Consider the following 72,089-nt stretch of genomic DNA (forward strand, 5'->3'; position numbering starts at 1 on the left):
TGCGTGAAGTCTTCCAGGCATTGCAGTGAAATTTTACACAACTTTTTACACCTTAAATGGCCTTTGGAAGACCCTCTTAATTTTGAGGCCAAAGGTCAAGGTATTAAATTTAGAAATTTTGTATGTTTAAACAATTGTTTTCGCGCGATATCTCTGTAAGCCATTGAGCTTTTGCAATGAAATTTTATACCACAACTCCATATGGCCATATATATGGCGTAAGGAACACCCCTGTTTATTTTTAGGCTCAAACGTCAGTGTCATATAAATTCATAGCGAGCGCAGCGAGGCGGCGCGAAGCGCCGCTCGCGTAGCGAGCTCAATAGACTATCGTGTACGAACGGAGGAAATTCGGGTTGAAATCTGCACATTGATCCAAGAAATTTTTATGAGTCCACGTGAAAACATTCTTCAATCCCAATAGTCCTTTGCGGTGCATAGCAACATGGTGGCTAAAACATAGCAACAACTTACTTGAAAAAAATTACATACAACGATTTAATGCAATCTCCATGCCACAAAACTATCGTTTGCGTTCTAACTCAAAAGGACTTTTTATTTGACGTCATACTTTCGTCCTTTAACGGCTCGGGTATTTCCGATTTTGTCGGAAACTTTCGAAAAGTTTGGAATCTCGATCCCGATGCCTTGGAAGTGATTTTTCTTCTTTTTTGATGAACTGAGGTTAGGCAGTGCAAGTTAAAGTTGTGTAAATTATTTCGAAAGTAAATATAAACTGCGCTCGCCCCAACGGTCGCACCGTAGAACATATTACTTCTGTGTGACTCTGTGTAAAACTTTCATTCCAGTCAATATCTCAAGAAGGTTTTGAGTTTTTGCAATTAAATGTCATAAACCATAACTCCCTATGGCCCCGCCCTGGACCCCCCCCCCATTCTGCGCATACCTTTTTATCCGTAAATTGGCTTGTTTTTCATAAACTGTGACCTGATAATCTAGGTTGTGGCAATCATATTTATAAATTAATAGCGAGCGCAGCGAGCGTCGCGAAGCGAGCTCAATAGACTAACGTGTAAGAATAGAGAAAATTCGGATTGAAATTTGTACATACTTCAGCCAAATTTCTCTGAGCAACATTCCCAGAATTCCCGCACTACCCAATGTCCTTTGCGCGAATATTGCCGGATATAAAAATAAAAAATAACGTAAAGCATATATCAGACTTTCAGTTCGTAGAAATCTTTCAAAGAAACAAGAAATAACTCTGCAATGTTTTTTTGACAAAAATTGCACTTGTTCTATAGTTTCAAACAGACGCTCGGCTGTCTCCGTAAGCTCCGACGAGCTTTGGGACGTCGTATGACGTCACAGCTAGTCGAGATATCTCGTGCGGCTTGACGTTCGAAGTGGCTGCACATGATCTCAAGTGTTTTTGATACTAGTAGTACAACTGCGCTCGCCCCAACAGTCACACCGTAAAATATATTAGGTTTATTGTATTATAAGAGGTTTGATAAATGAATTTGTAGGTCTTAGTAATGTTTGCTTTATTTCAATCTTACTTTTTATAAAACAATTTTAAGCCAAAATTCAGCTAGTTAAAAGTACCGGTAAGTCAAATGACGGTAGTTATAATAAATTTAAAAAAAAAAGCTTCTAGGCTATACCGTCAAAGTTTCATTTTACCTGTTTGAATGAACAATAAATGTTTATTTTTTTTATTCTAAAATGTACAAGAAAATGTACTAGGTATTTCAATAATCCTTTATTTGAATTCTCAAACGAAGGCTCAGTATGGCTGTTTAAGTATCGCAGGGACAAGGGTGTTTCTCTTTTCTAAACACATAGCCAAGAGTGATCAACCGGCGGCATGATAAACTCCAGCAAGGATGATAGTGAAGCTTATTGGGCTCCGTTTTGTCAAAAATGGCATAATGTTCATATATCCCCCTCCTCCTAAAATCTTATAGATCTGTAACGAATCAGATTTAGTTAAGTGGATTGAAATAGGTTTTAAATCTCCCAATCAAATCATATTATGTGTAGCCAATCAGAGTTGATATTTTAGCCAACCAAATCATTAGAATTTATTAACCAATGAGTAGCTATTAGGCATAGGAAAAATAGCATAAATACAGGGATCAATCTTGCTTCGTTTTTTTTTTTTTTTTTTTTTTGGTGTAACTCGCTGTCGGAGTTAGGTGACTTTGGAAGGGTACCTGGACTGCACATGTGTCGGGAAACAACAGAATTGTTAGTTAGACCACTCAGCCCAGGGACCCAGTTCCCTATAGTGTCTTTGTGACTAGCTATGGTGTCTCAGTGACTTTTAGCTTGTGTCTTACCAAAAGTCGTGTCCTGTTGATAGCTATGGTGTCTTGGTGACTTTAGCTTGTGTTTGTGTGTCTTAATATGTTAATGTTACTTTGTGATTATTAGGGTGTGTTTTAGGTAGTTGCAGACTGTGTCGGAAAACAACAGAATTGTTGGTTATACCACTCAGTCTGCGCTGCAAATACAGTGTTATAACTTCATATTTAATTTGCTTGATCGTTAGTGATTCAATTGTGGTTGATTCTTTTCTTATAATTCGTTGTCGTTAAGTTCATATTTGTTTGCTAATCATTTAATAAGATAGGACCGAGGAAAAAATATATACACATAGTGAATTTTAGTCAGTTTCTCATTATAGTGCCATGATTGTTGTTGAAGTTTGTTTGATTCATATTATAAACGTGATTCTTAGGAAGGAAACCTAAGCGAACTCAATCATTTATTACATGTATTTGTACTTTGTAAAAACATTACAGATCTGATAATGAGATTGTAGGTTTATAACTTCTGTGATTAATTTTACGTGAATTGGAAATTAAATGGTTATACATACTTTCTGTTCTTTTGATTTTGAGACAAAAAATGCAAGAATCTGCATGCACAAACACTTCTGTTTCTATTAGGGATGTCAAATCGGTCAATTTTTAATACTCGGTTACTCGGACGTTTTTTCCGATCGAGTACCCGGGTACTCGGTCAAAGTGTAAATAAATATGAACAAGTAAACATTGTAAACTCTTGTAGAAATAAACCACATGCTTTGATAGGAGGTTTACTCGTTAGTGTATTTCTGTTGTAACGACGATGAGCACTTCGTGCCCGATGAAATTTAATGTAACATCGTTTATGTTCAATTTATTCATCAGAAAAACACAAGAAATAAAATCATAAGTAGTTCACAGATTTTTTGTTTCAAAAATCAATCTGCTCCGTATATTGTAATGTAACTCTTTGTTGCGTTTGACGTCCAGGTATCAGTCGTACAGTTTAACTTGAACTTGATCAAGTTCGCCTAACAGAGCGGATTTACGGTTTTAGTACACTTTTTGGACATAGATTTTCTAGTATTGTGGGGCGGTATTTTGAAGTTTGGTGCAATGATGGACATAAGTTTTTTAAGCCTTTGCATTGGCTTCAACCATTTGTATTGGCAGGTAATCAAACACAACCATATCAACAATCGCGCGGGCAATATCATCTATCTCTTTTCCAGAGAATTTTTAAAAGACTTCTCGCAGAATTAACAAGATTGTCAAATTTATTAAATCATAATAGACTTTAAACAATGTTCAGTGAAAACAAATAATTAAAGTTAATCAAAAATAAGGGTAGAAGACAGCCAAAGGTGAGAAAAGCCAGGTAACAGGCGCTTGGTCACGATAATTACTGTATAAACACTGCCACGGGCGATAACGGTCATTTAGAGGAGTAGGAAACCCTAATTACTATATGTACAAGTGCAATGAGTATTTTTTCGTTTTAAAACAGATTGTTTAATGCATTAATAAATAAGCTAAGAAATATTCAAAAATATACATCCGAGTAACAGAGTACTGATGTTAGTATTCGATACTCGGACGTTCGATCGAGTACCCGGTTAACCGGGTACTCGTTGACATCCCTAGTTTCTATGCAGAAAAAATTATTAAGACAATGTATTAATTTTAGTGCCCAACTCTGCTACTGATTAAAATTTTGATGAAAGCATTTTTAGCTCTTCTGAGCCAAAGGCTCAAAGAGCTAATGCTATGGCCATTTGTGCGGTGTGCTGTGTGCGTCGTGCGGTGTGCGGTGTGCGTTAACTTTTTAGAAAATGGGCCATAACTGAAAAACCCCTTGGCCAATCACTGTCAAATTTGTTACAGGGGATCATTGGCCCAAGGGCTACTATTTATACTGAAATAAGGGTTGTGACCCTAAAACATGGGGAGATAATCAGGAAAACAAAACCAAAAGTACTGGTTGCTAAAAAATCTTCTTCTCCAGAACCACCAGGCAGATTTTCACCAAACTTACATACAAGGATCAGGATATGTTGAAGATTATGAATTGTTCAAGGCATGACCCTGGGGCAAAGGGCGTGGTCTCATGGTCACTTCAAAGTTGACCTAAATTTACAAATAATAAAAATGCTTATATTTTGCTTACTAGGATCATCAAATCTTGTAAGTTGATGCATCTCAAGACATCACATCATGTTAACTCAAAAGTAGGTCATGGTGACCTACTTTTTAAATTTTGTAAGCATTTGTTTTCGAATTGATTTCAAGGCATATTTCAGGCACTTTATGGCCTATGATCATCAAACTTTGTCAATTGATGCATGTTGGGTCCTTGAACAACGTCAGTTTAAAAGTAGGTCACCGTGACCTACGTTTTGAACTTTATTACTAATTCTTTTTAAAACATTTAATCCAATTATTTCAAACACTGAGAAGTTTTGAATCATCAAATCTTGTAAATTGATGCATCTTGGGATTTTATAACATATTTATGAAAAAGTAAGTCTAGTGACCTACTTTTTAAATTTTGTAAGCATTTGTTTTCGAATTGATTTGAAGGCATATTACGGGCACTTTAAGGCCTATGATCATCAAACTTTGTCAATTTTGCATCTTGGTTTCTTGTACAATGTCACCTTAAAGGTAGGTCACCATGACCTACTTTTTAAACTTTATGACTAATTCTTTTTAAAACATTTAATCCAATTATTTCAGACACTGAGAGGTTTAGAATCATCAAATCTTGTAAATTGATGCATCTTGGGACCTTAAAACATATTTATGAAAAAATAGGTCACTGTGACCTATTTTTTAAATTTTGCAGGCATTTGTTTATGAATTGTTTAAAAGGCATATTTTGATTACCTTCAGACCTAGGATCATTAAACTTGGTCAGCAGATGCATCTTGTGACTTTAAAAAATGTCGACCAAAAGAAAGGTCACGGTGACCTAGATTCAACATTTTATGGCCATATTTTAGTATCTTAGGTATTTATTGGCTTAGAATCATCAAACTTTGTGAGTTGATGCGTCTTGGGTTTTCGGAGAGTGACGACCAAAAAGTAGGTCACGGTGACCTACTTAAAAATTTTTATTGCTTTATTTAAGTATCTACAGTACTTATTGGCTTAGAATCATCAAACTTTGAAAGTTGATGAATCTTGGGTTTTCGGAGAATGATGTCCAAATAGTAGGTCACTTTGAAATACTTTCGACATTTAAAGGCTATATTTTAGTATCTTAGGTTTTTATTGGCTTAGAATCATCAAACTTTGTGACTTGATGCGTCTTAGGTTTTCGGAGAATGACAACCAAACAAGTAGGTCACGGTGACCTACTTTAAACATTTTATGGCTTCATTTAAGTATCTACAGTATTTATTGGCTTAGAATCATCATACTTTGTAAGTTGATGCATCTTTGGTTTTAAGAGAATGATGTCAAAAAAGTAGGTCACGGTGACCTTATTTTTGACATTTAAGGCTTTATTTAAGTATCTACGGTACTAACTAGTTTAACTTTGTTTGTTGATGCATCTTTGGTTTTTAGAGATAGGCGACCAAAAAATAGGTCATGGTGACGTACTTTTGAATATCTCAAGGTCTTATTGGCTAAGAATCATCAAACTTTTTAGTTGATGTATCTTGGGTACAATTTCATAAAATGTAGACAAAAAAGTAGGTCACGGTGACCTAATTTTAAAAATCTCAAATACTTATTGGCTTAGAATCTTCAATCTTTGTTTATTAATGCATCTTGAGTCTTCAGAAAACTACAATCTTAATAAAGGTCACTGTGATGTACTTATGGCTTTTTATATCTTTATTATTAAAAATATTTTCAGTCCTAATTGGCTTAGAATCATCAAACTTTGTCAGTTAATGCAACTTGGGTCTTAAGATACTCAGGGTTAGAGGGTTCAAATAGAAGTGATAGATTGCAAAATTTATCAGAAGAGCGATTCAAGGCACTTAGGCCTCTTGTTTCAGTTCTCTATGATTCTTTAAAACATTATCACAGAAAAGAAAAATCCACTGGCTGACTCTCCAAGCTTTTTTAAAAAGCTAAACTTGTACAACCTTAGTAACGGAAGTGATGTAAAGCGAGGGGAGGTAATAACTGAAACATAAGATCTAGCAGTCATGTTGTGTGTTTACATGAGGTAAGATCGAGTAAGTGTTTGAAGTTAAAGATACAGTTATTAAATCTTGAATTTTCCATGGATTCCGAGGACTGGAAATGTGGGGATTGCATGGATAAGATGATTGAGCTGGTCGTCATGGGGGTGTGTCCCCATACCAAACCAGATTATACAAAATGTTTTGCGTTCCTTTTTGGAAATCAACCAATGAGAGGCGAAAATATAAACAAAATTAAATACATGTACGTTTTACATGTATAACGTCCCTCTCAAGATTTTAATTAATGTGGAGACGTCAACACTTGCCGATGGAAAGCTGCAAAAACATGTCTTACATTTATGCTCGGTACGTAGGGCGATCGAACAGTTACGGATTTTTTAGCACCAGCATTTACTGCAACACGGAACCTCTGCTTAAACGGTGTCATCCGAAGGACTGGTGTCCACGTTCCACAGCTGGATTTGTACACAAATATTTATTATAGCACATAAAGTAATAAATGCTTCAAGTCGTTGATCATACGAATGAACTACATAGAATGTAATGCAATTTAGACATCTTTATTTTAAAGTTTTGAATTGAATTTGTATTCTTATGTCCTTTAAAAACTTTAAGCTTAACAGTTATTTATTACACAATTAACTTCAGGTTAACAAGGATAGCCTATTAAATAAGTATCGCTTGGTGATCAGGAGGCCTGGCGTCGATTCTCTTTCGCGGCGCCGCGTTAAACCTAAGACGTAAATAAACAAAAGTTGTGACTCTTCCTTCGCCAAGCGCTCGGAATTAGAAGTGATAGTAATAAATGGGTCTTTGGGATATTACATTACATTTATTTCGAAAAATAATTCTCACTGCTCAATGGCCCTGAGTGCCGACTATAAATCTAAATTTGAATTCATACGGTGATGTCTCTTAATTGGTGAAAAATTCTCGAGAGGATTATTAAACAATATACAATCAATTAAGAATTTTAAAAAGTTGAATGTATTTATCCTACCTTCCGTTTGTACATACCGGTAGCTGTTTGGGACCTTTTAGACATTTTTGCCTAAAACGTTTACGTTTATACATAGATCCATGTCGCACTTTGAAAAATGTTCCCTTCAAATGATGCATTTTTTTTTCGTAGTAGACATAACAGAAAAAAACATCTTGGGTCTCTACAACACAACGTTTATAAACTCTTTTTTAAGTCAAACAAACAAAAATCAATAATAGCCTGGAGAATTCTTTCGTCGTTAAACACAGTATAAAGTGTAACATCGACACCGCTGATATGTAACTTGACAGACAAAATACAAATGATAGCATGTGATACGTTACTTTATTACCTAACCTACTATATAAATTATAATTAGGTATTTTGAACTGTTTCACGGTTTACTTTATGTTTTTGCGTGAAACAGTGAAGAACTGGAAAAATGAACTGAAATTATCAAAGCGTCATCGTGATATTCAAGCGTTTTGCATGATCAGCGTTGCTTATACCTGCTCTATAATTAATCAAATTTAAATAAAACACACAAACAATTCATTTATTAAGTATTACTTTAAATTAAAAATATTAATTTAATCTTTATATTATGTGTTCAGCTAATTAATAGACAAGTATGTGAATAAACAGTTGTGAATACGTTTTATTGATTGTTTGTGTGTTTTTATTCCAATTTAATTAATTATATAGTAAGTTAGGTAATAAAACACTTATTCAATTACTCTGAAACAGTCAAAACTTCCCTTATGCAGCAATATGCCCACGACCTTCGGCCTCGGGCAACAGGAGTATATATACAACATTTTGACTGTTTACCTCGTAGTCATTAAATAAGTGTATACTGTTACCTTCTACTGTAGAAACAGTGTTTTGTTTTTCCTTTCGCACTGAATCTGTAAGACAATATTCTGAGCAGGTTTATCGTTACATAAACTAAACAAAAGCTTTGATTATCATTATCTTACCTGTAACAGCTGTGTAAGATCTATTAATCAGCCGAGATTTTAAAAAAATATCTGAAATAATCAAACATCGCCAACTCGTGATTTCCAGCATGCGAAATGCAACCTGCTTTCATGTTGACATGCAAGCTATTAACATCAGAGTATCATGAACAGTACACAAGTGAAATAAAAATGAACTTTAGACATCTATGTAAAAAATCTTACAAATATATCAAAAACGAAGTTTCCAGGATTTAATATTTAGAACCGTCTGGAGCAAGACTCCAATAGATAACAACTGCATGTATCTTGATTACTGAGAACGAAGCAATAACCATGTTCATATAGCTCGAGATCTGAGAAAATACATGTAAATTATTCTTTGCTATTTTTAAATTCTATCTTTCTGACGATAAGGTAATTTTCTTAAACCTGACACAGTCATAGGACTTCTAGCCCACAGACTGTCATTTTTTAACTCATGAAAATTTTTTAAAGTATTCAGAAATTACTGAAAAAGCAATTCATATCCCTTACTGGGATCCCATTTTCTCTTTAGAATTTCATTTTACAATTATTAGGACCCTTATATGAAATATTGTCCTCAAATGGGCAAATTTCAGTCAAAACTTACTTAAGAATAATTCTTTCTTGGAATTAAAAGTCTGCATGTTTATTTTGATGTTCTGTCATCAGTTTTTAGTATAATATTCATGGACGTCCTGAACATACAAGCAAGTAATTTGTCATTGTTCAGCGTCATGTATTGCTTTTAAAATCGGGAAAAAAATGCTGCACAGTGATCGTTAGAGCCATTTCAGCGTTTTTCCCTATTTATGTCGTAAAATCACCTTTTCCGACCAGTAGGGATTACAAATAGAGTTTATTTTGCATTAAAATCAAAATATTTGCCAAAGGTGTACTGTCGCACTAATGACTGCATGGAATTAAAAAAAAAAAACACTGCGCAAAGTCATGCACACTCGAATTTAACACGGCCTCGTTAATTAAAAACACTTTTATATTAAAAAAAACATATTTTTGTGGAGGACATTATAAAACAAACTCCTAAAGAGAAAATAGGGTCCTAGTAGAGGACATGTATTGCTTATGCAATACTCTCAGAATGCTTGTTTTTTATTGTTCAAATATATTTTATTGCACATGTAATATTCCCCCCCCCCCCTAAAGTAAGATGTTGCTATTCTTTATGTTTCAATACACACTGTATCTTCCATTTTGACATTAAAAGTTGCATGTCGATTGCTTGTATTTAGGCCCCAAATTTGCCACTATTATACATATAAATAACTACATTCAAAATTACCAACATATATTTTTCTAAAAGTATATTTTAATTCCTTTTGTGTATATTCAATTTATATTCATTGTTTTAATTACAAGATAGACACCATCCAGAAAAGGTCGACCTCATTACGTTATCGCTTCTGATAGATCCCTTGGGGACTTCGGTTGAATGAGTTCTCGTATAAATGACGTCATTCTTTTGGACAGAGAGTACAACCGTTCCCGTGACGCCTCCGTAATCCCCTCCACCTCCTATGAAGTTCGCCCCAACTGGTTGGCTGTTGAGAGTGATTTCAATTGACATATAGTCATGACCGGCAATATTAGTAGCTGTGAATGTGTTCCATGTAAAGACGTACACTCCTCCCACAGGAGCAGTAAAGGTTCCCGAATGTTTGCTGTATCCGTTTCCAATATTGGTTACTTCATGATCATATATTAGTATATGATGGGCGCCTGGATTGTTTTCGTTTGATGACATGTAAGCGTAGAAGGCCACTACAGATTCTGTGGGAGCTGGGACAATTCTGTTGACTGTAAAAAACATACAAACTGATATATAAGTTTGTAAATAATTTATAAACATTTGACATACTTATTTATTTTTCTTGATCTCTGAAAGCACATTGTAGGGTTTGTGGACCTTTCGACAGTCCATCTCACTGTTCGAAAGGGATTTTATGAATGTATATAATAATGTATTTAATCTGTGCATTTTGCAAATATTAAAATGGATTTGTTTATATATTGTGTGTTATATAGTTTATTTGTTTTGTTTATATAGTAGTAAAATCAAACTAGTCTTGTATGCTAAAGAAACATGGCAAAAGCCAGTCCATGTAATCAAAATTAAAAAAAATAATTGAGGGGGGATAAATTTTGTGAATACGTACATTTTCGTTTAAAGTTGCCAGGTAGACTATCTTCACTATCGCTCCTCTTTGCTATATTGTGTTCCCGTAAATCCATTTCTTCTTTACTCACAGATTTTTCTTTTGAGATCGTTGACATTTTTGTAATGAGTTCATCCTTTTTCTTAACATCACGTTTTAGAGTGTTAATTTCAATCTCTTGTTCTACCAGTCTCTGTTCTTGGCCTTTAACCTTCTTATTTAAAAATTGAACAAGCTTTTTCAAATCCTCAAACTCCTCCCGAGAAACAACACTCCTATGAATATTTTCTTCCGATGAAATTCCAAGGATTCCCGACAAGAGGATGGAAAATATCACGAATTTTTTGAATCCCATGATACTCCTTGTAGTATGGAAACGTATGGAAATAACGGTGTGCTTTCTTATCTTTTAAGAATTACATGTAGATCTGGGTCATATTTACGATAGACCTCAGATAGTTAAGTATATTAAGTGCTTTTACGGTTGCACATATCATTCATAAGGATTTTCTTCCTAATGCACAGGACTTTTGAAAACTTATGTGTTATTAAGTAAATTAGAAAAAAATGTTGAAAATTTTGAAGTTTCTATCAATTGCAAAGCAATAAACAAGTGGCTCATGGGCAACACTACAGATCTGAGCACTGTGGCTAGGAAAAAGGCAAAACTCAATACTTTACAGTTTTTAAAAGCTTCAATACGTGTGGTCCGCTAAAAGGTAAAAAGGGGATGATTTGAATTAACTTGAATCTACTAAAAATGCTTATGTATTTCTTTTACTTACTGTAGCTTTTTTTCCTATAAGTTTGAAATTTTATTTTCCCTAACCTACCCCCGGGGTCATGATTTAAACATGATTTGAATCTACTCAACCTGAGGATGCTTTCGTATAGATATGAACAACCATGTATTTGAAGATTCTTTTTATTTTTTAGTTAAATTTATTGTTACACTATGGTCCCAACTTACACATGGGGATCATGATTTGAGGACTTTGAAACAACACTACCTGATCAATATTACCACTAGTACTAATTAATGGCTTTGCTGTTCTTGAGAAGATTTTTCAAATATTTTTCTTAAATATTCCTATGTAAAATTTTGATTGTCCTTTGTGGCCCCAACATATCCTTGGGGGCTATGGTTTGAACAAACTTGAATCTACACTACCCGAGAAAGCTTCCACACTAGGTTCATATTTCCCTACCTAGTGGTTCTTGGGAAGAAGATTTTTGAATTATGCCAAAAAATTCTTCAGTTTTTCTAAATTATCTCACCTTAAATGAAGGCATGGCCTCTTACCCAAGGATGGTATTTTGCAAGTTTGGTTGAAATTACCCAGTAGTTTTGGAGTAGAAGTCGAAAATGTGAAAAATTAACAGATGAACAGGCAGATAGACGGTTGGACAGACAGACTTTAGGCAAAATGTAATAAGAATAGCTCACTTGAGCTTTCAGCTCAGATGAGCTTTAAATGATATTTGTTTTCAAAGAAGTAGAAATGTACGAGGGGTGATCAGGAAGTTCGAGAAATATATTTACATTAATACAGCAACAATTCAGATCAGAATGCAATCTGGTACATATATAATCATATAGAAGTTCCATAAATAACACATGATAATATTAGTTATGTAGATACTTCGAGGGACTGTACGGAATTATGTGGGGTCCTATGAAACGTCAGCTATGAAGCTTCTTGCGGGGTCACGTGAAAACAGTATAATTATTGATGATGTGTGCTTGGTAAATATTAATATATGGTGGGTTAATCACGTGGAGGTGGCACATTAGCAGTGTAAGGTGTGTAGACAGCATAACATCGTTTTAAACAGTATAACTCTAAGCCAATGAAATTTCAAGATATTTATCAGAGGCAGGACAAAGTATGTTTTTGCGTCATGATTGTGACTTCACAATGTGTAAATTACGCCTATGTGTAAGCGATTTGTGACAATAGAAATGTTGACACAGCCTGTAAGACTGTAAAGTTTAACGTACCAGTTGGAAATTCCTTTGCATATAGTAATATATGAAATTTTTATGATGACAAAGGGCTTTCATGAAGTTTAATTATTAATTTGATGAATTGTTTTAGTGAAAGAAGTGAGATGCGGGTTGTTGTGTTGTCCATTGAAAGCAAGCTGTAGAACAGAATTATGTGTCTTTGCTTCAGCAATTTATTATGAAATATCGCAAGTAAGTTACGGCAAGAAAATAGCTGAATATATTATAAAATAGTATAATAAGTAAATCCCTAAACTCTTGACCTTTAGCATATTAAATATGATTATAAGAAGGTGTCCATTCTATATCCAAATTGGATAAGCGTTCTTAAGACAGGGAAATCAGGTTGTGACACCATGCTACATTTCTGGAAAAGGATTTTTTATGAACCCATCCTATTTCCAAGATTGACTAATTTAGGTAAGTAAAAAAAAAAATTGCACTCGTCAGAAAAATTTGGCCGTTTTTTTTTTTAGGGGGGGGGGGGGGGGGCTTTGGTAACGTTTTCCAACAAGCGAAATAGTACATTAGTGAATTTTAAATGCTACTAATCCAAGGAAATCAATTTTTAGTATTTTATTCATTTTTAAACATGCAGTTTCAAGTCCTTTTTCAAAGATTAACAATACTTTAAACATTTTCAATACATTTACAATTATGATTGAAACTAGGAATTTTATGTTTCACATGATACAAATCCGAGATTTAAGGTTCGCTTCCTCACTCCGAGACACTAGATCAAATCGCTGGTGATTTAAAACAAATAGCATCAATGACACGACTATCTTGCCATGTACAGCCATATTCAAAGCTGTATCAGTATGATAGAGCATATGATTCATTTTTAATTTGAAAAATTCTTTTCAATATATATTTTAAGAAAATAGTTTTTACACTAAAATTTAAAGTAACAATGAAATACGAGTATTTATCCCCTTTGATAGGATATTTTTAGAAAAAGTGTGATGAAAATTATTTGTTGACTTAAAAGCGATCAATTTTGTACAAATTATATCATCATAGCATGTAAATGATCGGTTGCTCAAGAGTAAATTTCTAAGAAAGATTAAGTTTTAAAGGATTATTGTTAGAATTTTGAAGGACTTGTGTAAATAAAACTCTAAATATCGTTATACAAAGAATCGTTGGTTAAGTTACAAATATAATGACAGAAAATTAGTCTCCCAAATTGAAGTAATTCTAGATTATTGTGATAACTCGCTAAAGTTTCATTTTGATCTAACGAAACATATCCTTTTTTTAAGATTTGTTAGAAAAATATATTTTATGCTCAATGAACAGATAGGGCATCCATTGACATGTTTTCTTGTTGCGTTTTAACTAACAACGGTTGTTAATGATGTTGCCAAATATTAATTGGACTTTCTGAAAACTTTTTCACTACAGATAATACTTTGGAAGCTGAAGTTGCTATGGCAGTCAGCTAGAGTTTCGCTAATGTATTGATTGGCACAAAATAGAACAAGTTCAACGACAGTGTGCCCTTAATACTAAATAACATAGATAACACCTTTAACTTATAGTTATAAAAAAAACGTATAGTTATTGTGTTATTTTCGAATTCTTAATCAAACACATGTGCAAAAAATTATTCATAATATAAGAAGGTTTTAAAGATTTAGAAACGCAAATCTAGCTGAATTTTTCAAATTTCAAAAAATAATCCGACAAAGTATACCTTGTGAACTATACACCTTGTAGCTTTCTCATACTTCATATTCATTTGCTTTAATTACTTCTTAAGGTTTTCCTATTATGTGTTAAATAAATGTGACACATATATATGCATACTTTATTTTCGTTTTATTTTTATTCTTTTAATGACAAGACAGACACCATCCAGAGAAAGTAGATCTCATTACGTTGTCGCTTCGGATAGATCCGTGGGGGACGTACGTTGAATGAGTTCTCGTATAAATGACGTCATTCTTTTGGACAGAGAGTACAATTATTCCCGTTACTCCTGCGTAGTCACCTCCACCTTGTACGAACGTCGCCCCAACTGGTTGGCTGTTGAGAGTGATTTCAATTGACATATACTCTTGGCCGCCATTATTAGTTACTGTGAATGTGTTCCATGTAAACACATAAACTCCATCCACAGGAGCAGTAAAGATTCCGGAATGTTTGCTGTACCCGTTTCCAATATTGGTCACTTCATGATCATATATAAGTGTATGATGGGCGCTCGGATTATTTTCGTTTCCTGACATGTAGGCATAGAAGGCTACTACAGATTCTGTAGGGGCGGGAACTATTCTACTATCTGTAAAAGTAATGTGATCGATGTAAGTATACAATGATAGAGCATTAAAGGGAATATCCAGCAGTCTGTCTACGATTTCCTTGTATTTGATTCAATAATTATGTTATGTTTTTTTAAATAGAGGACGTTGTCAGGTTCTTGGCAATCTTTCTGAACAAAAACTTTACATGTATGTCATGTCCATGGTATCATTTCTGCTATGCAATATTTAATTAAACCATTGTTTACTTGGGGAAAAGGAGCATATTATTTTTTTCCTGTTCTTGAATTAAATTCAAAATAATCAGGCGTTTAACATTTTTTTTACATTTCTATAGATATATAAAATGCTTCCTATCACTTTGATTTGTTTTGATTGATTCATGGATTGATTATTGTTCAACGTCCCTCTCTCGACAATTTTTCACTCATATATATGGAGACGCCAACTCTTGCCAGTGGAGAGCTGCAAATGTTGTCCCATACTCGGTACTTGGGCCATTGAGAAGGGAGGGGTGTTGCAACCACTATTAAAATAACGACCACAAATGAAATAATTGTATCAATAGTGGTTGAGAGTGAATTTCAATAGCAAACATAGTTAGTAACCACTATTGAAATACAACCACTATTGAAATAATTATATCAATAGTGGTTGAGAGTGCATTTCAATAACAAAGATAGGTAATAACCACTATTGAAATACGACCACTATTGAAATAAGTGGGTGAGAGTGCATTTCAATAACAAACATAGATAGTTAGCACTTTTGAAATACTACTACTATTGAAATAATTATTTCAATACTGGGTGAGATTCATTTCAATAACAAACATAGGTTGCAACCACTATTGAAATAATGTTCACTTTTGAAATAAAAATTTCAGTATGGATTAAATTATTGATTTTAATAGTGCATTGAACAATGAATACAATGTATATTGAAATAATTATTTTAAAAGTTGCTGAGGCGGTGAAATTTTTCTTTCAATTCTGGTAGTATATTTTAATAGTGGTTGAAAGCTATGGTTACCATATTGAAATGCACTCTCACCCACTATTTAATAATTATTTCAGTAGTCCTCGAATTTCAAAAGTGGTTTAAACCTATGGTTAATATATTGAAATGCACTCTCACCCACTATTGAAATAATTATTTCAATAGTGGTCGTTCTTCAATAGTGGTCATTATCTATGTTTGTTATTGAAATGCACTCTCAACAATTATTAATATAGTTATTTCAATAATGGTCGTATTTCATTAGTGGTTACTAACAATGTTTGTTATTGAAATGCACTCTCAACCACTATTGATATAATTATTTCAATAGTGGTCGTTTTTCAATAGTGGTTACTAACTATGTTTACTATTGAAAGCCACCCTCAACCACTATTGATATAATTATTTCAATAGTGGTTGCATTTCAATAGTGGTTACTAACTATGTTTGCTATTGAAATCCACTCTCAACCACTATTGATATAATTATTTCAATAGTGGTTGTTATTTCAATAGTGGTTGCAACAGAGGGGTCTTTTTTGTGTCGGCACCTACTGAGTCACGGGAACTCGGTTTACACGGTTTCATCTGAAGGACTGGTCTTACGTCCCACCTTGGGGTTCAAACCGGCGACGTAAGTATCAACTCTATATTTCGCTACTTTAGAGCAGACACTCTAACCACTGCGCTAAGCGGGCGACTATTTTGTTTGAATTCATTAAATAAATCATTTTTTATAACTTTGAAGGAAGGAATCCCCTTTGTAACCAAAGAGAGGGGAAAAATATGTAATTGTTCATTGATCTCTTAGATTTAATTAAAACGTTAAATAAGAATCGTTACAGAATAAGTTTATTGCATTTTTATTTTTCCTTTATGGTAGAAAAAATTAAGAAACAAATATTTCTTTAAAATCAGTTTCAGATATTGATAAGGTATCATTTTAAAGCATTGATCGGGATGCAAATACATGTAAGTGTTTCTATGAGATCAAATATATCGAAAAACCCGTATGGCATTTAATAATATAAGCTACCGATATTTACATTCAAATAAAAACTTTTAAAACGATATCTTTATATTTCCTATATAAATAGAAGAGTTTTCTATATTCTACGTGTTAGAATAGGTCCTCAGTACCCCCTTGCTTGTCGTAAAAGGCGACTAAATAGGGCGGTCCTTCGAATGAGACAGTATAAATCGAGGCCCCGTGTCACTGCAGGTGTGGCACGATAAAGATCCCTCCCTGCTCAAAGGCCGTAAGTACCGAGCATCTGCCTAAATTTGCAGCCCTTAACCGGTAATGGTGACGTCTCCATATCAGTGAAATAATCTGGAGAGGGACGTTAAACAGTATACAATCAATCGATATATTCTACATACATTTGTTGTTAATATCGACAGATGAACGTTCTTCATGACTGCTCTTCTTTTCTATGCTGGATTCCCGTACACTCCTTTTATCTCTGTTCGCCGGTTGTTCCTTTGAGATCTTTGCAATAAATTCATCCTTTTCCTTAACATCACGTTTTAAAGCAGTTATTTCTTTCTGTTGGACTTCAACCTTTTCATATAAAACTTGAACTAGTCTCTTCAGATCGTCAAACTCCTCTCGAGATACCACGTTTCGGGGATTATTTTCTCCCATTGAAATCCCAAGGATTCCCAAGGAGAGCAGGGAAAACAGTAGGGCTTCGTACATGTATTTCATATCAGGATTCTAGCAGTATGGCTATGTATTGAAAAACGGAGCGGAATATGTTATCTATTGAGAGAACTGTGGAATTGACCTTGTCTAGGTCATCTTATCACATAATAGAACTCTTATCTTTCTGAAATGTATGTAAGGCAATATTATACTTATGATTCATTTTTATTTATTTTTTGTCTCTAAAATTTCATCTGCAAAACTATGTACAAATTGCTTATTTTACAGAATATTACAAAAATCAAATGAATGTTTTGATTTATGGACTTTAAAAAACATGAACATGTATGTTAAATTACGCCAAGGTTTATTTGGAGTGAAAAAGGAATGAAAATTGATAGCTGCATCTTTAAAACGACTATTAAATTATTCATGTAAATTGTGTATTTAAATAAGACCAAACTAATACACTGTAATAAAAGTGTGAAGTTCTTACTTTTATTGGACCATGTTGTATGACTCACATAAATTTTAAAGTGCAACATGTTCTTAAGAAAAATTATCTTTACTGTACATTTTCCACCTTCTTGTTTATTCTTTCTTGACATTTACCACTCAGATATCAAATCATTAATATTAATAACATTAGAAAAAAATGTAGATTGACGAAATCTAAGCGTTTAACAAAGAACACATCATTTCTTTAATTGATAGTCTTTTGTAAAACTACTTGAATCATTCAAATGAAGACGAAATGAAAATCATCTAGTATCTTGTATTCTTTCTTATGTATAGAAACAGTTTAACGGCGGTGTATATAAGAATCAGTCCGCCTACACTGCCTCCAGTTGATCCAGAGAGGATGAGTACGTCTGTAAAATTAAATGATACCAATCAAATGATATCAAAATACGAGTAGATGTTTAAACTACATGTTATAAACTGATTTAGGGTAAAGTCTAGTCTCCATATAAATTTAAAGAGAAATCATATCGCACTTTGAAAGACTTATATTGAGATAATCGTTCATAATATGTCATATTGATAAGCATAGACTACAGAGCTGATGAAATTTCCAAAAACATATATTAGAACCGTTAATTTTTTAACATTTTGACAGTTTGTGATAATATCAATTTTAAATTAGGATTGTTAGGACTATTGCAACTTACAGTTAGTCACTAATTTTCCAAAAACGGTCATCCGGAATTTGACGTTCTCCGTGGAGGTCACATTGGTTTGGGCTTTTATTTGTATCCTCATCATTTCCGTTCCCTCGAGGCACCAAGTGGTAGGAGGACGCACAGTGCAGTTGAAAACCTTTAAAACATATATATTCTTATAATAAATTGCTAATATCAACATATAGTGATTAGAGTGATACATGTTTTTGTGTTGTCAAATTATTATCTTACATAAAACATTGATTTCCTTATATCATGTTAAGGGAAAGGTGTGCGATGCTTGCATAATTAGGTGTAAAATGCAAGGATCTAGAGGAGTCGTGAGGAGATGGACCTTAACCTTATTAAAGTAAGAGTTAGATAAGTTCTATCTATAATAATAACATTGTTCCCCATATATTCGCACCCTCTTAAAATGGAAAGAATACCCACTAATTATCTGAAGAAGATTCACAAGGGAAAGTATCTATATACAGGAAAACATTTAATCAACTCTTCTGACAGATAGACAAATCCCACATGGTTTTTGAGGATTGAAACCTTATGAAAAGGCACCTAATTTTTATAATTGCTTTAAAAAGTTTTTGTTAAAAAAAAAAAAAAACAAGAAATGTTTGTAGAACACTTGTGCCCCCTCCCCCAAATAATAAGAATTTGTGTAAGTTAAAGGAAAATAACTCTGAAGAAAATGGCTCGATCGTGCTCAGAACAAAACCTGACCTAGATATTCATATCATAAATCTCTACACTGTATTTCATTTTAATATGTGCAACTTCTGCAAAGAAATTGAACGGTAACAGCAAATAATTGGAATTTTTTAAGTCCAACGGGCATAACTCTGTCCGAAATACACTTGTAGTCCTTTCGTACCCAAAACAGAACGTGACTAGGATTTATTCTTATGATAAAACTGTATACCAAATCCATTTAAATATAAATCAGTGTGCCCTTCCTTCTTCTAAGGGGACATTAAAATCTGTTTGAGAATATGACCTCCCCCGAGGAAAACTATCTTGTTTTAATAATGCCTCTTAACATGCATTAAATATTCCTTTAAAAAATACGATACCGGTATCACGAATACACATGTATGTATTCCTTGTACCCAACATATAATTACCATTAATTGGTGAAAAAAATTCAAACTACATGTATACATTATTTTACGGTGTGAAATAACAAGGTAAGCTACAAATTTCAACGAGCACCCCAAGTCAACGACAATGCCAAAAAGAAAGCGTGATTCGACGCCATTACCAAGAAGGCGAGCCAAGCGCAACGATGGCGCCCAGACCAGTCAAGGAGATGGTCAAACTGAAACCAGTGGAAGCATGGGACAGCCGTCCTTTAGCTTATCTAATGAGCAGTTGCAGCAGGTGTCAGAAGCTGTAGCAAACATCCTAAGCAAGCAGAGTGGGACAAACCCCCCAATGCCCATAGAGCCACTGGAAACCCCCATGGCCACACGGGAACAGAGTCAAGGTACAGAACCCGTTTTGATAAATGACAATTATCTTGCATTAACGACAAGCTACGACAATGATTTAGGCCATAAAGTATCAAATAAATTAAAACTTAAAATTGTTAATGGCGAGTACATCAATTTGGGCTTGTTGGTTGAAAATTCATATGGGGCCGATCCAAACGATGAGACCAGATATTTTTCTATGAAAGAGGGAAGCCTCACCCTGGCCCCCAAATCTAAAGCAAAGGTAATCAATGACATACAAGTATGGACAGATGCCTTTCTCATTTACGCATCGATATATACCTCAGCCCATCCCGAGAGCAGAGCTCAGTTATTCAAATATATTCATACTATTAGGTTAGGGGCAAATAGAGTTAAGACTCTCGGGTGGCGTGATTACGACATCCAGTTCAGACTGAAGAAGGAGGCTAACCCATCTCTCTCATTTGCTGTTGTCGATCAGGAGCTATGGGTCTTGTATATGTACAGTCCCCCTAGCACCCAGACTTCCTCACATCAGGCCCCCCTTCTAAAGTGTTATATATTCAATTACAAGGGCATATGTAATAAACTTGTATGTCAATACAAGCACGAATGTATGATATGTTCACAAAACCATCCCTACATTAAACATAAGACATCCTCAGGCTCTAGTTTGAATTTTAGGTCAACTGGTCTGCAAGCAACATGGCGGCCTCAGCTACCCAGGAGACCCGCGGCACCAAGTTCAGCTATTAGAGCACCTTATACCCAATCAGCTAGACCTCAGTAATATTGCAGCAAGCCCGATTAACGTACCGAGATTAGGCGATTTATTAGCAAATTACCCACTTGGCTTGGTAGCCTTAGAACTTTTGCAGGGTTTTACATATGGTTTTAGGTTGTGTTATGAAGGGCCTCGAGTGGCCACTGACTGTAATAATCTCAAATCCATGTCTGGGTTACAGTACGAAGCTATTCAGTTGGTCATTAATGAAATCATGTTAGGCAGAGTTGCAGGTCCATTCGATCAGCCCCCTCTACCGAACCTTAGGCTGTCTCCAGTGGGCATGGTACAAAAAAAGGGGGGTTCTTACAGATTGATTCATCACTTGTCTTACCCTACAGGGTCTAGCGTCAATGATTTTATTAGTAAGGAACACTGCTCAGTTAAATACTCGTCATTTGACGATGCATTAGACATGCTTGCAAAATTAGGTCCAGGAGCACAAATTGCTAAATTAGACATAAAAAATGCATTTAGGTTATTGCCAATTCACAGAGCAGATTATGAATTATTAGGTTTTAAAATTCAGGGTATGATATTTGTAGATAAGTGCTTGCCATTTGGATGTTCTGTAAGCTGTTCCAAGTTTGAGAAGTTTTCTACCTTTTTAGAATGGGTACTTAAAAAGCAGGCCAAAAGCAACAATGTGGTTCATTATTTAGATGATTTCTTGGTAGCAGGTAGGGATGGTAGCCAAGATTGTGCTAGGCTTATGTCGGTTTTTAGTTCCATTTGTCATGAGCTGGGCATCCCCTTAGCGCACGAAAAAACTGTGGGGCCTACAAATATTTTGATTTTTTTGGGGCTAGAAATTAACACTCGAGAAATGACAATTAGCATACCATCAGACAAATTGGGACAGCTTAAGGACCAGTTAACGTATACATTATCCAAAAAGAAGGTTACATTGAAAGAGCTTCAGGCTCTTACAGGGCTACTGAATTTTTGTATAAGGGCTATCCCAGCTGGTAGGGCTTTTGTTAGAAGGCTTTATGATGCTACTTGTGGGCTGTCAGAGCCACATCACAAACGCAGGGTCAATTTAGAAATGAGGGCAGATATTAAAACTTGGCTACTGTTCTTAGAATGTTTCAACGGAGTCACTTCTTACAGAACTGTAGATTGGTCAAATGATTTTGACATGGAGTTGTTTACTGATAGTGCAGGGAACACTGAGTTAGGTTGTGGTGCTATTTTAGGTAAGCAATGGGCATTTATGCAATGGCCATCACAGTGGAAAGGGCTAGAGATCATTAAAGACATTACATTTTTAGAATTAGTACCAATAGCTATGGCTTTCGAAATCTGGGGGGGAAAATTGGCTGGCAAAAAAGTTATTCTTCACACTGACAACCAGGCTCTGGTATCAATTCTTAATTCTAAGACATCAAAATCAAAAAGGGTCATGCGTTTGCTCAGAAAGTTAGTTCTTCAGGGGTTAGTGCATAACATCCAGTTTAAGGCAACTCATATCATAGGCCTGCATAATATCAAAGCAGATTCTATCTCTCGACAGCAATGGTCACGTTTCCGAGCCAGCTTCCCAGAGGCAGAGGATCACCCAACATTAATACCCTGGTCATTTCGGCAAGTGATCTGCGACATAGAGCTCATGAGCTCTTAAGCTATTCCATCTCTGACAGTACAAAGAAGTTGTATAACACTGCATTAAATGTATTCAATGATTTTCGCAAGCATTATTTTGACACAGAAGAGTGGCCTCCCCATTACAATCAATTAGTCGATTTTGTCTCCTATCTATCGTATAAGCAGTATTCCCCAAACACGGTTAAGTCGTACATTTCTGGGATATCTTATTTTTGTAAACTTCACAACCTTTCTGATCCAACACAATCATTCTTACTCAGAAAAACCCTGGTAGGGCTGGGCAGAAAAAATGTCCAGGTTGATGAACGTAAACTGGTCACTTTAACAATTTTGTCCAGCATCCTTAAGTTACTGCCCACAATATGCAAATCTCATTATGAAACGATGCTGTTCTCAACCATATTCTCAACAGCCTTTTTTGGTTATTTCAGAATGGGGGAGCTGGTTCAAAATTCAGTGCATGACCCTGGTCATGCTATTCAAGCCGGGGATGTAACCTATCACAAACAGACCAATAAAATCCTCATTGTCCTTAAACACTCCAAAACTGATCAAGAGGGGAGGGGGGCAACAATTTCACTAACAGCCACTTTACAGGCAGTATGCCCAGTGCGCTTAGATTTATCATTTATGCAACTAAGACCTAGCATCCCTTCAGCATTTTTTTGCCACATCTCAGGTAGTCCAGTGACAAGGTATCAGGTGTCAGCTGTTTTCAATATGGCCTTAGACAAATTGGGGTTAAGCAAGCAAACTTATAAAACTCACTCCTTCCGCATAGGCGCAGCCTCAACTGCCTGGACTAATGGGGCCAGTGAAAAAGACATTGCTAGTAAGGGCAGATGGAAATCTCAGTGTCTGTACAAGTACATAAGGAATTAATATGTTCATAACTCGCTAATTTTTCTGTTGTCAAATCTTTGTAGGTGTAAAGAGAATATGGATCATTGGGTCCTCCATTGTTAAACATGCATTTTATTATGCCAGAAAATCAGTATTTGGCACCAACTTAGAATTAGACCGGCACAATGCTACCATATTCTGGCAAGGCAAAGGGGGTATGAAGGTGGAGGACATCTTACCCAAAATTAGAACATTACTCAAGGTAGAAAATGCTCCTCACATGTTAGTTATTCATTGCGGGGGAAATAACATTCCATGGTATAGTGGGGGTAAGTCAGCTGATCTACGTTTCAGATTAAAAGAAATATTACAAAAATTAGAAAAATTGCTACCATCAACTTTGCTTATATGGTCACAAATACTGCCACGTCTTCATTGGAGGGGGGGGAATCAACCAGTCTGCTATGGAGAGAATAAGAGTCAGAGTAAATAGCCATGTGGCTACTCACTTGTTAAGGTCTGGGGGGAAGTACATCAGGTACCCAGAGTTACATAGGATCAACACAGGCATGTTTTCTAAAGATAAGATTCACCTTTCTGAGATGGGTAATAACTTGTTTTTTTATAGGTTGCAACAGGCTTTGCAAGTGTTTTTGATTAATAACTCAGTTCACGTGTCCCCAAGAGATGGGGAAATTGGGCCATGGCTGCGCCATGACTAAGATTTTAGTCATGGTAACTATTTTATTTACTGTCAATAGACTATTGAGGGTCTATTTATTTGTATTGTCATGCACCAAGTCAATTTTTGCTCTTGCTCATAGACTGTTGAGAGTCTATGTATTTGTATTGACACAGTTTCTTATTTTTCTGGTCATTTTATTTTAACAAATATTGATTATTGTCATAAATTACAATATTTGAGGACATAAACATGAGTTATGCAATCACCAATTTTAAAAATTTCAATCCCCCCCTTTTTCCCCCTGCCGTCTGACCCTACTGGTGGCGCAGCCAATGCTCAAAGCATAGGCTCGTGGCGGATATTTGGCTCACCAGTAGTGCCTAACCTTGATTCTTAATATATGACTTGGTGCAAAATTGATTGAATTTTGCAATTATTGTCCAAGCAGGCGAGCATCTGTTCCCAGGGCTCTCCATTATGCTTGTTTTATTTGTGGGGACGCCACCAAGGCAAGAATTGATGCTGGGCTCCCTTATTTGTTTTAATGCAGCCGTGGCCTATATCGCCAAATAAATATAAATAATTAAATAGAAGTTTTTTGTTATCTTTGGTATAAAGGCCCAAGGTAAGGGCATCTTTTGATAATTGGTGAAAAAAATTCAAACTACATGTATACATTATTTTACGGTGTGAAATAACAAAGTAAGCTACAAACTCTTGTTTCTGCTGGTGTCGTAATGTATCCAAACCATATAGCACAGTCAGGATCGTCATACTGGAGTAGAGATACACAGACTCTGTACTCATTGATCAGGGAAGAGTCTCCGCCATAGAATTTCATCATGTTACACAACAAATAATCAATCGGTGAACCGTCATATGTCACGTGATATATTGTTGTGTCGCTTACTGCTCGCTTACTGGATTCACATGCATCTTTTTCAAATGACACTTGAAAAAAAAGAGATTGCCTATAGAAAGGTAGCAATAATTTGAAAAAAATAATAAATCAGAGAAATAGTTTTTTCCATATACTGTAAATCATTTTTTATTCCCGACGTCATTTTCGCGTTGAACTTTAAGCGATACAGTGAGCTCGCGAAAATTTCATTTTCGCGTATATTAGTCATCCGTTTGATTTTAGAAAATGTAGTGATCTACTGTACATTGAATCTCCAGCATAAGAAATCATAAAATAAATTTTAATATAAGTTTACATATAAGGAATGGATATGGAAATTAAAACTTGCAAGAGAGTGTGGGAGAGGGTATAAACTTCAAAGATAAATAATGGTGTATCCAAGCACATGATATCTAATCGATTAAGAGGGTTTTGTGACTCACCTGTGATATTGGTCAGTGCATAACAAAGGTCCACAAGTAGTATACTTGAGATAAATGAAAGCTTTGCGACCAGCATGGAGAGATTTATTTCCCAAATGTTCCTTAAATTTTGATAAAATCGGTTTACAGAGTTCAGTTACAACATGTTGAGTGCTTACCATTCTATATCTTCTAATACGAGTAATATTCTCCATTTAATAATTCTTTATATGATAATTATAAATAATACATATTAAATAAGAAATAAATAATAAACAAAAACATAATGTCAATAAAAGAAGTACTTACTTTGTCTTAATGCACTATGTTTTTTTCAAACACGAAACGCAGGAAAATATCGCCGTAATTAAGGAAAATGATGAAAAATATTTTTAAGCCGAAGTAAATGACCTTTTTTCTTGTCTTTTGTTAATATTAGCTACAATATGCTGAAACTAATGAAACATTTTTTAAGAAACGTGATCAGAAGCTTTTTTAATACATTTTACCTCGAAAATCGCTTTTATTGTCAATAAAAAAAAATCTGGTTTCAGTTTATTGCAACTAAGCTTGTAATACTGCCTTATTCTCTGATATCATTCAGTCACTGTTATTGAAATAAAGTCACAAAGGATCAGTTCGTTTATTGTAATGAAGAGTTCTGTTTCAGCTTAATATGCATATCTGCTTTTAATTATAGAGTTTATATGAAAAGGTTGAAGAATTAAAGAAAGCTTAAAGCTGACTATTTCTTTTTTAAGGTCTTTTAGAATGTTCCATTTCTTTAATATAGCAGAAAAAAGACAAAGTTTTGTTCAGTCTCATGCGCTAGGGTTGAAGGTAGTTTATTTACGTAAATTTCACTTTAACGTCAAACACTTTCACAAAAAACTTTATTCGGTAGTGACCAATATTTGCCCCCAAAATCAAACTTTGACGGAATAAAAATTGATTATGTTTTATATCAGGGGGATTCATGCTGACTTCAAAGCACTGAATGTTTTCGTCAGCAATGACGTCATATGTTTGAAATGATGTCAGAAAAATTATGTAAATCTAAAATTTCCATAATTTTTATAGAAAAAATGTTAAAATTGCGTCAATATTTTGAGTAAAAATCACCGAGCGCAGGTGTGTTCAGGCTCAATATTTTGATATAATGTGTAGAATAATAATATCAATTAAATATGCAAATATTGTTCCTGAACAGACATGCGCTCTATAAATTCTATAAATAAAATTGTTGAAATTTTGTCCATTTTGTCCTTTTTCTGAAAAATAATGCAAAATCCGACGAGTTTGTGACGTCAAAAAATAAAAAAAATTGTCAATAACCTACTTTGAAAGTATATTATGTTTTGTTTATTTATATTTTTCATACAATTTATACAATACAACACATTTTAAGAACTTTTCAAAATATAATTTTTGTGGGGGCAAATATATGCGAAATACCGAATATAGTTCTTTACAAGAGTTAACTAAAAAATTACTACAAAACTTTACTCTTGTACTTTTTTGATCATTTAGTACCATTATCTATCGTAAATTACATTTCAATGAGAATTTTTTTTTATAAAGTATGTAAATAGTTATACAAGAAATAGTTCATTTTAAGATTAAAATTTACTTGCAGGAAGTTAAAAAAATACATCTAAAGTTCATAATGAAAAAAATTTGATTTACTATAATAATAATAGTTATCTATAGTTAACGGCAATATTTTTTTCGGTAGGGTTAAGCTAATAAAGAAAAAATAATAGAGTCACATTGTGTTTTGATTTTCTTCTTTTGGGCAAGTACTAATATCCTTCCAACGTTCTCGGATTTAGGTTCCTAAATATGTACATGTATGCACATATTGATAAAATGTACTTATTAAAAGCTTAAGGCATATGGAGCCTATACTGTTATCTTTCTACCTTACTGATTACATATCAATAGGAACATACATAATTACACACCAGTGCCAAAGTATTTGTGGTCATATAAAACAAAAGACGATATTAAAACCTTAGTTTTCGCTTTAATACGGGGACAGCATAAAAAAAACATGGAACAGAAACAAAATCAATTGATTAAACACGTTTAAGAATATATTCTTTTAGTATAATGTATTACTATTATTCTAGATCTCAATCTATAAATATTGATGAACAGTTATCATAAGGTGAAGAAGAACATTTGAAAGGTATACACATGAATGCTGGTTTAAGTCAATTTTGTTATAAATATTTTCAGTGGTCATTGCATGGTCATTTGCAAAACCATTTTTTTAAAACACATTCCGTCTGCACATACATGAACTCTGAAGTTGACATTAAAAAGAAGCTTGAGTTTCTGATTGACAATGCCTATGTAGTATTTGGGAGAAGGTCTTCAAACAATCTATTTGAAATCCCATGGGTACGTATACCAATTGGGCTCCAATATAAGCAGACCTATTTTTGTATTCATATGAAGCAGAAATTGTGCAAAATCTTATGCGTGAATAGAGGAAAACACTTGCTGTGGCCTTCAATTCGTCATTTAGATACATTTGTATATCGACGACAAATTGTCAATTATCAATACGATATATCCTGGTGAGCTTGAGACAAAAGATACCACAGAGTCTGACACATCTGTTTCATACTCACTGTATACAAAGTGCTAATTGAAAATTTACTTGATTTGGGTCACTTGCTATATTGCTTTGGGTACTCTGATGCATTATGGGTAAAAAAGAAAATTCTGCAGGCAAAATATGGGTAAAAGTAACATTAAGAAATTAGAAAACTTATTAAACCTTTATAGAATCAATGTAAATTTAATTGACAAAGTTTTTAAGTTGAAACAAGTTAAAAATTCGATACCATTCTCATTTACTAAGTTAAAATGGGATTTTTGCTCATTTTGCATTATTTCAATTGTTCTTAATTTTTTCAAACTATATTCTGTTGTAAAAGTTAGTGTATCTTAGTTTTCGCCTCAATTCACCCACGAAACATCATCTGATTTCTATAAATTACGCTTTTTAGAGAAATTGGGCTATTCTTGTTTTGAGTGAATGCTATACTATGTTTGCAACATATTTTTGCGATGGCTATACTTTTTTCGGATCCTTTTTGTGATTTGCATGAAATTAAGATTTATTGTTTTTTGTTAAAATTATCGCGATTTAAACAGTTTTGAAATAGGTATTGGCATTTATTATCACAAGAGAAAATTTATCAGTCGAAAGAAGTGAACCAGAAATAAATAGATATAGAATTTGATGAAATATGCTATCATTGCTGGTGTTTGTGCGATACTTGATTTGCGTTTTGTCACGATTGATACAGAAATGATATGATTTATTTGAGTAGAATAATTCTTGAAGAATGAAGCCGTATATAGTGGGAGTATAATCCAAAGACACTGTCTCGAGTTTATGTCATTAAATACTTTAAATACTTAGTAAGTTATTGATAAATACACGTAATATATTTCTACTTATGTTTTAAAGGTATGTATAACGGAAAAAAGGGCTTCACAAACTAATCGAATTTTTTCCAAAGCTCATGATAGGCGTAAGACTGAATGCGTTAACCACAATATGCTACGGTGTCTTCGTGTTGTTTGTGTGTCAGTTTGCTTAAAAAGAAACGAATTTGTTGAGACAAATAAGGTTTTTCAACCTATCCTTTAATTTATTTTGGTTCGTTTTGTTTTGGCTTACTTCTCTCACCCAACACTTAGACTTTTGTTTTTATACTAAATTTGATTACGAAATGTTCCATTCACTTGATCAATACATAGGGCTCACAGCGTGTGTGACCGATCAACAAGGGATGCTTACTGCTCTAGGTACCGTTCTAATCTCTGGATCTTTGGTATTCCGGGGGGGGGGGGGTCTGTATTTATGCCCTGCGCACATGTTCGTATTGTTTGCATATTTTTCGACATAAATTAATGCTCATTATCCTCACTTTTTTCATTTCAGAAATATTCAACTTTTAGATAGAATGGGTTCAGACGCCATTAAAAAAACACAATGCATTTACTAGAATACCTGGTCCGTTCATATTTAAAAATAAATCTTTATAGCTAGAATCATTTAATATAAACGTGCCCATTTTCGACTAAATAAGTCTAAAAACAATTTTCAATCAATATGCCTTTCAGGACAATATATGAATCTAATATGTTGAAGATGATATTACCGACAACATAATTTTAGAAAAATAAAACTTTTCCGTCATAGAGCGAGTGATTGTCCTCGCCTTGTACACTTTTTTCTCTCTTTTATAAATCTATGATAAAGAGATTATAACGCAACTTATGTTATATTTAACCTATTTTCACACTATCATCAGACATCAGAACTTAAAACTAAGAATCTGAAACAGAATCTATGAATATAAAAGTTAATTAAAATTTGGCATTATATCCCCATAGACAGATCCAAAAAAGCGGATAAAGGTTAGGGGATCAAGAGCTGATAATTTTATCAAATTCACTAAAATTTAAGAATATTAAAGAAACCATATCAAAATAACTCCCCACCCCCCTCCCTCCCTCCTTCCCAAGAAACACAAACTCTTAACAGTCAGTCTACGCTAAAAGAATATAGTTACCGAAGTTCACTGATTTTCAGGGATATGTTACGATTTCTATGAAAAAAGATCCATGCATTTCTTTGAGAAATGTGGTAACTATTTGTTTTCTTTTTATTACATGCAATCTCTTCTTAACGCTTATTTTGCTGAATTGAAATTAGTACATGAACGAAGCGGCATTAAGATTTGAAGTTGAATGCGTTCTAATTACTAGTAATCATTAAATTATCAAATCAAAACTTTGAATGCATATATATATACCACTAAATATTTACAATACCATGAGTATATGTAAAGTCTAAGAGTTGAAATCTATCTTTAAAATTTTACAATATTACATGTTTACTGGTAAGCAACATGAAAATTCTTAACTTAGTATGTTTTTGTTGATGAATGAATGTCGTAAGTTGATAGGAAAAATGAGAATATATATGGAAGAATGTAGCTTGTCCACCAATTAAGCCGACCCCATCCCTAACCATAAAATAGGATTTTTGTGTTGGGATCTTTTAGTGTTATGGACAACAATGTAACCCCCTCCCGTTTCCCGAAGAAATTTATGCTTGAGAAAAATCCTTTATTCCGGAATGAAAAAATGGAACTAAACATATAAATTAACGAAATACAAACGTCATTACAATTGCTTCCATTAGAAATTAAAAAAAATGTTACGAAAGGTTCAAAATGTTATAGATAGGGGTATAATTTATTTTATTAAAAGAAAAATAAGTAACGTCAGGTACCTGTGTGTTTGTACTCTCTTAAGTAACTTACCAAGAGGCCACACTACTTTTTCTAAAATTTATATAAATACATATGTATCACACTCACCGATTGAGCATAAAATGCTCAAGGTGAGCATATGACACATGGACCTCCTACGGACTGGGCCATTGTTGAAATGTAAGAGGAGTCTTGGGAAGAAAATATTGTACAGTACTGTTGTAAACACAAAGTAACGTCAATAAATTATTTTACTAATTGCACCAGGCCTAAATGCTATATGTATACTCGAAAAAAGTATAGCTGTCATGACAACAAAGATAGCTTTCTGGATATTTTCTACGCAAACATAATATAGCGCTGGAAAAGTTGGGTAGGTGCATATTTGATGTAATTGCCAGGTTATAAAGAAGACCTTGTGGTCGAATTTGATAGCTTACGTTTGATAAAGAATCATATTAAACATTACAATAAATGTTTTATTGAAATAATGTCAACAGTCCATTCCAGAGGATGATTAGTCGAAAAATGACCATTAGATGCGTGAAAAACGAGTGCTTTCAATGTTTATGGAGGGGTAGACTAAACAAAAATATGAATATCTTTAAATATACCAAGAAGAAGTCTCATATTGTTTGAAGTAGTTTTATTATCAGTAAGAAAACGTATATAAAAGCACATTTTTTGTCTAAATGTGCAGACAGAAACTTCGAAGGACCCAAACAAATATAGCTAGTGATCCAAATCAAGTAGATTTTCGATTAGCACTTTGTATACAGTGATACTTGGACATTTTACTTGAAGAAGACGTTAATGGTAATCTAACAACCAAGCTCTATGATAAATGTGATGACTTTAAGTTTTCTATCGTCAACTTCCCTTACTCATGCAGCAATATAGCTTCATCACCTGCATACTGAGTTTATATATCTCATTTGATTCGATATGCAAGAGCATGTTCTACGTTTGAACAATATCTAAAACGAGGTAAATTATTGAGAAACAACTCGATGAAACAAGAATATCAGCAATCTCGTTTTAAGTCATCATTTCGTAAGTTCTGTGGTGGATACACGTACAATGACCTTGTGAGCAAAAGCAGTTTATCATCGAGTCAAATGCTGACTGACGTTTTTCATACCAATTGTTATTCCCTTGTTAATACAGTGAATTGAAGATGGATAATGCCGTTATTTCCTGATCATGACAAGAAGCACACGGCGGGTGTGACCGGTCAGCAATGGATGCTCTCTCCTCCATGGCACCTGATCCCATCTCTGATGTTTTGGATGTCCATGTTTGCTCTGCTCCTATTTTGTATTGTTTTATGGACTTTGATATTGAAAACTGTTCGTTATCTCCATATCCATCATTTCATAAAATAAATCTCTCTCTCTCTCTCTCTCTCTCTCTCTCTCTCTCTCTCTCTCTCTCTCTCTCTCAAGAAAATATCTTTCTCAAAAAAAAAAATTCAGTAAACGAAAAATTTACAATGAAGAAAGGGAAATCCAAAATAATGAGTTTTCTCCTAACAAAAACGTATTAGGTTTATAAAAAAACATATAAAAATTCAAAAACATAAGTGCTATAATAAGCACTGAAAGATGTTTTAATTAGCTACTCATGCATTCAAGTTACTATTACCTTTCACTCTGTTACTTAAAAAAAAGTACTAACTAAAATATATTAACAACATATGCACATTCCTTGAGTTGGAGTATACAATGTTCGCCTTTGGTTTTCTAAGAATAATGCTTCTTAAAGTCACTCATGGCCAAAATTCGAGTTTTCGTAGATTTCACACTCTGAAATTATTGTATTTAATTTATTATGAAAATATGTTTTTTCTTTTTTATAGCATTTATTGATAATAAAAATCTCAAACAGTTTTTTTTATAACTTGCAATCTTTTCTGTAGTAAATATAAACACTTAAAATTGTGAAATGCTTGGTATATTTATTAAATTTTTTTTTTCTTCACTCTATATTAAACTAAACTTATGCGTGCAATTTTGTTACCAATAAAAATGACATTAATATTTTTGAAATTCAGTTTCCATAAAAACGTAAACTACCTGTTTCGTATGCTTCTTTCTTCTTGGTATTTTGATATCTGCTTTTTATCTGTCTAACACTTACAATAAGTATTATTATAAGCACCAAACCTGACCCACTTGCTGCTAAAATTGTCCAGATTAATTCCATTTCTAAAATTCAATATAAATGCAGAGAATGAAATGTGTATTACTTAGTAGTATATATAAATGTAGAGTATGATAAATTTATTACTTACTAGTATAAAATATGTAAATATTGTCTTTCATTTACCTAGAATTTACAATTGTTTACGATTTTAAGACTAATAAATAAGGTGTGTACTCATACATGTAAAACAATTGAAAATTTCTAAAATGCAATATAAACGTAGAACATGGCAAATGTATTATTCATATAATACTTTTAGCTCTCTGTGGTCAGCTACTAGGTTGAAGCTGTGAATATTTACTTTACTAATTTAGAATTTTCAGTTGTTTACGAATGCATGACTAATGAATAAGCTGTATGCTCATAAAAAAAATTAAATCTGTTAATTACTAGAAAAAAAATATCACATAATGCGGTCTCTCGCTGGTAGCGTTAACGATAGAACTATATCAAATGAGAGAAAATATACACATGCCTTAATAGGTATTTGCCAACTTACATTCGGAAAATATTAGTCAGAGGTTTATAATATAATAGATATTTTATTGTTTTATTTTGTGTGATTTATATCGCTTTTAAAAGATTTCTAAACAAAATCCATTGTTCATAAGACGGTAAACTAAACAACCCTTTTTTCTATAAATAATATCTCTCAGCTTTATCAGACTTTATAATGTAGCACTTATTCTTATTTATCTTCGATTCTCATAAAATGCTTAGAATTTAACTTTGACTTCATTGCTTTGACTTGAATTGAAGCGATTATTCATTTATTTGTCTCATGGAATATGTATCCTGTGATTTCGTTGTTTGTGTACTTCTGAGAAATAAAATAAAATATATTTCTTCACAAAAATCAAAGTATGGATTTAAAAAGTATAGAATTCTTTCATCTGTACTCACTATCTGCAGTCAAATGTGCCATAACCTTGAAAAGAAAAGACGAATTCCTTGAAGACTTTTCCACCGATATAGGTTCGATGTGGATTTTCAAAGAGTTGTCGTAACAGATAGGTGTGGGTGGGTTGTGCGTACAATTGAAATCCTGTAATTATTTTATAAATGGGTTGAACTCCACAAACAAGAATGATTTTCCGTCTTTTTTTTAACCTTCTGAGAATAAAACATTTGAAAAAAAATTAAAAATCACTAATCTAAGTTGCTATGGCACTACCAATATCTATAAAAATACTTTTTCTCTATATCTTCATCGTATAAAATTTTGATATCAATTTTTGGTCACTCAAAACCTACATTTACATCAATGAAAAAATTGAATTCATATACTGCGTAACCTAGTGATGGTTCCATATAAGGATCCGATGTAAATATAAATACCCATGTCAATGTTGCGCCTGAGAAAATTCCTCGAGAAATTCCTGCGTAAATTTTTAATCGTATTGTGTGAGAAAATCTGGATCAGAGTTTCATCAAACTTGAATTTGCTTCATGTGTTGGATCAATCTTATTAAAATTAGATCCTCTGCGCTCCTTTATTTAACAAAATACAGGATAGTCAAGGATCTAATTTTAATTAGATTGGTGTTGAATAATATGCTTCCCCGTAAATATCAGAATGATGGGTTCTAGTTTGCTCTTCTTTCAAAGAAGTTTCTTTAACGATTTTTTTCTTTATATTTCTATTTAAAACCGTAATCACCCAATTATTTCGTTTAGTAGTTAATGAGAATAAGAGTCATTTAGTTCTTCGATTTCGAAATTGAAACGTTTATAAACGACAGACAAACAATTCATCCTTAAGTTTAATCAGAAAAGCTCATTAAGTTTCGGCTCAGGTGAGCTTAATATAGAATTACTATTTATTTATCTCTTCTATGTATTAGGGGTTTGTTTTCTAAAATTATTAATGATTACAAATGAATATTTTATACAGATTTATTTTCGCCCTATTTCATTTTCGCCCTTTCACACTTGCAGACAAGTTTGCTCTGTTTTAAATTTGCCCATTCATATTTTTGTAATTATACCGTACGCTTTGAATTCGTCCCGTTTTAAGTTTGCCCAAATAAGGCTAGGATGAAGGGGGCGAAATAAAACAGGAGTGAAAATTTCCATGTTTACAGAATTTCAGATTAATTTATATGAACATGCAATAGAAATGATTACCAAAATATATCAATAAGGTATTACCCTAGCAAACTTTGAGGAACTAGTCAATCCTACTAGAATGGCGCAGTCAGGGTCATGATACCTGATGGTCTCCATACAAATCTGGTAAGCTTTGAGATTTTTCGAATCTCGTCCCAGAAAATTCATGAAGTAACATAAAGAATCTATAACGCCTCCGTTATACGATATAAAGAACTCTGTATGCTCATCAATCCGTATGTCGCCTTTACATTTGTATTCTTCAAAGGAATCTAAGGGAAAATGAAAATTAAAACCAAAAAATAGGAAATAAATGAAACCAAAAATAACCAGAAAAAATTCATCAGTAAAACATAAAATAACAAATCACGTCTGTGTCTAAAATACTGATTATTAAATATATAGTTAAAAGTGATTTGTATTAATTAAACATATTTAGGACAGATGATGCAGTCAAACAATATTTTTGTTCTTTGAAGGAGATTGATTGATTGTATATTGTTTAACGTCCCTCTCGAGAATTTTTCACTCATATGGAGACGTCGGCGTATGCCGGTGAAGGGCTTCAAATTTTGACCTTTTCTCGGCACTCAGGGCCATTGAGCAGTGAGGGATCTTTATCGTGCAAGCGCCTGTCGCTTACACGGGGCCTCGGTTTTTAAGGTCTCATCCGAAGGACCCGCAACTTTCACTTCAAAATGCCGAGCGCATGGCGAAAGAACAGATGCTACCCATTTTATCGACTGGGTCAGATACGAACTCACGACCTCCCGATCACGGGGCGAGCGCTCTACCGACTGAGCTACCGTGAACGGTCTCTTTGAAGGAGAGATACTTGGTATTATCATCTCACAGGCCTAGAAAAGTGGAAAATATCTTGAGTTTTTTCTCCTTAGATTTGGAAAATAAAATAGACTTGTAAAATATTAGTTAATGTTTCAATACAATTGTAATATAAACTTTAGATAAATATTCCAAAGCCGGATGAATTTCATTTGGAAAAGAAAAATGGTATAAATCAGCCTAATATATGTGATTTTTTATCATTTTGTTTTTCCTTATAAATTCACCTGGCTTTACATATTTTTATATAAGTTTATATAACACTTTTAGCACCAAGCTGACATGTTCTTAAATTTGTTTCCATTTCCATCTGTAAACCTTTACTGATTGTGATTCGTCCATAATTTCAATTTTAAGGAAGTATTAACTAATATTTTACAAGACTAGTCTATTTCATTTTCCAAGTCTTAGGAGAAAAAATTCAAAGAATTATCCACTTTTCTAAATTGTTTGTATCATCTGTCCTTAAGATACATGTACATATCTTAAGTTAACATGCATTTTGCCGAAGCATCTTTTTTTTTTTCATTGGCCTTATTTGATTGTCAAATTTTGACGTTTGTTTACAAAGGTATTCGCTTGATATCTATAGAGCAATGAAATATCATCACATATCTGTGCCATAGGCGCTTTTAAAAAATGTCATATTTACTGTATATACTCTTTTTATATACAGTGAATATGACAATTTTAAAACGTGCTAATTTCGGCGAATTTTTATTTTTATTTTGATGAGGGTATTCAGGCACACCTAGAAAAACACATAATACACAAAATATAGCATCCTGTAACCAACGGCATACATGTAGTCATGTATCTATAAGTTGCTTTTAAATAAGACGAGGACACGTTTAACATTTTACTTACAATTGAGAGTCTGTGTTCCAGTGACACAAAATAAACCACTCATATATGTAGAAATTCCCAATATAAAAACACTTTTCATCCTGAAAGCTTAGTTTGTGTATTAGTACCTTTATTGGATGTTCTTGTTTTTGATTTACGCAGTGAACAATTTAAATGATCAATATCAAAGATGATACTCTCTCTCTCTCTCTCTCTGTGTGTGTGTGTGTGTGTCTCTCTCTTAAGCTTGAGATAGAAATTATCTTAAATAAAATGTAACTCCTCTTCAGTCTGACTAAAGCCAGCCCCTACTATATCACTTCGTTACTAACGAAGTGATATAGTAGGGGCTGGCTTTAGTCAGACTGATTCCTCTTCATAATAAAGGCATTTTCTGACTATCATCTCCTACTTTTTTGGCATTCGAAAGGTATGGATAAAAGCAATAAACCATTTATATTTTGACGAATTTCTGGTGTATGTTCCATGAAGTCATTGGTTATACTTCTTTTTTAATTTTTGTGTATAAATCATGTAAATTATTATACAGAAAACGGCCAATAAAACACACTTTACAAATTATTCGTTATGCAATTTCAATTTTTTAAAGAATCAATTTTTAGGGTTTTTCAATCAGATAAAGATTTCCGTTTCCAAGTATTTTACTGGTTTTGTCAAAATTCAATGCATTTCTGTTGGAGCACCTAAAAGCTAAATAAATGTTCATCTAACAAAGAGTCATGAAGTGTTTATAGACTATTGTCATTAAAAAAAACCATATGAGGAACAATTATAATGAATTCAAACATTTTTATTAAACATTTTTTTAAAAGGTATTATTATACAGAGTGGGTTAAACTGTATCCCACATGTAGGGTATGAAGTTCTTGACTGATGCGATAAATTATTACCGTGTTGTCAGATTTTACAAAATTTATAAGGAACATAAGGCAATAAAATTATAAATTGCTAAAAATGTAAGCTTGATACATATTTTCATTTCCTAACTAATTATTTTAAATAAAAAAGAAATTTTATGATCACACTAAGCTGTAAATTTAAGATTCATTACGAACGACATCATTGTTTCCTAATCTCAGCTCGCTGTTCAAGTGCCTCGTTTCACGTATCTTGATGGGATTCCATAAAACTAAGTATAGACGTTTATTGTTGAAATTTTAATGTCATGAACAGCTAATTTCAAAGCAAATTATTGTTTATTGATGTATAAATATGGAAATATACTAACTTGGATAAATCATCACATTTTCTTTATTTTCAATAACGGCACTTTTCTGTAATTGATAAGTAACTTTAGAGTTTCGGGAAAAAAAGTCGACATTTACTTCTCTCCTTTCACTAGGTATCTTCAGCTTTTCAAAACAAATACCCTAGATACAATTTACATCTCTGTGATCTGTTAAAACATTCCCTAAAAATATTTCTCACGAGATCATCCAATGATAAGCAATTTAATTCAATGAAGTTGGATGACGCATTTGTTCCTTGAAATCTGCAATTTTTACTTCACTCTCAAATTTCTATGAAATCGTAAATTTTTGATAGAGTGTCCAAAAAATAACATTTTGGCGACTCAAGAAGGACGCCAGAATAAGGTTTTCTTTCTTAACCTTAAAGAAAGTTTCTCTCAGTCCTACAAATAATTGTCTATGCTTTTGAGATTTTTACATAGAATACAAAAAAAAAACTCTCTAAATAATGTTCTTTAGATAAAGAAAAAAAATTACCTTATTCTTTTTCTGATAATTACATGTACATGGGATATTGAAACAGCTGAAATCATTAACATGTGACATTTTTTATTATTGTTCTTTTTTTTAAATTACGCAAGATACATCGCAAATTATTATGTAACTTTTTTATCTATCGGAAATATTTGAATGAAGTTTTATTTTTCTTCTGAAAACAAACAAAAAAATAATAATAATTTTTCTATTGTCATGTTACTCATGTAAAGTTTATGTCAATGAATATGCAAATTTTGAATTCCATTTTGAGACCAATCAATTGTCATTGTTAGCTGTTTACAGTCCACAGAACAAAAGAGTTGTCCATCTTTAAGGAGGAACTGTTGGTTAATTAGGTTACGCCCACATCCATGACAACTAAAACAATGTGGACAGGCATGCCAGTGGTATTCCCCGTGAGAAAGTCCGGGAGAATCTGCCGTTATAGTTCTCCGACAGGTTTTACATGTCTGAAAGATAAAACAATTAAAATGTATTAAAATGAAAGAAAAAGTTAGCAAGCTCACATACCTCACGCTCCCCCAAAACTCAAAGTGCTGAAAATCGCGGATAAAATGAAACAATCAGAATTTCCCAGTAATATGCACATGTACAAATTGTGTCCTAAATATCTGCAAAGTTGCTGAAATTCTTCTTTGTGGTTTATGAGGAGTTGCGCTGACAAACTGTTCACCACTATATTCAAGATATCACCAAAAATCTAAGTTGTAAAGTGTCGAAATTCCCAGAAAGATAAAGGAATCGGAATTTCCTGGTAAAATGCACATCTTTACATTGTGTCCTAAATATCTGCAAAGTCTGACGAAATTCTGTGCTGCTGTTTATGAGCGGTCGCGCTGACAAAATATTCATCTGTATGTTCAAGGTATAGCCAAAAATCTAATTTGAAAAGTGTAAAATTCCCAGAAAAATAAAGAAATCAGAATTTCCTGGTACTATGTACATCTACACACTGTGTCCTAAATATCTGCAAAGTTTGATGAAAATCTGTGCAGTGGTTTATGAGGAGTTGCGCTGACAAAATATATATACATCTCTATAATTAAGGTATGGCCACAAATCTAAGTTAAAAAGTGTGGAAATTCCCGGAAAAAAATAAAGGAATCGGAATTTCCTGGTAATATGCACATCTACACATTGTGTCCTAAATATCTGCAAAGTCTGACGAGATTCTGTGCAGCGGTTTATGAGGAGTTGTGCTGACAAAATGTTCATCTCCAGATTCAAGGTATGGCCAAATGCCTAGGTTAAAAAGTGCGGAAATTCTCGGAAAAAATAACGGAATTGGAATTTCCTGGTAATATGCACATCTACACATTGTGTCCTAAATACCTGCAAAGTTTGACGAAATTCTGTGCAGCGGTTTATGAGGAGTTGCGCTGACCAAAAAAAAAGGACTGACTGACTGACTGACACTCTGACGGACGGGTCAAAAACATTATTATACTTTACGCAACTAGTTGCGTGGGGTATAAAAACGTTTTGCCACAACGGTCACGTTTAATTGGAAAAATGGCATTTTGCTGTGCCCTGTCCTCCCTCATCTCGAAATATTTCCTACATGTCATTCGAATATTCCAGTTAAATAAAATGTGCTAAATTTTCTTCGCATCAAAGTTTTAGGGTGGATCTTTGAAAACAAAGTGATCTCGAGTAAATACATACGGAAAGTTAAACAAGTGTTTTCTACATTGGAACATATCGAGATAACGAACGGTACATATATTCAAGATCAAAAGTCCATCAAACAATACAAAACAGGCGCAGAGCAAACACGGACCTCCAAAAAATCGGAGGTGGGATCAGGTGCCATGGAGGATTAAGCAACCCCTGGCGACCGATCACACCCGCCGTCGGCTCCTTGTCATGACCGAGAAATAACTGAAAAATACATCGTCAATTTAGTGTTTAAATAATTGACAAACAATAAATATGAAAAAAGTCTGTCAGCATTTGACTCAATAATAAATTTCATTTGCTGACCAGGTCATTGTATCGACAACAGAACTTACGAAATGATGACTTTAATCAAGAGTGCCTATTTTCTTGTTTCATCAACTTGTTTGTCAATAATTTACCTCATTTTAGAAATTGTTCATACGTAGAGGAGACTCTTGCGTATCGAATCAACTCCGTACATGTATGCAGGTGATGAAGGTATATTACTGCATAAGGGAAAATGACGATAGAAAAGTTAGAGTCATCACGTTTATCATAGAGCTTGGTTGTAAGTTTACCATTAACATCTTTTTTCAAGTAAAATATCCAAATTTGAAACAGAATCTGTAAGTAGAATCTTTTATCTCACGCTCTCCAGGATATATCGTGTCAACGTAGGAATTGTTAATTGACAATACGTTTTCGATATATCTACATGTAAATTTCGAATTGAAGGCAATAGCAAGTGTTTTCTTCTTTTCATAATTTTTTTTCCTTATATGAATACAAAAATACGTCTGCTAATAACGGAGCGCCATTAGTACCCATGGGAATTCCAATAGATTGAGATTGGACATATATTTTCTCAATCAGAAACTCAAGCATCTTCAGAGTACTTGTGTGTACAATCAAATGTTTTTGAACAAAATAATTTCGTTAAAGACTATTGACAGGTAAGTAAATTTAAGAGTTCCATTTTTATTGAAAAAGCAGCTGTCGATGATATAAAAAAGCCTGGACTTTGATTTATCGTGGTGAATGGTTGTGTATAAAGTTGAAAAGTTGTAAGTTTTTATGCAGTTGATTTTTGTGAAATCTTGTAATTTTAAATTTCCAAAAGTTCCTTGGAATTTTGGAGTATCCATATCTGAATTATACCACTTCTTGAATATATTGTTGCACTCTTGAAATTTCTCCTTCACTACTGATAACATATCTCAAGGATGAGTTAAAAAAAGACTTGGTTGAACATTTACTGGAACACGCTTTTTTATCTTTGTTTTTGATTGATTTTAAAAATTAGTATGAAGTCGTAATTTTTCAATTTAAGTTTTTTGTACATGCCAATCATCATATACAAATAAAATTGAAAAATTGCGAATTTTTTTGCAAAGAACACGTCAGACTTGAACAGACAAAGAGAGACAACTCTATTCCAGAAGCTATAAGATCATTGGGTGGGTGGGGAAGGGTCTTAACCTTTAAAATGATTGAATGTTACTGAAATCAATAAATTTATCATTTTTAATTTATCTTTATTTATCTACAAGAAAATTAAGTTTCTTGAACTCGGATGTTCAATTTTAATTGTAATGTATCGCTAAACGTTACTTGCAATTTTTTGGAAAGGATTAAAATGCATTTTCAGTCATGCAAGTAATTTAAAATATTTTTTCGTACCTTGCTATACAATGTATCGAAACATATCATGCAGAAAGGATTGCCGTCCTTGGCAATATATCTTTGCCCCGCTAGGGGCGCATCACAGTTCCAACAGCAGAAATGTTCAACGTGCCATGTTTGTTTCTCAGCCTGTGTGTATTCACGTGCGAGAATGATCTGTGATATAAAATAATAATTAAAAATTATCATTAAAAACAACTAAAATCAAAAATTTCGAGAAATCAGGTACTGGGTATCCAATCTTAATTATATTTCTTTTTTCGATTTATTTCTTGATTTACCAAACATATTGGCATACAAACATGTTACATGCATGTACAAAACGAAAAATACAGTGTATTTTTAGGTTACTAAAACACATACTAATTTATACACATACTTGACCTCTTGACCTTGGAGTTTGACCCATTTCTCAAAAAAGATAGGGCTTTCATACTTTACAAGTGTATTCATTGTGACAACAGCTTTTAATGGGTAAAAATATTTTTGACATTTTCACCTTGACCTTAGAGTTTGATCCTATTTAAAAAAAACTAAACATTGACCATAACTTTTGAACAGTTAGTACATGTACTAGTGCTTAAATTTCAAACTTCGCATGTGTATTCATTGTGACAAGACCAATGAGGTATATTTTGATCTTGACTGTAAAGTTTGATCCATTTTACTAAACACTCGGCTATAACTTTGAAAGAGTTAGTACTAGGTCTTTCATTTTTCACAGGTATACTACATGTACGAGCTAGTATTCCTTTTGACAAGACCTTTCTTTGGATACAAACAAATTAGACCTTTCGGCCTTGACCTTGGAGTTAAATTTGCATTAAAAAAACTAAAACCCTCGCCAAGGAAGTTATCATTCACCATTATATTATAAACATGGAAATGAGATTACATACCTCGTCGCATGCAGCGCACCGCGGGTATATCGTATCAGCATAATGTCGTTCGCAGTATATTTCCTCGTTTCTTGTGAAGTATACCATGTCTACCAGAAGTTCGTTACAGGTCGCGCATGTAAAACAGCCTGGATGCCACGCTGTGGCAGAACCAAAATGATCAGTAGAAACACAAAATCCACCGCTAATAATGTCTTTAATGCAGCGATGACACCTCTACAAAAAATGAAGTAAAATAGTCACAGGTATATAACAAAGGATGTAAGAGCTTACATGCAAATTTTGTTACAAAAAAGTAATTAATCAATTAAATAACATGTAAGTTCGTTGAAAGCCTAAATTTGCAATCATTATGATGTTTTACTGAATTAGAAAGAAGATTTCGTAAGATTTCTTTTAAATAGCATTTAAATTATAGTCTACAAGTAGACTTTAAACAACAATCGTAAATTTGTACATTCTTTCTTGAAGTAAAACTTATTATCTGAGCAAATCTCGGAAGCTTTCGGGCTTCTGCAATGGAAATTTCTACCATTTCTCCTTATGGTCCCACCCACCCGTCTTAGAGTGTCCAACCCTCCCCCCCCCCCCACCCCACCCCCGCCCATCTGACCCCTCTTGATACTCTTCATTCCTTTTCTTAAGCAGGGGACACAGATTCTATGGAATAAGCTTTTCTTGAACAGACATTTACAGTATTTATAGTCTGTAGAATATTCTGAAAAAAAAGCCCCTTAATTACCTCATTATCTCTGAGACATTTCCCATGTTATTGGTTCGACTGAGAAAACATTGTAATGCATCCGAGTTCCTGATGTTTTAGACACATGTTTAAATCAGATAATTTGCCGTCTGTTTTATGAGTGATTAAACACACGCTGTGTTTGACTTAAAGTAGAGGTGAATCTACCTCGTAAACAAGCTAGGCATGTTTTGGTTTCACGAGTGTTTTGGTTAGAAAAAAGAATTGCTGCATATAACTTTCATACTTCATATTTTTCATCATTATATTGTTGATTTTGTTTTGTTACTATTATTTTAAAATTCATTTCTTGAAAAAAAAAATCGCACGAAATTGTCGCAAATAAAACACGATCGTTTGATCATAAAACTTTCAATATTTGAGCAAACCTTTTATTTGCTTTTTAACATGTTTAATAATCACCTACAAAGTTAGTCGCCTCTTTAACTTCCATGATCCGCCCCACTCCCGCCGCTTTAAGCTTTCGCTTGTTACAGAATTTCTGGAATTTGAAGAGTTCGTTTTCCGTCAGGCTGCTGCAGAATTTAGGGTGAAGGTCATGTAGGGGGAGTTGTTTTTGGAGCTGTTTCCTCCTCAGCTGGGCAGCGAAAAACTGTTTGTCTGGGGGCATCATTGATATGTACTTCTGGGATCTCTGTTGAAATATTTTTTTTTAAATAAATACAGATATAATAGATTATTAGTTTTCTTAATTTAAGACTTAAAGAAACCACTGGATAGCGAAGAAGACTAGTTTCTCAGGGGTAATAAACACTTCTGATGAAATTAAGGCAACTGTATTTTGTCAACTGCTATTGTCTAGAGATTTCGAGAGGAGAAAGTGCCTTCCTTTCCATTCTCTAAACTGCAGAATACAAAATTACAATGTACATAGCCATTTTAAGTTCCTTGGCGTAAAGGAAATGCTTACTATATTTTCCGAGATAACTCTAGATAACACAACATCTGTCTCAAATCCATATATGTCAGTTAGTGTCTTAGGATCGTCTACATAAGCTGTCCCAGAATTCTCCGTAAATCGACCGTTCGTGGATCCTGGAGACGTGAGGACCGGAAGGTCAGATGTGCGGGGTCTACTCGTTGATTGGCTGCTGCTACCAGTAGGGCGTGGTATACTATCCAGAAACAATCCTATTGGCTGACCATCATCACTCTCGTTTCCATGGAGATCATGGTCCTCTCTGGAACACCGGCAATTCTTGCAGATTTTTCTAAATAAAATATTATTTTACATTAATTCATGAAATACAAAAGTACATTAAATTTTGTGAAACATAAAAACGGTGTCTAAATATATGGCAATATCACAATAACTTGTAAACTATAATAGTTCTGCCTGGCATAAATGTAGATATTGAATAGTTCGTAATAAATCAAATTGGGCAAACATACTTGTTTTATACATTGAAAAAAAAATGTCTTTGATATTTACAGCAAACACTTAATTTCAAACTTGTTAAATTACATTGCAGACAACAAAATATACTCCTAGGGAAACCTTACTATGATTTTTTTGTTTAACTGTTTGAAATAAGACTATTACATGTTTATGATTAAAAGTATATCTGATTTACTAGTATGTAAAAGTACCTCCAGTAATGTAGCTCTAGGCCGGGACAGTTATCCCCACATTTCAGACAGCGTTGATGTTTCGGGATCAATGGGATTCGGAACTCAACCTAAATGTAAAGATAAACGGACACTGAATTTAAAAGTGTCTTTAAAATCACTTATCATAAAATATATTTTTGATTCATAATGGAACATAACTGTATGAGCTTAATGTGAAAATGTGCTATATGCAATTTAAAGTATTTATATATGGAAGACTTTTTTTAAATTGCCCTAAACGTTATAAGTTTTTTTTGAAACAGATATTGTGTGCCAGAATATACCAAATGCTCCAAAAACTTAATAGCGAGATCTTAATGATATTCGCAATAAACAGGTTATTCAAAAACCACAAATAAAACGAAATTACTCTGACGGTAGATTTAAGTACACCAAGCTGATGTGCACAACTGATCTAAACGAACTCGGTAAGACGTTCTGATACCAACTACATGATTACAGAGCTGTGTTGCAGCCACTATCGAAATAACGTTCACTATTGAAAATATTGTTTCAATAGTGGTTAAAAGTGTGCCATAACAGGTTGAAACCACTAAAACAATACATTCACTATTGAAGTAAGAATAATCGACAAACGTTCAAGTACTTCAATTCCCCCATGTTAGTGTTTCATCCCGGTTAGTCTCTATAGAATAAAGGTCTCAAGAACACCAAAGGTTGATGTGTATGCTTGTTAATTTTCAGGGCAGGTTTGAGATTAATGATCAAATGTCTGAGATTAAACATGTTCATGTATGTGATGCTTCATATTTCTTTTCCTGCATGCAGCTTTCGAACGATATGTTTCAAGTCTAAATCCTGCAAGATGATTCCTGATTTTTTTTCCTCAAAATTTCCCCTGTTTTCTTCGTCTGATTCTGAATCTTATCTATCCTGAGATCACACCAGGGAAAATCTGTTGCCAAACCTCCACCCACGCACATTACAGAAACCTATCAACAGGGCGGAGTGATTTATTTATTGGTAGTGTTATCAGACCGACTGAGTACTCTCTTGTATTAAGAAATGTACAGTGTATCAAGACGCTTTTGTTTAAAATTCTGCATCAGGATTGGACAAAGCCGCCTTAAAGTTTATTATACGCAATATAAAATACTGGACTGGATAAAGAATTAAGGTTCATCGACACTCTGACAAGAGAGATAACTTTAATTTTAATGCTAAAAATTTTTTTTATTCCTTTATTGGTACAATGCATATCTTTTTGTCCAAATTTGCCTCGCAAGCTATCACGCTAAATTCGTTTGTTTTGTTTTTTTTTTTTTTTTGGCTTTTATTTACAGAGTCTGACGTAGTACCAAGGGGAGGGGGGGGGGGGTGAGTACCTTCGGTTTTGTGCAACAGTCCATGTTTTGGGATCGGAATAGTGCATGTAAATACACTTGCACACAAAGGTACATGTACCACTTCATCTTGAAAATTTCAGTGAAAAGTACGCTTTTTCGACTCACGGTGCCCAAATCCCAATTTTAAATTGCCATGCATGGTAAGCTACAGAATGCCTATTAAATGCCTGAAGTTCAAGTTTGTCAGAGATTTAGTCAACCGATGATATAAAATGTACACCCCCCTTTCATTTCGTATACTTAAAGAAGAGAGAATGTCCGCTTAATAAATCAGTAAGGTTGTATTTTATGTTTATACCTCTGAAAATTTCGTCGTTCCATACATTGTGTTGTAAAGACCTTGACTTTATTACTCGAAATAAAGTTCTAGTACTTGAATTAAAAACCATGCGTAAAACTTTTTAAACTAATACTTACCTTCTTATTAACAGGGACCGGCCCGTAAGCCATTGTAATTTTAAAACGAATGAACGCAGCAGCATCTGTGGACTATGTTTTTCTAAACCCGCGATCAAACTCACACACTCACAAGATAACAACAAATATTTTCAATCGGTTTGAGAGCATGCGCTGAAACATCTAATTTGTAACAAGGATTACACACACACACATGTATGCATCATAGATCTACAAGACATAGAGCTATATAAGCGTTTTTTTTTTTTTTTTTTTTTTTTACAATATTTTCTTTGATATGCGTCTTGTTTTTACAATACTTTCTTTATATCCTTAATTTATACTTAATTATCCAATGATGAATATTAAGCCTTTTTATGAAAACAAGATCAAATTAAAGTGGATCCTTTACAAGGCTGGTTCGAACGCACAAAGACATTTTCTTATTTTGAAATGAATTATTCATATAAATCGCTTACGCACACAAAAAACTTTTAAAAATTGCAAGTTACTACTGCATACTGTGACAACCTATATATATATATTTTTTTTTTAAATTTAAAATTAAAAAATGACATGTAATAATTTTTCATATACAGTGTATCTATACGAGATACGAGTGTATCTCGTAGTAAGTAATTTGTAATTATATATTATTTAGAATTATGTACAGTAAATTGAGGTTAAAATGTCCTTGCTTTGTGAATCCTTGTAACTTTTGTAATTCTCAACCCAAAATAAAAGGTCTGTAAACAATGCACTTATTTATCTACATAATTATATACATTAATTGAGGAGGCACAATACAAACCAAAGATGATACATTTGTGCTAGCATATGTCTGTATGTACTGTCTAAATTCTAGTAAAGCACTCCCTACTTCTAAAATAAGTCACACTTATATACAAATCATAAAGCTCTTCTTCACTTTTGAGCCTGCATTCATCCCCCTCCTTTAAGTAACTGTCCTCAGTTAACAAATAATTTTACCTAACATTAACACTAAAGCTACAAATGTCCTATAAATACATTTTGGAAACATTTATCAAAAAAACCTAATCTACTAAAACAACTATTCTATACATCTTAAAATCAAAAGTCTCCTTAAAATCATAATCATCCTATGAGCATCTCTTCACCTTATACTTAAGTAACAAACCCTAACATTTCACAACTTATCAACCACTAGACATAATTACATGTATATCAACACAGTGTAACGTCAGTTATACAATTTTTAAAAAGTTATTTAACTCTATGTAAACATGTTATTTATAGCTGTCAATTATATGATATCTTATAATTTAAATTGTTCATAGAAACATTAATCCAAAGCAAATAATCCAAATAACAAATAGTCCAAATGCACATAAACACGAAGTACGATTGAATTTACGACATTTCAGCGGACACGAAACAATTTCTCAAATTGTTCAAATGTTCTGGCACTGCATTTATAATATTTGTTGCATTTTTCAAAAAGTCAATTTTTTCTGGCATTAATCCTTCGAATTCACTGTAACTACATTTAATTTCAGTATCTCTCTCAATAGATTGATTTCCATCTGCAAACGTATGTTGATATCGTTTTAACATTAAGTTTATACCCATTAATTCCACTTTCTTTGTGGGGGTGAAGTAGTCATTGGTCCCCTCTGCTTCTTCATCCTGCTCAAGGTCTTCTGGACTTTCAGGATTTTCAGGATCAGAAACATCTTCTTCATAGTTCGTATTTCCTTCATAGTCCACGGGTTCTTCTTTTGAAATGTTAAGGGTTTCCATCGTTTCATCTAGTGATGTAATGACAAATTGCTCACAGGAGAATAATATTTAGTGAAAATTTCTCCAAAGTTCTCTTCTTCTTCATCCGAAATGTCAGAGAACATATCATTAGTGATGGTCATAAACACTGGCTAAGACTCTTCATAATAACTTTGGTACTTTATCATGTACTGTGTTATTTAAAGGTACTTGGACACAGATTTGAAGTTATTATTTTCTCTATAATATTACGACTTATATATTTTAATAGCATTTCACATAAAAAATAATTAAAAATCTTATTTCGTTTAAAAGATATTGAAATTTCAAATTTTTTTCGGCGGGTTTGATTGACATATCCTTGAACTCTCTCAAATTTAATTTTATTCTTAATCCTTAGGAAAAGTGGCAATCTCGTTTTGTATAAATGAAAAATATTAATACTATAATCCAGAAATTTCAGAGTAGACACGTTCGAAAGCAAACAAACACACAATATATTGTCAGTCCGTGCAAGTTGTGGTAAGCAGACTGTGACGATTGAACGCACCCGGTGAATTCTAAATATAAACAATAACAAAACTCGAGCCCTGTTTACAAAAACTGTGTACATAACACGAGTGTGCTAGATTTGTTAAACTCTGTACGCATCTCTTAGTTCGGAATGACGATACTTGTGAAGGTGTTTTGCTTTCTAACATTTCTACTCTGAATAAAATTATTTTGTTGATAAAAGTTTTAATATTTTTAATACTTTTCCTGAGGATTAAGAATAAAGTTAAAATTTGTGAAAGTGCAAGGATGTGTCAATCAAACCCGCCAAAAAAATTAAAGTTTTAATAAATTTTAAATGAAATAAGATTTTTAATTAATTTTTTGTGTGAAATGCTATTAAAAATTATAATTCGTGATATTATACAGAAAAAATGAGAAAATATTAACTTCAAATCTGTGTCCAAGTACCTTTTAAGCATATTTTCTTGCAAAGACTTTACCACACGTCGTCACAGGGCACTGATAATGTCTATTCGAATGACATACTCTGATGTGTCTGTACAAATTTCTATTATAAATATAACGTCTAATCTGACGATTTCTTGACTCATAACTGCCTTTAGAGGGACATGGCAAGAAGTTGTCACACGTTTCATTGATGTGAGGTTTAGACCATCTAGCTTTCCTGCAATTCTATCCATCTTCCCTATCATCTTCTCAAAGGAGTCCAATATAACTTTCATTTCGTTTGCTACTACGTTAAATTTAACAGGTTCTGATTGAATACTAGTTATTAATTGCTCATTACATTTTTCTCTATTTGCGAATCTAAGAGCCTGATCAAAACTCTGAGGATCTGACATCGTAACATATTGTCGTAACTCAGGATCAAAACCTTGCAAGAAATGCTCCATGAAAAGCTCTTTTTGACAACATTAATCTCTCCTTCTTGCGATCAAGTAACTTATCAAAATCCTCTTGGACCTTCTGATCTAAATCATAAAAATCAGCTGCATGGCCTCTCAAATATGCAGGTAGCATTTCAATCTTCCTCTCAGGTGTCCATTTGTTAGCATGACTTATCTTTTCAAATGTTTTGATCCTCTCGAAATCATCTCCAACATGTACATAGAATTTGGATGGCGAAACATGAGTCTATTCTATTATTGTTAGCTTAATTCTCACTGACTGGTGAACATCCTAGGTGACGAAATTGGAGATGCACTTCTTTTCCTTCCTATTCTTTTCATATTTAAAAGAATTCACTCTGCCTCGAACATTAATTCATTTGACCATTAATTAAAAAAAAAACAAATAAAAAACACACAGGTTCAAATATACTTCCAATTCAAGGAAATGCTAGCTGGAATCCCACCTCTTACACGACAAATATGTCACGGAGGTGACCAAGCAATTTTAACGTAACGTTTTGGTTTTACCATAATATCAATATATCCAAAAGAACTTAAAAAATATCCTTGTAACTTTTGTAATTCTCAATCCAATAAAAAGTCAGTTAACAATACACTTATTTATTCACATAATTTTTATACATTGACGAGGCACAAATTGAATACAAACGAAAAATGTTACATTATGCCAGCATACGTACATGTATATGTAAGACAATTGTAACTATTATGAAATAATCACAAGAGTTAATGAACAGGTATAATTAAGTTTATTACATAAGTGAAACAATAGAAGAGTACTTTGCGTTGTGTTTTAAAAATGAATAGATTCGTAACATTTAATAAGTAAACAAAATAAAATTAAATTCTCAAAGTTCTTTAACAATAAATAAGCTCAGTCCATCTTTATCATGTCCATAAAATAAATGAAATTATAAAACATCCAAGCCAATCGAGTGTTTGTTAGTCCAATTCAAAGTGCGGTCGAAACGTAAGTTGGGTTTCCCAGTAAAGTTTGTAAGCTGGAGAGTGTCGGGGAACAACACAAAAATCGCCAGGTAATAACATTTATACTAATGTCAACGAACTCGTTCATTTAAGTAAAGCACTGTCTTATTGGTGAATTAGTGAATCTCGCATGGGTCGCGTGAATCCCGTATCCAGGGACGCTCCATCATAGTACGTCTATTTGACCTCCGTGACCTCCAGTGACTCCTCCCTCTGTCCTCCTTTAGTTCATCGGTGACCATAACCTGTCAAGGTGACCGTCAGGTGTAGTAGCCTCCAGATACTTATACGGAGTGACCACCAGTAATGAATAGAGTTGACAAACTTCCACCAGATAAACCCTCTGATGTACCAAAAGAAGGAGACTGAAAGTCTAACAAATATTCGTAAATACACATAAATAGAATTCAATGAGCTGCAAGGTAAATTACTGCATTGCAACAAGGTTTGTGGTTGGTCCGCACTTTAACTGACCATTGATAATTATCAAATTGTTTACGAGTAATCAAGGTCCCTTAACAAGGTCTTGTGTACTTGATTTCCCTCATAATTAGTTCACTTTAATATTAAATTAATAATTGCAAAATAAGAAATAATTTATACTTTATAATTTGTACTTTTCTTTAATCAAATATAGATAGTGTAATATTATATAATGTTGGTGGTGACTGTGTTACATTTATACTTTAAAGCACTCCCTACTTCTAAAATACGTCACACCTGTTTATACGAATCTTAACTCCAACTCTACATAATCTTTATAAAATCCTCATCAAACTGGCACGCTCAAATTTGAAATTTAATTTATACACGGCTCCCAATTCTACGAACAATAGGTCCCATTGCTCCACTTATTAAAAACTCATTATTCTTGACCACACTAGACTTTGCTCTACACTTAATTACCCTAACACAGCTTGAATAGTCTCTGCAATGCATCCGTATGCCTTTAACTGCCTTTAACTCTGAGCATTTAATCATAAATCACTTTTTACTTTTGAGCCTAAAATTATTACTTAACATAAACATTTAAACATGATCATGAAACTAAAAGCGCTCGGGAATTGTGATTTTATATATTTAACTACTGTAACATTTAGAAAGTAAACCTACATGTAAAATTTGAAGTTGGTCAATGCACAAGTTGTTTACATACACCGAAATCTAATGTGCATACAAACATACTTACGTATATAGGTTTCCTTTGCAGTTTAAATTACCTGATAAGCTAAAATTAGAATTCATCCAGGTGTAACAAATCAATGACGGAAAATGTTGACGACATTTTATCTAGGTAGGTCTTATAAAATCATATACACATTCTAAAGTATAACATATGAAGATATCTGCCTTTACAGTATTTTATTACTTATTGAGTTTAATTGTTTAATTGTTTTCCATCTATACGCGTCATCGTCATTCAATGAAAACAATGGAATTATTTCACTTCCTTGTTCTGAATAGCTGAGTATAATGACGAACTTTTTATTCCAACCCCGTTTAGTTGATAAAACAAATTAAATTTTTTTACATTATACTACGTGTTTTTAAAAGTCGCTTTTTTTTTTTGATAGACAATTTGAATATGTTTACATCTACCATCGTAAACAAAAGCATGAACGATATATATATGCACAAATATGGCGTTGTTAAAGGGGACCGATCTAATCCTCTGATAAGAAAAATAATTTTCGGAGTAAAAGAAAATACTGACATTATTCATATTTTTCATAACCATACAGAGTTAGATAATTGAGACGTTTGAGTTGTCAATTCGATCAAACCTGATACGATGGACACATTACATGTTACTTTCTTCACTTCTGCCTATACCTTTCAAATTGCTTTATTACTATAAATTTCACAAAAATATTGATATTAAGTGTAAAAATCAGTACAATACTTTTTTGGACCATTTAAAACGCTTTCATTAATGTAAAACGTACCAAATGTGGAAATTTTATTTATTTTTTTTTTTCATTGAAAAAGTTATATATTTATAAGTTAACTGTTGCTCATGGATTCCTTTTTTTTGTTGTAAGCACATATTCTGATTAAGAGAGTAGCTCTTCGTTATGTTTCCTAAATATACTGGACAAAATAAGTTAAGGATCATGGTTTTGAATTTTTTTCCCAAAACAATTATGATAAGTATATTTTTTACGTTATAACTCAACCGTACTTTCTTTAACAAGTTATTGATACAAAAAAGCTACCTGTAGGGTCGTGCAATTCATGCCCAATTCATGCTTTACGGAATACCGCCCCAGTGTGAAAATCAAAGTGATTCAGGGTATACACAAAGTTAAGGAAATTGTTAATTTGAATACGTGTTTTAAGTTGTGGATATTTTTTGATGACCCTGTGACATTTCAAGCCATGACACGCCACTTAACTGGCTTTGAGGCAGCCCAAGCTGTAGGTATGCTTCAATCTGGCAGTACTCAAAGAACTGTTGCTGCACACTTTATTGTGTCCCAAAGTGTCATATCACGATTATGGAATCGATTCCAACATACTGGTACCGTTGCTGAGAGACCACGTTCTGGTCGTCCAAGGTCAACCACGGCTCGTCAGGACCGTTATCTGGTCAATATGGCAAAACGGCAGAGGTTCCAGAGTGCTGTTAGGCTAAATACAGACTTTACCGTATTTCATGACGGTCGTAGACAAGTTTGGCGTACGACTGGTGAACGTTATGCAGATTGCAACAAGAGTGCGAGTAACACCACAGACAGTTCGAAAAAGACTCCATGCGGCTAATATCCGAGCATTCCGACCAGCAGTCCGGCCCAAACTGACCCCAAGACACAGAAAAGCCAGATTCTAATGGGCGCGAAACCATGTCAATTGGCAACTGCGTCACTGGACCCCTGTTCTTTTCACAGATGAGTCGCGCTTTAGTGTAGACTTTCATGACGGTCGTAGACAAGTTTGGCGTACGACTGGTGAACGTTATGCAGATTGCTGTGTTGCTGAGCATAATCGTTTCGGGGGTGGTTCTGTGATGATTTAGGGTGGTATCAGTATAACTGGAAAGACTGACCTGCACGTCATCGAATGAAATCTTACAGGGATAAGATAACGAGATGAGATACGGCACCCTATTGTCAGGTTGCATGCAGGTGCTATCGGTGATGATTTATATTTTAATGGACGACAAATGCTAGACCTCACAGGACTCGCGTCGTAACAGACTACCTGGAAAATGAAACCATTGAGCGACTGGACTGGCCCAATCTTTCTCCTGATTTGAATCCCATAGAACATGCTTGGGACAAGCTACAGCAAGCCATTTCAGCGCGCCCAGTACTCCCTAGGAACCGTGAGGAGCTTTCTGCAGCACTCGTCGAGGAATGGGCTAGATTGCCGCAAATTTTCTTCCGGTGAGACTTATCCGCAGTATGCAGAGGCGTTGTCGTGCCGTTATTCAAGCACGGGGTGGCCATACAGCATATTGAACACACCAAAACACTGCGCAAACGGTTACCTCTGAATTTACCATCCTTTACCAAGGCTGTTTTTCATTCTGTTTTGGAGGTTGTGTAACAATTAATCCCAATGCACGTTAACGCTTTATTGATTTTTGATAAATACGATAAAAATTGTTTGTTTACTTGTTAAAGATTGATATTTTATAGATGTAATTTAATATATTGTTATTTGTTGTAAATTAAATAATTTATAAATCATGATCCTTAACTTATTTTGTCCAGTATAAATAAAAATGTTAACATGACAAGTGCTTGCTAATATTTTAATGTACCTATATTTTTAATTTTATCCTTCAATAATAAATTTTAATACACTAAAAATTTCATTGTTTAGATTTCTTATTATAACGGTCAGACATAAAATTGATACCATTTCTTTAAAAGAAATATAAGCAGCGCTGGATGCCTCATACTATTTTTTTATTTGAATCTAATATCCTATAACTTTTAATGAAATCAATTTCGATAAGTTTATTTTTTAGTGAGAGATTTAGAGATGAATGTCATTAGTCCTTATATATACATTTAGTATATAACTGCTTTTTTGTAGCTCTTTGCTGTCTGCCGCTGGTCTGTGAAGCAAGGACATATTGCTACAGTTATTCCTCGTATGGCTACTCATCATACATTTGTAGCTATTATCTGTAAGTATTCCTCATATGACTACTCATCATACATTTGTAGCTATTATCTGTAAGTATTCCTCATATGGCTATTGATCATCATACATTTGTAGCCATTATCTGTAAGTATTCCTCATATGACTACTCATCATACATTTGTAGCCATTATCTGTAAGTATTCCTCGTACGGCTACTCATCATACATTTGTAGCTATTATCTGTAAGTATTCCTCATATGGCTACTCATCATACTTTTGTAGCTATTATCTGTAAGTATTCCTCGTATGGCTACTCATCGTACATTTGTAGCTATTATCTGTAAGTATTCTTCGTATGGCTACTCATCATACATTTGTAGCTATTATCTGTAAGTATTCTTCGTATGGCTATTCATCATACATTTGTAGCTATTATCTGTAACTATTCTTCGTATGGCTACTCATCATACATTTGTAGCTATTATCTGTAAGTATTCCTCGTACGGCTACTCATCATACATTTGTAGCTATTATCTGTAAGTATTCCTCATATGGCTACTCATCATACTTTTGTAGCTATTATCTGTAAGTATTCCTCGTATGGCTACTACTCATCACACATTTGTAGCTATTATCTGTAAGTATTCCCCGTACGGCTACTCATCATACATTTGTAGCTATTATCTGTAAGTATTCCTCGTATGGCTACTACTCATCATACATTTGTAGCTATTATCTGTAAGTATTGATTGATCTGCTGTTAAGATGTTTTCTACCGGTCACGTACAGTCTATTTTCTGAAGGGGCTGCTCTTATTTTGTTGTTGATTTTCTTCTATTTAAATTAAAACCTGAATATTTTGCTAAAATTTTGTAGTACAACCGTTTTTCAACACCACCCATCCCGCATTAAATATTGAGTTCTTAGAGAGTTTGCATGATAGTATTGTTTGAAAGCGTTGTTACAACGCGAAATGTAATAACAACGCGAAATGTAATAAACATGGATTATTACATTTTGCGTTATTACATTTTGCGTCGAAATCAACGCAGAATGTAATAACGCAAAATGTAACAACACACTTTTGAGGATTACTATATTTCGCGTTATTACATTTTGCGTGGAGATCAGCGCAATATGTTATAACGCAAAATGTAAAAACACGATATTTGGATTATTACATTTTGCGTTGTTACATTTTGCGTCGAGATTAAGCAAACAGCAAGAACGCAAAATGTCATAACACACTCTTTGGTCAGCCAGATTGAGTACAATTATTAATAGAGTAGTAGCCGATGAAGAGGAAATTAAACAAAAGGAAAAAAACAGATATATGCAATTTCCTACAATTAATGAAATTCATAATACATTGATATAATAAGCTACATGTGTTTAAAATCAGTTTAATTAATGTATTCAAATTATAGTTGTTGCAAATTAGAAACGCGCGTGAGTAGCAGCGTACTTTTGCTTTTTTTAATTGAAAATGCAATTAATCTAAAAGAAAACCTATTTATTTGTACTAGCAGGTTTAAATATATATATCTGAAGGGTTTATTGACAATTATGATACCATACTGATCTATGCAAATCACCTGCATTGCAGACAAGCAAAAACACCCCCCCTCTCTCTCTATCGAATAATTAAATGGACTGTTTTTGCATGTCCATAGTAATACAATGATAAATATGCTAAGTAAACACTCCACCCTATCCCTGCCCTTCCTTGCTTGACATACGCATACACTTCTTTGTTAACCAATGTACACATGCCAAACATGCATATCAAGAGCTAATAATGAACTTATGGTCAATTTTTTGGTAATTAAAAAAATTGTGTTATTGGTTAGAAATTTAATAAGACTATCATATGCCAATTAAGTTAAATTAAAGCTTTATAATTTAGCACAGTGTATTCAATTACTAAAGTCAGAGTCAGAAAAACGATACATTTTGATGTATTTATGTCCGTAAAAGCCCTAGTGTTGTTCTCATTGTTTTAGTTCTAATATTTTGTACAGCGTTTTTCCCATGTTGGTTATATGTATATTTTGAATCAATTTTATGATCTTTTTTGTTAAACGCAATCAAAAAAAAAATTGTTTTTTGTTTTATTACATATTGTTGTATTACATCTTGCGTTGTCTTCAGTGCAAAAGTAAAGTAACGCAAAATGTAACAACGAAAAAGCACATTATTACATTTTGCGTTGATCTCGACGCAAAATGTAATAACGCTAAATGTAATAATCTAAAAATCGTGTTATTACATTTCGCGTTATTACATTTTGCGTTGATCTCGACGCAAAATGTAATAACGCAAAATGTAATAATCCAGGTTTATTACATTTCGCGTTGTTATTACATTTCGCGTTGTAACAAAGCGTGTCTCTAGTTACAAGTCAAAAAACATACGTTGAAGAATAATATTTCAATTTATATAGATAAAATTGAGCTGGTATGTGTATTATGAAAAATGATTTCATGCTATAAGCAGTGACATCAGATTTGTGTTTGATGAAATAAAAAAAAATTGTAAAGGCATAATAAGGGAGATTACACATTTACATGTATTGTGGAACTCGTTTAACATATACCGAATTAAAATATCTTATTTAAGAAAAACAATTCCCTACATGTGCCCATATGAATAATAATTTATTCTATGTGGCATTTTTTTACTGTAGATCAACAGCAGACAGATTTGGGATTGCCTATGGAACTGTGGTAGGGATTGGACTAGTAGTGTCAATAATTATTTTCGTTGCCTGTAAAATGAGACAGAAGAGAAGGCCACCCAACCAAGCTATACTTCTACAAGGTTATCCGAGGGTGGCTTACGCTCAGTTAGGTAATTTATATAAAAAAAATCATATAGATATCATTGCTATTTTTGTTGTCATCTTTTTTAGGAAAATTCTTTTATTTTAAATTGTCTATGAACGGGGCCCGGGGTAAAGGCAATTTCTTCATTTTTCAAAATTCTATTGATATCTTAAAATTGATTAATGCAGTTAGGGTAAACAAAAAAACATGATTGTATTTACATTTATTTAGAATATTGCATATACATGAACAGCTTTTAATTTTAAGAGGCCTTGGGATTGTGGTCATTTTAGAATATATATATCTCCTTTAAAAGAAGAGCTCCATATGAAGATATCCAAAAATAACAAAATTCAAAAACTAAAATGTATGCAATTTTTCTTTGACAAATGATAATTGACAGCTTAAGATATATGAAAAATGAAGTTGTTTCTGATGGTTAATTTATTGACCCCCAGCCTCCTTTACAAAATATAATTGAAAGAAAAACACAAAAGTTGATTTTTATAAAACAATTTTTAGGTAACCTAAATTACTCAGGTGACCTATTGCTATCTCTTTTCTTCGGTCATCATGCGTGAAATTAACGGTATAATTAAACATTTTCAACTTCTTTTTTCTGCTGAATCAATTTAAAGGTACTTGCACCCAGATTTGAAGTTAATATTTTTCTATAAAATTACGACTTTTATATTTTAATAGCATTTCACACAAAAATTAATTAAAAATCATGCTAAAAATTATTTCATTTAAAAGTTATTCAAATTTTAAATTTTTTGGCGGGTTTGATTGACACATCCTTGCACTTTCACAAATTTTAACTTCATTCTTAATCCTTAGGAAAAGTGGCAGTCTTGTTGTGTATTAATGAAAAATATTAATACTATAATCCAGAAAGTTCAGTGTAGACATGTTCGAAAGCAAAACACACAACATATTATGTCAGTCCGTGCAGTTGTGGTGAACAAACTTTGGCGAGTAAACGCATCCGGTGAACCGAAACACCAAACAAAATTCGAGCTTTCGCCCTGTATACAAAAACTGTGTACACACCACGAATGTGCTCGATTTGCTAAACTCTGTACACAACGGAATGACAATACTTGTGAAGGAGTTTTGCTTTGTATCGTTTCTACTTTGAATAAAATTATTTTTCTGGATTTAAGTTTTAATGTTTTTCATTAATGCACAACAAGATTGCTACTTTTCCTAAGGATTAAGAGTAAAGTTAAAATTTGTGAAAGTGCAAGGATGTGTCAATGAAACCCGCCAAAAAATTAAAAGTTTTAATAACTTTTCAATGAAGTAAGATTTTTAATGAATTTTTATGTGAAAAGCTATTTAAATATATAATTTGTGATATTCAATAGAATGAATTGATTTTAAATACTTCTTTAATCAGAGAATATACAGTGTTAAAATATACTCAGGTGACCCATATAAGGCCCTTGCCCCACTTGTCGTATGCAAAGTAATATTTTTTGTTCAAAATAGGACAGCAAGTCTTATTTGCTCCACAAGCGGGGCTCATTCCAACAGCAGCACCACAAGGTGCCATTACCAACCCTGCATTACCAGTAACGAGCCGACAGCCAGCAACATCTCATAATACCATAACCAACCCTGTATCTACCCCGACCAATCAACAGCACCAGGCACAGAGAACGGGTACAGCTGATACACACAGAGTGGGGGCGGAAGGAATAACAGTCAGGTTACCCGAGACAGAAAAAGAAGAGGGCAAAACAGACGACCCACCGCCATATACTGTCTAGTGTACTTGAACTACATAAAGGGAAAAAAAAATCTTATTTTCATTGACTCTTATTATATCTCATTATATACATGTATATTCAAAAAGAGTATTTTTCATGCAGAATTTTTAACAACTCGTCATTACATTGTTTATTTTAACATTTCTTTTGTACAGAATGTCTAAATGAACTTTAAAGTAATATACGCCGTATGGATGCCGATTTGTATGTGAAACAAAATGATTAAATGATTTGAAACACATTTCACCCATTCTCAAAATAAGGGCACAAATGCCTCTCTGATTTTTTAAAAAATGAAGTTCAAGAAAACAATTTTTCTATCAATTACCTTTGAAAGAAAGTATCTGAAGATTTTGTTTCCAGATTTTTTTTCATCAAATTATAATACATGGAATAATGACAAGACGATAAAGCAGAGGGTGATTTTATTCAGAAATGTAGCTTGAAATGTACGTTACTCTTTCTTCAATGTCCAAAAAGATATGTAAAAAAAATGTAGTCATTAAAATCACAATTGGAATAGCTCATCTTAACACCAGCACATCCTACCAACTCTGTCAGCAACATATTTTCTCGGCATACGAACGTGCGTTTGATTTTTCCTTTCAAAAAACAATGGTAACTTTTTGATCCAGATGTATGAAAACATTTTTTAAATATATGCTTTAAATTCTTCTCTCTGTTTTGTTTAGAGCGATCAGTTTGGAATCTTGTCATTTTCTATAGATACTGGAACCTAACATGTACATGTAGTAAAATTCTATTTTGTAGTTATTGTCTTTTTTAACATATATCCACGCCGATTTAGAAAACTACGTAAATGTAACGTACATTTCAAGATATATTTCTGTTTAATAAAAAGCTTAAAATTCATCTAAAATTCATCGTTTTGTTTCAGTTTATTAAAAAAAAAGATTCTCTATGTAATCACATTGTGTTATATGTCGCAATCACAACTATAAAGACACCATTGCCTCAGAATATGAGTAGGTAACGTACATTTCAAGATTGTAATATGTAAATTAGTAATAAGAAAATTTTGAAAAAAAGCAATTATTGACATAAAAATCATTTCAATGAAGCGTTTTAAGGCAGTAATATAAATATCATAATGTAACAAACGAGGTTATTTGTCATCAACTACATGAATGTCACGTCACTTCGGTAACGTTCATTTCACATATTATTGGAGAGTCCCCTCCACCTCAGTTCATTACCATTCTTTTGTGCTGTTTCGCTGAAATTGACACCGGTCGTAGCCTAGTTACTTCTACCTGTGTGCAAGGGTACAGACAAAAAATATAAGAGTCAGACGTATTTTGCTATGATCTAACAAATGCTCGTGTTTGGCCATTGAAACTTAACATAAATCTATTCCGAATATATCCATCGACAGTTTGTTAACAATTTCATTTAGTATGTTGCAACATCGTTTTTCTAAACATAAACATACGTGCTTTTCAGCAGATCTGGAAAAATATAACCCAAAATGCAATGATTCAAACAAAACTGAGTATTGTGTGCCTTTCAGTATTTGAAATGTACGTGACCGTCTTGTGTTCTGGGTTTAGGCCTATTTGTTTCTTTTTTTTCTCTATTTTTTTTTTGTTTCTTTTTTTACCAATTATAAGCCTATGCATACCTTGTTTTAAATTATCAACAACAATTAAACTAATATTGACGAAAAGTCGCATATTAAAAGTAAACAAACTGCAAAAAGGTTACCAAAGATGAATTTAAGACACTTTGAAATAAATTTTCTAGCATGTGGTAACAGTCTAAAACATTTACGAGGATTAGGGGTGCATTTAGATGGATTTATGTGGCCAGTTGTCAAATGGATTGTAACGATAATTTTGTTTCGCTCTTGTAAACGCAATTCATTGACTAAATGAAAAAAAATATCAGTTAGAAATACGTAAAATGTACGTTACCATACGTAACGTACATTTCAAATATAAAAATCAATTATCTTCCACAAGCGTACGTTAGACACGCAATATATTGATACTATTTGAACTTGCATATCATAAGAAATGCATCACACAGGTTTCATATTCAGAAATATATACCAGGTATCAAAATTATATTACATATAATTGACCTTAATATATTTTTTTTTCCTCAGCAGAAACGTTTCTTTTCATTAATCTTGGGATTTAGCCGACCTCCAACCTTTGAAACTTTCCTTTGTGTACACATTCGAGTGTGTGAAAGTATGAGAATACATGAAAATTCGTGCGAGATTCACTTAATTCGAATTTCATGGTAACGTACATTTCAGTCACGTACATTTCAAATGATCACTTTTCATGTAAAAAATAATTTATAATTGTGTTAAGCAAAACGTCTTTGCCAGTTTACAGGATACAAGGGGTTGCTTATTCAGATTCGTCTCATATTTTCTACTTAATATATATTCTTAATGGAAGAATATAGGTAACGTACATTTCTTTCTTATCTCTACGATTGAAAATGTCTTTCATTCCGTAAACATATTTATAAAAGTTGCTCAAATTGTTCAATTTCATGTTACATTATCTAAGTAGCAGTAATTAATCTATTGAAATTTCAAATTTAGCCCATCAATAAATAAAGGAGAACAAAACTATCAGGTGTATAATCTTTGTGTTTGCTTGTAATGTGGTTGAAAAAGAATTAAGCGACAGGGACATTTCACAATAAAAATTATTTATTATCACAAAGAAAATGTATTTGTTGTTATGAAAAGAAATATATATGATACAAGGTTTAACTTATCAGAAAATTTTTACTTAAGAATCAAAACTATATATTACACAGAGGGGATTCAGAATAATATTTGCCTCGGCGACAGTAACGTACATTTCAAATAGGCTACTATATTTGAATTTGGAACTCCTTAAATACCCTTTCAGATCGATAATTATATGAATTTGTATTCATTGTTATATGACTATTTATAATGTTAATTTAGAAATTACATCATTGGTATTTCTTTTAAATGAAATTGAGGCGACATCATTTGAGCCCTTATATTGAGAATGGGTGTAAAGTGTAATGAAAAAATAATATTTCCGCAAAATTTAACAATAAAACTCGTTGTAATAACAGAACAATAAAGCAATATCTGCAATCAAGAATTCAGTCTTTTCATGAATATTGATAAAGGAAGTGCGTAAACAGTAGGTCTAAATATAGACACGTATGTCCACGGGAAATTATAGACAACGAGGCACGTTGCATTTTGACAACGATTATTAATAAAAGGTTAATATGCGTCATAACTGAGTATAGATGGTTGATCTGATTACATTTAAAGATAAGTTATAATATTAATAGTAACACGCCATCTATGTCAAAAGTGAGTTGTATCTCAAAGGGCTTACCTCGTTTTCTTGACGCCGTGTTTGTTTATCAATCTAAAAGTAGCGACGGCGTCACGTGGTGGATTTACTTAAAAATAGACATTATTCTCCTTGCAGGATAATAAATAATTATAATTTGATAACTTTATAACGAATTTTATTTAAATGGTGTAATTTACAGCATTTTCGTAACTTTTATTGGTAAACAAAATATATAAATTTTCAGCCGTATTTTAAAATGGCGCACGTTATAGCGTATATTACTTTAAAATATTTTATAATCACTAAATATTGGTTGTATTAGGTATTAGTTGCGATTACAATTATTTTATTTTAAAGATTTTGATATCAATTTATATTAACTATATTTGAAATTTTCATAGAATTAGTTTCATTTTATTATGATGTTTCTAACATAAATTGTATAAACGATGATGTATATTTTTCTGTTAGTGTATTGTACTGAAATATATGGAGATAAAGAAAAGAATTCCAATTTAAGGATGTACAACACACCTACCCCAAAAAATTCCTGTCGTTTAAGTCCTTAAAACATTACAAAATAGAAGCAGAACAAACACGGATCTCTAAAACATCTTATGAGGGACTAGGTGCCATGGAGGCATTCCCTGCCAACCGGTCACATATGCTGTGTGCTCCGGAAAAATGGGAAGATAAGTATGTAATTATGTCCGAACAACTAGACTGAAAGATCAGTCAGTATTTGACTCGATAATACTATAGTTAACTGTACTTGCTAAAAAGGTCACTGTATCGACGAAAGAACTTACGAAATAATGACATTGAATTAGATTGCTGATATTCCTGGTGATATTTTGTTTTTGATAATTGAATTTTTACATACATTAAGCATATTAAATATAGAATTTGTCGTATACATTTTAAAATGTTTACAATAAAAAGAATTCAACAGAATTCTCTGGAAAATCCTTGAGTAGATTTTAGTAGAGTTTATCATTGACGAAGGGGAACATGCCAAAAGCATGTTTCGGGGTACAATAGTTAAATTCAAACTTTGATCTAAATAAAAATTCTTAATGCGAAGCATTCCAAAAGTGGTCAAGGGAAATGTCTGGTTCATATTTGTATATTTACTGGAAAAAACTAAATTAAATCAGATCTGTTTGATAAAGGTAATGATTTATGATATTTGAAGATTAAAATAATATAAAATTATATCATAACTTTAAGACAAATCGGTTAGAGGCGACCTTGTCTTAATTATCTAGCTAAAACCATAAGCACCTGCATATGGAATTTATGTCCTCTAGCTGATTCGAAACACAAGACCATGCATGCTTTACGTAGATCTGTATGAACAATTTCTAATGCGAGTCAAGCTATATTGGGAATGGATATAAATATAAACAGAGAATGAACAGTCCCATTTAAAGTCAATATTTTTTTTATTGTTTCTACTTCAACAATGACCTTAACCTAGTTAGCATATACAATATATGTTGATTGACTTTTTCAAATAAATTGTTTTAGAATTGACGACGGATTTTCCCGTCATTTCCCTATCATATCAAGAAAAACACGGCAGGTGTGACCGGTTGGCATGAGATGCTTACTCCTCCATGGCACATGAACCTATCCCTGAAGTTTTGAAGGTCCTTATTTGCTCTGCTTCTATTTTGTTTTGTTTTATATACTTTGAAATTGAATACTGTTCGTTTTCTTCACACTTCATTTCTATTGTACGGGAACTGATCAGTAAATTATGTCATGAACTCTATAACGTAAAACAGAAAATATTTTATATTAATATTGGCATTTCTCATAATTGCATCTTTAATAAATTGATAACCGTTTATGTAACCACTTTTCACCATATAGTTTCATTGTGAGGAGATGGAAAATTCGAGACACTGCATTTAAAAATGAATTTTAAATAAGCAGTAAACAAGAGAGTGAAGTTACACGGATCATTAAAACTACTATCACGAAGCAAAAGTTACCACTTTTGACCAAATAAATGTATAGATTTTATTACACTTAATTTTAATTTTTAAAATTCAAAACTACAAAATTACACTGATGAAATTATAAATATTCAATTACAATATATTTCTTAAGTTAATTAATTTAATTATTTCTCATATTAAATATTTTTTTCTGTTATTATATTCAGTTATTTTGTTAAAGATTTCCTTATTTTGATACAATTTTTAGAAAGATGAAAAGAGCCGTAAAAATGCCATGTTTTGTAAAGAATAAATGTGATATGTACAAGATTTTCTTTGTTCCTGGTCAGTTGATTATTTACAACCTGGTTGCAGGGTTCACAGTTGTACCAGTAAATTAATTTTTTATCTCAAGGGACTAACTCATGATTGATCCTTGGTGTTAAAAGATTTTTAATATGTGTTATGTAGCCCCTGGCCACGGTACCAAACGTACCATTATTGTATAACTTTGATGCCATATTGCACCTATAATTTTGGAGTAGTCGTCTATAACTCTTAGTTTATTGAATGGGAGTTTGAGTACTCTCGTTGGGGTCAAACAGGATTCTTCCTTTTTCCCTGGTAGACGACTTCAACACTCAGCAAAATACCTTAAAGGTGTTGGCTGAGCGGAATAATCTAAATAACAGAAAGAGCAATTAAAGTTGCGTCCGATTTATTTGCGATCAGGAGCAGAAGTAACATATATACAAAAATAAAATGAGTTAAAAATTATGTAATGTTACGTAATAGTAAAAACCAGAAATAAAATATTAAACAATTTACAATAAATTATATAAAAATAAAACATTTATTTCAAAATACACCTTTAAACCCACGAAATGTAGTAGGCTTTAAAATCAATCTTATTAGACAACATTTACACTTAAAAATTGTAAAACAAACTGCCATAGTGGACAATTATAATTTGTCAAAAAGCGGCATTTGGTTTCTCGTGTAAATAAAATGCAAAATTAATAATAGTTGAATCACAAGCCTAAAACATTATGTGAAAAAGTAGCTTTAAATTTGTGATTGATTTTTACAAATAAATATAAAAATAATAATTTAACATTGTTTTAAATACTCATTAAAATAGACTTAAATTAACTTACTATTAAACAATAGTCAGGTAATTCAATTAACATTTAAAAAAAAATACTTAAAGTAAATATGTAAAAATAAAAACCTGGTTATTACCTAAATAACAGAAAGAGCAATTAAAGTTGCGTCCGATTTATTTGCGATCAGGAGCAGAAGTGACGCATCGGACCTACAACTTTGCTCAGGCCGAAACTACTTTTTTTTTTCTTTGATAATAAAAATGACCAATCAAATTTAAGAATGTAGCGCGTATTAATTTTTTTTATGACAGGAAAATTACCAAAATTATAGGTGCAATATGGCATCAAAGTTATACAATAATGGTACGTTTGGTACCGTGGCCAGGGGCTACATAACACATATTAAAAATCTTTTAACACCAAGGATCAATCATGAGTTAGTCCCTTTAGATAAAAAATTAATTTACAGGTACAACTGTGAACCCTGCAACCAGGTTGTAAATAATCAACTGACCAGGAACAAAGAAAGTCTAGTACATATCACATATATTCTTTACAAAACATGGCATTTTTACGGCTCTTTTCATCTTTCTAAAAATTGTATCAAAATAAGGAAATCTTTAACAAAATAATTGAATATAATAACAGATAAAAATATTTAATATAAGAAATAATTAAATTAATTAACTTCAGAAATATATTTTAATTGAATATTTATAATTCATCAGTGTAATTTTGTAGTTTTGAATTTTGAAAAATTAGAATTAAGTGTAATTAAATCTATACATTTATTTGGTCAAAAGTGGTAACTTTTGCTTCATAGTCGTGTACTTATTTTAATTTTCAAATAAAAATCAGTAAACGACACTACTGTTAACTTGTTAAGAATCAAACAAAAAATATTCCCTGAAAAATGTTATGTTTAAATCATCCAATGTTTCTTTTATAGACAAATGAGCAGGATTTCAAAGTTTATGAATGATTAAAGGCATCAAAAATGGGAATTGTCCTTAGTGACAAGGATTAACAAAAACCAATATAATTGTTGGTCTTACTCGTAAGCTCTCTTGTAAAATGGACTTTTTATATTTGTTGTTTAAGGAGGCTGGTGGGTCAACAAATTAATCCCAAACTAACCACCAGATTTAATTTATTTTTGTAGATACGGTATCTTTAGCTGTCAACTATCATTTGGCAAAGAAAAAATTCATTTATCTTAATTCTAAAATTTGGTCATTTTTTATATCTTTATATGGAGCTCTCCTTTTAAAGGAGATTGAAATAGTCTAAAAATGGCTGCCACCCCCTAGCCTCGTTAAGGCCATACATTTTATTTGTCTAACATGAAACGACCAATAAATTCAAGAAATACCGACTTTTTACGATATTGTTGGGATCACTGTAGCATAACCTTCTCGGTCAGAAGACTGGCTTCTGAAAAAAATGTACCCTCTCAAAAATTTTCAAAGTTGTAAGTAATTGATTATTAAAGTGGTATGTTTTAACGATCTTGTTAGTAAGCATTTTCGCTTTGCTTTTAATTTTTTTTAAATATGCATTCCATATTTTATTCAATATGGCGATGTCTTGTAACTGATCGAACAAAAAAACCTAGGATATTTTCCAAAAACAGACGAACATATTATTTTTATGTGTCAAAAAATTATTGTTGAAAAGAAATTGACATTTCAATTCATAACAAGCTTTTGAATTGCATCGAATTATATTTGTTTATTACATAAACATAACAAAATAGCGTGTTCTTTTTTTTCAAACACTTAATTGTTGAATATCGTGCGGTTTTATACTTGTACACAGCTTATCATGAGAATAATCACGCATGAGAATATATACTTCAGAGCCAAAACTATTGTTATATCAGAAACTTAAAGTGCGTGAATAAACTCAGAGTTTGTTAACAACTAATGAATGAACGTATAGAATTATGAAGTCTTTGTGGCAGTTGAGATGTGCAATTTTTCTGTGTGGTACATGTATATTTGCAAATGGTAAGTTTCTGAGATTGATTGATTGTATATTGTTTAAACGTTCCATTTGAGAATTTATCACTCATATATATAGAAACGTCACCGTATGCCATTGAAAGGCTTCAAATTCACCTATACTCGGCACTCAGGGCCATTAAGCAATGAGAGTTCAACGCCTACCGTGACACGGGACCTATGTTTTTAAGGTCCTATCCCAAAGACCCGTGACTTTCACTTCTAATTTGACGCGGCGCCGCGAACGAGAATGGAACCAGGGCCTCCTGACCACGAAGCGAACGCTCTACCACTAGGTTACCATGAAGATAGATTACTATGTTACGCCTTTAGTGGTATAATGATAAAAGAATTACCCATTACATTTGTATCAAGTTATATTTTAAAAGATTGTTCATTATTTTCCGAAAATTATAATTTACTTGAGATTGATTGATTGATTGTATACTGTTTAACGTCCCTCTCCAGAATATTTCACTGATATGGAGACGTCACCATTGCCAGTGAAGGGCTGCAAAGTTGGACCTATGCTCGGCACTCAGGGCCATTGAGCAGAGAGGGATCTTTATCGTGGCACACATGCTGTGACACGGGGCCTCGGTTTATACGGTCTCATCCGAAGGACCGCCCCATTTAGTCGCCTTTTACGACAAGCAAGGGAGTACTGAGGACCTATTCTAACCCGGATCCCCACGGGAATAATTTACTTGAGACAGCAAAAAAAAAAAAAAAAAAAAAAAAGAATAATAATAGGCTTTCAGAAGACTCGGTGTCAGCAATTTTATTATTTTGATTATTTTTAATATGTTCATGTAATTACATGTATATGCCATGATTGTTAAATTAGATGACTAATTGTATTTTGTTTAAACGTCCCTCGCGAGACTTTTTTAACTCATGTGGAGACGCCCGGTGGCACCACTTGCCGTTTAAGAGCTGAAAATGTTGTCCTATACTCGACACTTAGTGCCATTTAGCAGGTAGGGATCTTTTTCGTTCTATAACAATGTTGAATTAAGAGCGTCTGTATATATTCACAATCAAAAAAATAAAAATAAATAAAAAGAATGAAGATTTCCTATGGAATGCCATACACGACAGCCAACTGCTTACTGCCAACTGCTGACTGCTTACTGCCAACCGTCAGCTGTTTACTGCTAACTGCCACAAATATTTGAATATATTTTATATTTATATTGATATTTATATGAATTTTCAAAAAGAAGAAGACAAAAAAAAAAAAAAAAAAAAAAAAAAAAAAAAAACAGGCGCGGATCCAGGACATTTTTTTCCCCAAAGGTCACCCTGGTAAAATTAAATTGACTAAATGACCATTATGTTTTAATCTATGTAATATTCAATCTACAGTGTATGCCATTGATAAAATACATTGTTTATTTTTTTTTATTTGAAATACATGTTGGTAATAAGATGACTATTTTCTGCTTTTACTCTTAAAAGAAGTAACACCCCCCCCCCCCCCGGCGACAACAAAACCTTTATAAAGAGACAAAATTAAAAAAAGAAGATTTGTCGTTTCGCAGATAAAGATGTTTTGAAAATAAATTAATTTGAGGGAATTATATAGAATATAATGGAAAATATAAATTTATTTTCAAAACATCTTGGGTTAATGTATAAACTAAACGAACTAAAACTGATCTTGGACCCTCCATGTAGAAAACGCCGATCAAACATTTATATCTCTTTGTTTTTACAAATACTATATGTTTTACATGCATAGATCTAAAGAGAGAGGTCCAGACCACCCCTCTGAAATTTGTAAAGTTATTTAATGCACAAATTAAACCAACTATAAGTTATTCAATGTATAAATTAAATCAACTAAAAGGGACTTTAGAACCCTCCCCCCGAAAACGCGGTTTCGTGTTGTTTTTAATATAAAAAATGTCACAGACATGAAGGTATAACGCATGAGAACCCCCACCTCCCGGCCGAAATAAATTTTCACATTAAGGAAAGGACTTTTCTTTATTTTTCTTGTTAAGAAATTTCTGGGTTGGATTTTCTCTTAACATGAGTGACCCTCTTGGAAAAAATGTTCTAGATCCGCGCTTGTTTTTTTTTTTAACAAATTCACAAAAATATCAATTTAAAAATAAAATTTATTCAAATATGTTTGGCAGTTAGCAGTAAGCAGTTGGCTGTAGTATATGGCATTCCATAATTTCCTTCATTGAAATTTTATTTTATTTGTTGCAGCAAAACCAAAAGTTGCATTTACAGCAACGTTGACAAGGGAGACACACTTCGGGTACCACGAAGCTGTTAAGTATGATCGAGTCCTGACCAACATAGGAGGTGCTTATCAACCCTGGACTGGACACTTTACTGTCCCAATGGATGGTGTCTACCTCATTTCGTGCACTGCAATGAGTGTAATTAATAAGACTGCGTATGTACAGATAATCAAAAATCGACAAGTCCTGTCAACTTTACATTCGTATTTAGGAACAAATCCCCAGAGTTCCCAAACGCTTGTTTTGAGTTTGAGGAGAAAGGATCGCATGTGGGTTAGGGGAATGTTTCATAATCAAATATTGAACGACAAAAGTTATTACAACGTTTTTACTGGGGTATTACTCAGTTAAGAAGCCTTGTTAAGAAACGATAAAATAAATGAATATAATAAAAACATGTGTTCTTTGGTTTTTTTTAGATACGCCTGCATGTACCAACAAAACAGATACAAATGTTTCCGTTATATTTCAATAATTTTGAATATTATACTTTCATGTAAATTACTTGAATCTGATTCGTCGAGAAACATTTGATTGAAAACACTACTACCCGCTGAATAATGAAGCCACGCCCTCCTGCGTTGCAACAGTCACCATTGCTTGACGACGGGTGGTATTGCGGAGGATAAAACGTACGCTGAACTAGGACCTGAGGTCCCCTGCTCAGTTCACGACTATCAGGCCTGTTTACTCCGCTACAAAATGTAGTGCGTTGCATACGTAAAGTGAAAATAGAATGAATCGTAATACTGTGAAGCCTTTAAAGTGTAAAACAAACAACTTTTTAAAAGGAATAACCATCTGATGGGTATTAGAAAAGATAGAGGGGGTGGAGGGTGGGTGCTGAGCAACATTAACTGCAATTTTATGCGATATATGATATATAAGCGTTTAACATTTATGGATTACGTTAGGTGACCTGTGGTCTCCCCTATGATTTTATTCCATGTAACGTTATAGTACACATCAGTAGGGGACAACAGTAAGGTGACCAGAGAACAAGTAATATTGTACATCAGTAGGGGGACCAGAGGTCACCTTATATTGTACATCAGTAGGGGGACATCAGTAGGGAGAGCAAAGGTCATCTTATATAGTACATAAGTAGGGGGACCAGAGGTCACCTTAAACTGTACATCAGTAGGGGAACAAGAGGACACCTTATATTGTACATCAGTAGGGGGACCAGAGGACACCTTATTTGTAAATCAGTAGGAGTACCAGAGGACACCTAATATTGTACATCAGTAAGAGGAACAGTGAGTCACCTTATATAATACATCATTAGGTTGACCAGAAGTCACCTTATACTGTACATCAGAAGGGTACATCAGTAGGGGGACCAGAGGTCACCTTAAACTGTACATCAATTGGGGGACTAGAAGTAATCTTATATTGTATATCAGTAGGGGGACCAGGAGTCACCTTATATTGTACATCAGTTGGGCGACCAGAGGCAACCTTATATTGTACATCAGTAGTGGGACCAGGAGTCACCTTATATTGCACATCAGTAGGGGGACCAGAGGTCACCTTATATTGTACATCATTAGGGGGACCAGGAGAAACCTTATATTGTACATCAATTGGGGGACTCGAGTCAACCTTATATTGCACATTAGCTATAGAAGGGGGACTAGATGTCACTTTATTTTGTACATCAGTAGGGGGCATCAGAAGGGGGACCAGAGGTCACCCTATATTGTACAGCAGTAGTGGGACCAGAGGTCACCTTAAATTG

General features: G+C 33.2%; 6 protein-coding genes and 1 long non-coding RNA gene across 8 annotated transcripts; 2 read left to right on the forward strand and 5 right to left on the reverse strand.

Annotated features, from left to right (window-relative positions):
• Nucleotides 1-9,747: 9,747 nt before the first annotated feature.
• LOC134267495 (uncharacterized) lies at nt 9,748-10,966 on the reverse strand. Its single transcript, XM_062749694.1, has 2 exons — nt 10,582-10,966; nt 9,748-10,222 (listed from the first exon to the last, which is right to left on the reverse strand). Exons 1-2 carry the CDS (start codon nt 10,934-10,936, stop codon nt 9,774-9,776), a joined length of 804 nt encoding a protein of 267 aa, XP_062605678.1. The 5' UTR covers nt 10,937-10,966; the 3' UTR covers nt 9,748-9,773.
• A 3,454-nt stretch (nt 10,967-14,420) lies between these two features.
• Nucleotides 14,421-17,638, reverse strand: LOC134267496 (complement C1q-like protein 3). The gene is made up of 2 exons (XM_062749695.1): nt 17,238-17,638; nt 14,421-14,876 (listed from the first exon to the last, which is right to left on the reverse strand). Exons 1-2 carry the CDS (start codon nt 17,563-17,565, stop codon nt 14,428-14,430), a joined length of 777 nt encoding a protein of 258 aa, XP_062605679.1. The 5' UTR covers nt 17,566-17,638; the 3' UTR covers nt 14,421-14,427.
• Nucleotides 17,639-18,235: 597 nt separating this feature from the next.
• Nucleotides 18,236-24,998, reverse strand: LOC134267497 (uncharacterized). Of its 2 annotated transcripts, none has more exons than XM_062749696.1 (3): nt 24,773-24,998; nt 18,675-18,822; nt 18,236-18,374 (listed from the first exon to the last, which is right to left on the reverse strand). In XM_062749696.1, the coding sequence occupies exons 1-3, from the start codon at nt 24,899-24,901 to the stop codon at nt 18,268-18,270; spliced, it is 384 nt and encodes a 127-aa protein (XP_062605680.1). In that variant the 5' UTR covers nt 24,902-24,998; the 3' UTR covers nt 18,236-18,267. The 2 variants fall into 2 exon arrangements, with proteins under 2 accessions (XP_062605680.1, XP_062605681.1); XM_062749697.1 differs by having other exon boundaries at nt 24,769-24,998.
• LOC134267505 (uncharacterized) lies at nt 19,911-21,714 on the forward strand. The gene has a single exon (XM_062749704.1). The coding sequence runs from the start codon at nt 19,911-19,913 to the stop codon at nt 20,925-20,927; it is 1,017 nt and encodes a 338-aa protein (XP_062605688.1). The 3' UTR covers nt 20,928-21,714.
• A 7,781-nt stretch (nt 24,999-32,779) lies between the features above and the next one.
• LOC134267498 (uncharacterized) lies at nt 32,780-35,285 on the reverse strand. The gene is made up of 3 exons (XR_009992169.1): nt 35,040-35,285; nt 33,792-33,933; nt 32,780-32,890 (listed from the first exon to the last, which is right to left on the reverse strand). It is a non-coding gene; the product is annotated as an uncharacterized LOC134267498 (long non-coding RNA).
• Nucleotides 35,286-38,570: 3,285 nt separating this feature from the next.
• LOC134267499 (testin-like) lies at nt 38,571-46,917 on the reverse strand. Its single transcript, XM_062749698.1, has 7 exons — nt 46,855-46,917; nt 45,050-45,138; nt 44,370-44,670; nt 43,866-44,093; nt 42,697-42,912; nt 41,795-41,953; nt 38,571-38,904 (listed from the first exon to the last, which is right to left on the reverse strand). Exons 1-7 carry the CDS (start codon nt 46,885-46,887, stop codon nt 38,671-38,673), a joined length of 1,260 nt encoding a protein of 419 aa, XP_062605682.1. The 5' UTR covers nt 46,888-46,917; the 3' UTR covers nt 38,571-38,670.
• A 5,282-nt stretch (nt 46,918-52,199) lies between these two features.
• On the forward strand, nt 52,200-59,867 carry LOC134267500 (uncharacterized). The gene is made up of 4 exons (XM_062749699.1): nt 52,200-52,302; nt 55,053-55,146; nt 57,790-57,953; nt 59,423-59,867. The coding sequence occupies exons 1-4, from the start codon at nt 52,281-52,283 to the stop codon at nt 59,701-59,703; spliced, it is 561 nt and encodes a 186-aa protein (XP_062605683.1). The 5' UTR covers nt 52,200-52,280; the 3' UTR covers nt 59,704-59,867.
• The last annotated feature ends 12,222 nt before the right edge of the window (nt 59,868-72,089 follow it).

This window comes from Saccostrea cucullata, unplaced genomic scaffold, assembly GCF_032062105.1.
Source record: "Saccostrea cucullata isolate Sc308-1 unplaced genomic scaffold, CSIRO_AGI_Scuc_v1 ctg1643, whole genome shotgun sequence".
Classification (NCBI taxonomy): Eukaryota; Metazoa; Mollusca; class Bivalvia; order Ostreida; family Ostreidae; genus Saccostrea; species Saccostrea cuccullata.

What these genes read in the sequence shown, in the direction of transcription:
- LOC134267500 (XM_062749699.1), top strand. Translation starts at nt 52,281, where the DNA reads ATGTTGACGACATTTTATCTAG. An exon ending in TACATTTGTAGCTATTATCT is followed by an intron (nt 55,147 to 57,789) that starts GTAAGTATTCCT and finishes TTTTTACTGTAG; the next exon opens with ATCAACAGCAGACAGATTTG. An exon ending in GGTGGCTTACGCTCAGTTAG is followed by an intron (nt 57,954 to 59,422) that starts GTAATTTATATA and finishes TGTTCAAAATAG; the next exon opens with GACAGCAAGTCTTATTTGCT.
- LOC134267495 (XM_062749694.1), bottom strand. Translation starts at nt 10,936, where the DNA reads ATGGGATTCAAAAAATTCGTGATATTTTCCATCCTCTTGTCGGGAATC. An exon ending in TGGCAACTTTAAACGAAAAT is followed by an intron (nt 10,223 to 10,581) that starts GTACGTATTCAC and finishes TGTTTTTTACAG; the next exon opens with TCAACAGAATTGTCCCAGCT.
- LOC134267505 (XM_062749704.1), top strand. Translation starts at nt 19,911, where the DNA reads ATGCCAAAAAGAAAGCGTGATTCGACGCCATTACCAAGAAGGCGAGCC.
- LOC134267497 (XM_062749696.1), bottom strand. Translation starts at nt 24,901, where the DNA reads ATGATGAAATTCTATGGCGGAGACTCTTCCCTGATCAATGAGTACAGA. An exon ending in CGACACCAGCAGAAACAAGA is followed by an intron (nt 18,823 to 24,772) that starts GTTTGTAGCTTA and finishes TATGTTTTAAAG; the next exon opens with GTTTTCAACTGCACTGTGCG. An exon ending in TGGAAAATTAGTGACTAACT is followed by an intron (nt 18,375 to 18,674) that starts GTAAGTTGCAAT and finishes TTAATTTTACAG; the next exon opens with ACGTACTCATCCTCTCTGGA.
- LOC134267496 (XM_062749695.1), bottom strand. Translation starts at nt 17,565, where the DNA reads ATGAAATACATGTACGAAGCCCTACTGTTTTCCCTGCTCTCCTTGGGA. An exon ending in TGTCGATATTAACAACAAAT is followed by an intron (nt 14,877 to 17,237) that starts GTATGTAGAATA and finishes TTACTTTTACAG; the next exon opens with ATAGTAGAATAGTTCCCGCC.
- LOC134267499 (XM_062749698.1), bottom strand. Translation starts at nt 46,887, where the DNA reads ATGGCTTACGGGCCGGTCCCTGTTAATAAGAAG. An exon ending in CGGTCCCTGTTAATAAGAAG is followed by an intron (nt 45,139 to 46,854) that starts GTAAGTATTAGT and finishes CTTTACATTTAG; the next exon opens with GTTGAGTTCCGAATCCCATT. An exon ending in CTAGAGCTACATTACTGGAG is followed by an intron (nt 44,671 to 45,049) that starts GTACTTTTACAT and finishes TATTTTATTTAG; the next exon opens with AAAAATCTGCAAGAATTGCC.